General features: G+C 36.8%; 4 protein-coding genes and 1 long non-coding RNA gene across 11 annotated transcripts; all 5 read right to left on the bottom strand.

Annotated features, from left to right (window-relative positions):
- Window positions 1-1855: 1855 nt before the first annotated feature.
- Window positions 1856-16721, bottom strand: LOC126631088 (uncharacterized). 4 transcript variants are annotated; one of them, XR_007626229.1, is made up of 6 exons: window positions 16375-16552; window positions 6161-6210; window positions 3561-5204; window positions 3344-3443; window positions 3201-3276; window positions 2978-3117 (listed from the first exon to the last, which is right to left on the bottom strand). XR_007626229.1 is itself a non-coding variant. In XM_050301252.1 (5 exons), the coding sequence occupies exons 4-5, from the start codon at window positions 3208-3210 to the stop codon at window positions 1958-1960; spliced, it is 1170 nt and encodes a 389-aa protein (XP_050157209.1). In that variant the 5' UTR covers window positions 3211-3276; window positions 3344-5204; window positions 6161-6210; window positions 16375-16721; the 3' UTR covers window positions 1856-1957. The 4 variants fall into 4 exon arrangements, 1 of the variants encoding a protein (XP_050157209.1); XR_007626231.1 differs by having other exon boundaries at window positions 6161-6201; XM_050301252.1 differs by having other exon boundaries at window positions 1856-3117; window positions 3344-5204; window positions 16375-16721.
- LOC126631089 (uncharacterized) lies at window positions 6937-14987 on the bottom strand. Of its 2 annotated transcripts, XM_050301254.1 has the most exons (9): window positions 14668-14987; window positions 13944-13994; window positions 13198-13231; window positions 8417-8610; window positions 8258-8347; window positions 7916-8029; window positions 7426-7785; window positions 7219-7316; window positions 6937-7136 (listed from the first exon to the last, which is right to left on the bottom strand). In XM_050301254.1, the coding sequence occupies exons 3-8, from the start codon at window positions 13202-13204 to the stop codon at window positions 7239-7241; spliced, it is 843 nt and encodes a 280-aa protein (XP_050157211.1). In that variant the 5' UTR covers window positions 13205-13231; window positions 13944-13994; window positions 14668-14987; the 3' UTR covers window positions 6937-7136; window positions 7219-7238. The 2 variants fall into 2 exon arrangements, with proteins under 2 accessions (XP_050157211.1, XP_050157210.1); XM_050301253.1 differs by lacking the exons at window positions 13198-13231; window positions 13944-13994; window positions 14668-14987 and adding exons at window positions 8705-8949; window positions 9033-9188 and having other exon boundaries at window positions 8417-8620.
- A 14223-nt stretch (window positions 16722-30944) lies between the features above and the next one.
- LOC126633380 (glutathione S-transferase T3) lies at window positions 30945-34398 on the bottom strand. Of its 3 annotated transcripts, none has more exons than XR_007627042.1 (3): window positions 33319-34398; window positions 32534-33196; window positions 30945-31461 (listed from the first exon to the last, which is right to left on the bottom strand). XR_007627042.1 is itself a non-coding variant. In XM_050303963.1 (2 exons), the coding sequence occupies exons 1-2, from the start codon at window positions 33592-33594 to the stop codon at window positions 32603-32605; spliced, it is 870 nt and encodes a 289-aa protein (XP_050159920.1). In that variant the 5' UTR covers window positions 33595-34398; the 3' UTR covers window positions 32412-32602. The 3 variants fall into 3 exon arrangements, 1 of the variants encoding a protein (XP_050159920.1); XR_007627043.1 differs by having other exon boundaries at window positions 30945-31438; window positions 32544-33196; XM_050303963.1 differs by lacking the exon at window positions 30945-31461 and having other exon boundaries at window positions 32412-33196.
- A 17307-nt stretch (window positions 34399-51705) lies between these two features.
- LOC126632260 (uncharacterized) lies at window positions 51706-54441 on the bottom strand. The gene is made up of 2 exons (XR_007626644.1): window positions 52320-54441; window positions 51706-52162 (listed from the first exon to the last, which is right to left on the bottom strand). It is a non-coding gene; the product is annotated as an uncharacterized LOC126632260 (long non-coding RNA).
- A 1621-nt stretch (window positions 54442-56062) lies between these two features.
- On the bottom strand, window positions 56063-60881 carry LOC126632259 (probable protein phosphatase 2C 10). Its single transcript, XM_050302577.1, has 6 exons — window positions 60645-60881; window positions 60321-60492; window positions 59290-59523; window positions 58915-59191; window positions 56738-56892; window positions 56063-56582 (listed from the first exon to the last, which is right to left on the bottom strand). The coding sequence occupies exons 2-6, from the start codon at window positions 60357-60359 to the stop codon at window positions 56442-56444; spliced, it is 846 nt and encodes a 281-aa protein (XP_050158534.1). The 5' UTR covers window positions 60360-60492; window positions 60645-60881; the 3' UTR covers window positions 56063-56441.
- Window positions 60882-60948: the final 67 nt, after the last annotated feature.

Here is a 60948-nt window from a genome sequence, read left to right as displayed (position 1 = left end):
TTTTACCAAGGTTGTTGGGAAGAGGTTAAAGATACTATTATTCCTATGATTAAAGATTTCTTTCAAAATAATTCAAGCCTAAGGGTTATTAATCACACAAATATTGCTTTAATCCCAAAGGTGGATAATCCTGAAACTGTCCAATTATAGACTCATTGGTCATTGTAATGTTAGTTATAAAATTATATCAAAAATTATAATTAAAAGGCTTAAGCCTTTGCTTGACCTATGCATTTCTGCTAATCAAGGTGCTTTTACTCCGGGGCGTTCCATTCATGATAATATCTTAATTGCCCATGAGTTATTTTCCAGCTTCAAGGTAAAGAAAGGCAAGACGGGGACCATGGGTGTTAAACTAGACTTGGAAAAAGCCTATGACCTTTTAAATTGGGATTACATAAGGTATGTTCTAATTCGCTTTGGTTTTAATGAGAAATGGATCAACTTAATAATTGAACGCATTACATCAACTTCTTTCTCCATTTTAATTAATGGCTCTCCACATGGTTATTTCTATCCTAATCGTGGCATACGACATGGTGACCCCTTATCACCTTACATTTTCATTTTATGTATGGAACCGCTTATTAGACATTTTAACGGTTGTCTTCTACTCCTAAATCCCATGTGGGAATCCTATCATTTTTTGGGAGATTTAGAATTTCGAACCTAGTTTTTGCAGATGATTGTCTACTTTTTGCCCGATCTACCCCTAAAGGGGCTAGAAATATCCTTCAAATCCTATAGATGTTTGCATCGGCTGCAAACAAGTAAATTTTCATAAATCTTCTATTTATTTTTCAAATAATACTATCAACCAGGATAGGAACAATATTGTGAATATCTTGTGCATTCAACATTAAACCACTATTGGGAAGTACTTAGGGATCCATAATATAGTTTTCTGGAAGGATCATGTTAACGAGATAGAATTAATTAAATGGGTGAAGCAAAAACTTGCTGGGAGACTAACTCTTATTAATTATAATCTCACCGGGATGCCAAATCATGTAATGTCTTGTTTTAAGTGCCCCAGTAGGGTAACAACTAAAATTGATAAAGAATGTAGAGATTTCTTTTGGGGGAGAAATACTAAACTCAGACCAATGGCCTGGAAGAAGGTTTGTTCTCCAAAGAATCAGGATGGTTTAGGAATCAAATGGATTGATCATTTTAACAAAGCTTGTTTAGCCAAATTAGGTTGAAAAGTTTTAACCAACAAAGGAAATTGGTGGGCTGAAATAGTCAAAACTAAATACTTACGTAAGTCCGATTTTTTAAATTCGAAGATTAAACACAAATGCTCACTTGCTTGGAAAGATATTCTTTCTAATAGAAACATCATCCATGAGGGAATGAGGTGAAGACATACTCTTTTGGACCCATCAATGGGTTTTTCCTTACCCTCTTTTTCATTTAATTCCCGTGAATGATAGGAATAATATTGATTGGAATCTTAAAGTAAGCAACTTTATAATTCATAATAGTTGGGATAACATTAAATTAGCTACTGTAATTGATGATGACATCATTCGAAAAATTTGTCGCATTCCCCTCCCTCTACAGGAGTCGAAGGACAAGTTAATTTGAGGTTTAACCAAGGAAGAAAATATCGGTGATATCGGAAATATCGGTAGTTCGAAAACACGGAAATATCGATGGAAATATCGGTAAAATATCGATATCGATAAAAATTACATGGAAACCACGGAAATTGTAAGAAAAACTTGGAAATTTTTATTGAAACTTTGTAGGATGTTTATTTAGTCAATTATCTATTAGTTTATCACAAAAAATTGGAAGGAAATGCATTGCATGATGGATTTAACATTATCAAGTTGATTATATAGTGATCTGACAAACATTATGAGTGTAGAAAATATGTAGTAATTAATGAAAGAAGTCTAAACACACCATAATCATTTATATATAATGAATTAGTACAATATTTTACACTTTAGTACCACATAGAGTTCCTATGAGGTTCAAATTTGTCACTATCTTCATCATCTCTATGTGTAGAATGAGTGTATTGTGAAGAGTAGTTATCAAATGATAAATCCCCAAAATAGTTTTGCATGTAATTGTTAATATGCCACCCATATGGATCCGAGATTGGTTGAGGTTGTCCATAAGAAAAATCATTTGAAGATTGAGGCTGGGATTGATTCCATGAGTCGCTCGATTCCATCCCAACAGGAATGGGATATGAAGGGTAGGGAAATGGTTGGTTATGAGTAAAACCATAGTTAGTACTTCCCAATCCAACAGAGTCTGAAGTTCTAGATAACGAGTCATCTTCTTGACTTGACAAAATCCCTTTGCCTCTTTCTCTGCGAGTATAGTCCTTCCCTATGGCACCAATTCCTGGTCCTGCCCGCCTACTGCCATGGTCATCATCCTGGGTTGCATGCGTGAAGTTTGCCTCACCAGTGAAGGGGCTCATATATCCGGGAGGTGGTGGTCCATAATAGTTTCCATATCCACCACCACTACCTCCAGCTCCACTACCTCCAGCTCCACTATGTCCTTCATCATTCCCACCTCCGGTGGTAGGTGAGTCTCCTGATCTTGTACTAGAGCTATCATTAGTATCAGCACGATGTTGTGGTTGTGTAGGATTAGAAAAAGGTGGAATTCCAGTGTTGCTTGGTGTTGGGTGCAAAAGTTCTTCGAAAGAGTCAGCGCTGCTAGATCCCACCTCCTCCTCTAATACTCTTTCTACATTTATCCCTTCATTACGTGCTTCTTCAGCAACTCTGGGAGCTGGGTTGCCTTCATCATCATCTAAATGAAGAGGTCTAATCCATTGAAAAAGTTGGTTACCCTCCGTATCATCATCTTCACCAACAATATCAAACACGTCTAGTGGGTCACCACGGTCGACATGATCGATTTCTGCTTCCTTATCTCGAATTTGAAGCTTCATGTTGTAGTAGCAATAAACTAATTTTTCCAAGCTACTATGAGCCAACTTATTTCTTTGCTTTGTGTGGATGAGTGCAAATGTGCTCCAATTTCTTTCACAAGCAGATGAGGAAGCTGTTTGTGATAATACTTTTATTGCTAACTTTCTCACAGTTGGTGCATCGGTCCCATACATGATCCACCATTCAGCTACAATGAAAAATAATGTTGATAAGCCTAATAACTCCAACAAATTCTATTATAAACTTATAGTGAAATATGTTTATACTCACTAGGAGACATATTTGTTCGAGCAGCAACTGATGTTGGTTCTCCAAATGTTCTTCTTGCATCTTTAAACCATGTTAGCTGAATACAATAAATTGTGTTAGTTTAATCCAATAAAGTAATTATTATAATTTAAGTAATTGTGTACCTCATTTCCAAATTGGCCAACTGCTGGTGATGCAGGGTCTAATTTAGAGTATACATTATGTACAGCACGTATAAGGTTACCATCATCTCCAACACCGGGTCTGTATTGGTATCGGGGATTCAAATAATATGTTGTTCAAAGAAACACATACTCTAATAAGATAAATAATATTTATGCAACTAAAGAAATGAATTGCAAATTATGACATTATTTATACCTGCTGCATGCAAATCGTGGTATAATGTTTTATACCATCGGTCTTCAATTATTTTTACGACCCACCTTGCACCATGTTTTCTTTCCAATTCATCCTTCACTACACGCATCAACTCATATACAGCCCCCATAGTAGGATACACTTCTGTGTCAACGATCCGTAAAACTTTGTAAAGAGGTTCAAACACTTGACACACATGTTCTGTTTGACTCCAAAAAGCATGATCAAGCACTATACTTTCCACCATACGACCTGTATTTGAGCGGCTGAAATTGTGGTTGGCCCAATCGTCACTAGTGAATAGTTGCTTCAACCCTGCTTTCTTCTTGAGTAGGCTGTTTAATGCAATATAGTTGGTGGCGAATCGAGTGGTAGCTGGACGAATAATTTCTCCTCTGCAAAATTCACGCATCTTTGCCAACAACCAACCGTGATTGTAAATATAATTAGTGATCGTTCTAGCTCTTTTGACCACAGTAGCAACATTCTCTCTCTTCCCCATTGCCTCAAACATAAGATCAATACAATGTGCTGCACATGATGTCCAAAACACATTATGATGCTTCATTAACTTTTTTCCAGCTTTGACAAATGCAGAACCGTTGTCGGTCACGACTTGGACAACATTATGCTCTCCCACCTCCATGATTACATCCCTCAATAATTTGTAAATATACTTGTAATTCTTTATATGGTCTGAAGCATCAACAGACTTCAAAAAAATTGTCTTGCCCTTGGAATATACCATGAAGTTGATGATAGATAATCTGGTCGGGCCGGTCCATCCGTCACACATGATTGTGCAACCATTAGTTTCCCACTTTGACCTCAACTTGTTAACATACTCGCCAATGTCTTTATACTCCATATCCAAATATTTGTTTCTTATCTCATAGGGAGTGGGAGGTTGTACTCCAACACCGGCCTGTTGACATCCCACTACCATATTTTTGAAATGATGTGATGAAGCCTTCGCAGCAGGGACATTTTCATAGATAAAGAACTTGCTAATTAGACGCCCCATTCCCTCCTTCACATTACCTCCCTTGAAATAACTCCAAACACTCTTTTGACGTGCGTTGGATGACTTATATAAACTTGGGGCTATTGGTGGTGTTGGTTGTGATTCTCTAAGACTGCCTCCCCGTCTCATTTGTGCACCACCACTTGTCCCGGAACCTTGTCCCCTATTAGGAATTTTATGAAGGTGTTCTCTTTCCCATGCTGACTGTTTGGAGGCACGTAATGCTTGTTTCAAACTGCGTCGTTCTTCAGGTCCCATGTCATCATCACATTCGTCCTCATCGTCATCATCATCACTGTCAACCGCTTGGCCATAGACTTCTCCCCGTAGCCCAGCTCGAATATTTTCCATTCCTTGTGTCATCTTTTCCTTCTGCTGTTTTTTATTTTTTAATAATGTGCTGATGAATGCCTTCACTTCTGGGGGGACATTATCGCATCGTTGGACATTTTTTGCTGGATCTAATCCACTAAGATGGTACTTAAGTCGTGTCACTCCACCACTCTTCATTACCCGACCATAATATTTGCAAATTGTGCCATGTTTGTTTCCGTCTATTGGGTCGCCATGTTCCCAAGCTGGATCACGTTTACTAGCTCCACTAGACATCTTAAACGTACCTACATTTATTTTTCATGAAAATTAGACAAAAGAATTAAATAATAAAGTTATTCTACAGAACCTAAATAATAAAGTTATTCTACAGAAGAATACAATATGAAGTAAAGAAAATGATTGTAAAAATTTAAGTAATTAAAAAATTAATATGGAATAATAAAACCTAATATTAATGAATAATAATCCAATTTGATAAAAAAATAATCCTAATATAAATGATGAATAATATTCCTTTTTGATAATAATCCTAATATAAATAATCCTACTATAAATGATGATAATTATGTTTCATGAAAATAATCCTAATATAAAACATAGTGAAGAATAATATTCCTTTTTGATAATAATCCAATTTAATAATAATCCACTTTAATAATAATTCAATTTAATGAATAATCCAATTTGATAATAAAAAAAACCTAATATTAATGAATAAAAATGAATAATTCGTTTTTTTTTCCTAAGTTTTGGACCTTTTGGTTCAACCCAACCCAACCCAAGTGTGGTTATGTTTGAGATTTGGGCCTAAGGTCAAGTTTGGAGACTACATTGAGTGGGCTTTAATGAATAGTCCAATTTGATAATAAGCCAATTTAATGAATAATCCAATTTAATGAATAATAATCTAATTTTATAATAATCTAATTTAATGAATAATAATCCAATTTGATAATAAAAAAACCTAATATTAATGAAGAATAATCCTATTTGATAATAAAACCTAATATTAATAAAATAATAAATAACATTAAACATATTAAAATTATCGTAGGGAATAATTATACAACATTACTTAATTACTTACAAAAAATTAACAAGTAATTGTTAACATTACTTAACTACTTACAAAAATTAACATGCAAGTATTAATTACTTAAAAAATTAACATACGAGTCCACACAAATTTATTTGTTGTTGTATAAATTACAATAATATAAATATAAGTTTGTAAACTTACCTTAAATATGGAACCCTTTGTGTTCAAGCTTTGGAATGGATCTGGAATGGCTTTGAAAATGGTAAGGGAAATAAAATAATAAATAACATTAAACATATTAAAATTATCCTAGGGAATAATTATACAACATTACTTAATTACTTAAAAAAAATTAACATGTAATTGTTAACAATACTTAATTACTTACAAAAACTAACATGCAAGTATTAATTACTTAAAAAAAAATTAACATGCAATTGTTAACATTACTTAATTACTTACAAAAACTAACATGCAAGTATTAACATTACTTAATTACTTACAAAAACTAACATGCAAGTATTAATTACTTAAAAAAAATTAACATGTAATTGTTAACATTACTTAATTATACTACAAAAAAACTTGCTAAATACGACGCTAAAAACTCGTCGTGTTAAGTCATGAAAGCTTCGTTTATGCGTTTTAACGACGCTCATGCGACACTTGTGATTGCGTCGCAACAAACCCATGTCGCAAAAGTTTTCACAACTTATTGCGACACATTTCAAGCGTCGCGAAGTTCTTTTACGACAGCTTTGCGACACAATAGTTAGCGTCGCAATGGCTTTGATGGTGGAATTAAACAAAATATTTGGGACATGTTTGACACGTCGTAAATGCTTTTATCCCTACAATTGTTTTGTTATAAATACAAAATGGTTGGAAATGATATTTGTTCAATGAAAGATTAGTTTGCAATTTATAATCTTATTCACAATCATCCCAAGTTCAAAAGTAAAATAATATATGAATCAAAAGAACTATGCTTTTAGAATTCCTAATAACATAGAAAGTACACCATCCGCATATCCCAATACATATAATCCTACTAGAGTCAAATATAAATAATCTCGTCTCAAAAGTTATGAACATAATTTTTTTTTTTCAAATATGCTCCAACATATTCAAGAGTTTAATTATGATCAAGACTCTTCATCACAATCTCCATGCAAACCTGAAAAATAAGAATTACACAGCCATCAATAACATGTGTCAATTAAAAGTTTAATCTTTAGTATAATGTTTTCTTTACAAACCTTTTATGAAGCAATTGTTTCTATGGTTCTGGGTCTAACTGAGGTTGTTGCTCATTACTCCCATATGTTTCTTGTAGATGGCTTGATGTATTTGGAGCCTATATTTAACACCAACACGACAAATAGAAATCAAAATTGCTCAAATTTTCACACTAATTTATTCTAATAAATTGAAAAGAGAACAAAATCACATTCGAATGTATATACCTGTCCACTTCCACTTGGTGATGTGTTAACATGGAAACCAATATGAGTCATCACGAGATGGAGTTTCGAACTGACTTCACTATACTTGGATCGGAGATCTTCAATTTCAGATTCATGCTTAGCCTTAAGATCATCTATCTTAGTCTTATATTGTCTTTCTACCTCTTCTCGTATGGTGTCCTCATTAACATTGGAAGATCTTGAACTTTGACAAAACACTTGAGATGGAGTTATACCTGTTCCATACATGCGAACACGTCCATATGCATCAGGTCCCATAACTCTAGTAAACACCTCCTCTCGATAATCCTCGTCTTGCTCATGCTCTTCCCTTTCTTCCAAGCATTGATTAAATTGATTCTACAGAACATGACCCAACCAATTCAAATGACCAAAAGATAAAAATAATGCACAACCCAACTAATCAAAACGATGTGAATATGCAAAGTTTTACTTTGAGTGAAAAATATATAACCTAACTGATACTTACAATAATGTGGCCACTTTCCTCATCGAAAAGGTCTCTGTCATCATTCTTTGTTTTCTTTGTTCTTGTTTTTATAAACATGCTCAACCGATCCGTTTTCTCTCCCTTCTCTCTCATCTTAAGAGCACACAATGTTTAATCAAGTTAGTAATGAAAATTGTTAAATGGAGAAAATAAAAACTTTCCAGCATTTCCATCATGCCGTATTCAAATTGGACCTGGTACAAATGATACCATTCCAGTTTTCCAGCATGGTTTATATATATACATCCCCTGCTTCTATTAGTATTAGTCCTATTGTTAATTATTATCACTTATTACTCACTGCAAAACTAGTGTTCTGACCTCATGTTTCAATTGAGCAAATGAAGTACGACCAGTCCGATGAGGAGCACCTCCATGTGCACGATTAGCCTTATTTGCCTCAGAATATTCCTACACATGTTTAAAGCAACCATAATTCATCACTATTATAAACTTAAAATGTATTTTTTCCTAATTTACCTTTATATTAGGGAGGCCCCAATACTTTACTAGTGTCTTCCATTGATCTGTAGTGACTTGAGGAGGAGTGAAGGATAATCGTTGTTCATCGGTCAAGTATGCGTCATACCATCTTTGCTTAACCCGACACTTCCAATCCCTCCATCTATTGCCAATAACCTTTAAGCAATGAAATTTATATGCATCAGGGACATCTGTGTTATCCTGCAATTATTAGATGATAACTATTAATGAAATGAAGACTTGTGCATCTGAGTAAAATTAGTAAATTTTGTAAGTGTTATTTACCGTGACTTCTTTCCAAATATCATCTAATACATGATCAGGCATTTCAGTCCATGAAACATATGTTAGAGGAACCCTTTGACCATTTCTTGCTATAATTCCAAGTTGTCCACTAAACCTGGTTGCATTTTCTTTGATTGGCTTCCATTTAGAATCAAAATCAATATGAACTTTTGTTCCAGTTCCCCATTCTGAGATAGAAAGAGCAGCTCCTCGACCCTTCCTAATACCTTCAGATTGATTTTCACCTATAAATTATTCATTATAAGCAAAATATAATTTGAATGATTGAATAAAAAACTAGAAAAATTAATGGTCCTTTAGCACAAACCTGTTTTGTTTAATGGAGTTGCCAAAGGCTCATCCCCACAACTAGAGGCAGATGGATTTTGTTGTAGTTGTGTCTCTAATTGAGACTGTGTGCGCCTTGTAATTGGTGGCTGTTGTTGAGTTTGATTCAATGTGATATGCTGAGATGGCCTAGATAACCGAGGCTGACTCTAACTTTGTCCACACTGCTGAGATGGTCGTGCTTGTGACCTACCCATTTTAGCTCTCATTGGAGATGGGGGAATCAATTCCTCCATTGCTTTGCCTCTTCCCCTCTTTGGTGCCATTTTCTGTTGCACTAAAAAAATTAGTACACACACGATGAATCATCATAAAAGATTGATGTAAATAATTCATAATATGTAACCGAGTACCTACCAAGTACCTTATCAAATGCTACTCCCTGTTCACGATTATTAATCTAACATATTTATATATAAGCTATTTTAAGAAGACATGCATTGATAAACATAGTCAATTAGAAGTAATAAAGTAACTAATATAATCAGAATTTCCAAAATAGTGTCACTTGATAACAAGAATTTCCAAGATAATCACTAACTAATACACTATATGGCCAATCATTCTTCCATCTCATTTTCAGGAGGATCATCAACTTCTTCAACATTTGTGTCTACGGTTGCTCCATCCACTCCTTCCCTGACCCAGCCAACATCTTCATCATTCATAAATACAGTTTCATCCAATTGTTGGGGTGCATAGAGCTCTACTTGAGGCACTATTGTTGGGGTGTGGGAAGAATCCTTTGAACGCATATCAAATATATCTCTTACAGTCACATTAACAACAACATGCCAATCTGAATCAATTGGATCCTGTATGTAACAAACTTGCTTTGCATCTCGTGCTAAAATGAAAGGCTCGTCCCCTACAACATTATCTTTGTATAACAGATGATTAAAATTCACTAATGTGAATCTAAACTCATCTTCTTTCATTCCACCAATTGCATCAACCCAATCGCACTTGAACAAAACAAATTTCAAGGCATTGGTATATCGGATTTCAACCACATCTTTCAACACTCCATAATAGGTGACATCACCTGAGCAAGGCCTTTTGTCCTTAACAGTAGCATAGCTCATAGTGTCTGCTTTCGATACAACACCAGAATTTTGAGTGGTTCTACTTTTTTCGCTTTCTTTCGTACGAAATTTGGAGCCATTAATGACATAACCTTTATATCTTCGTGCAAATTGGTCAGGACCATTAGCCAAAGTGATGATGTCTTCAGAAAATACTTCATTATTAGTTAGCCGCTGTGTATCAACCTATATAATATCATTATTATAAAGAAGTCAGAGAGAAGAAAATTTTAATTTGATTGGCCTACATTAAATTTATAGATCTAATGATTGTAAGTACTTACATAATTTTTAAACCATATGTGAAATGTCTCAGTGTGAACTCTTCTGATATAATGACTTGTTTTACGAGGCATTTCCAATGCAAGTATTTCAAGGTGTTGGCTGTGTATATGAGATTTGTTCAGAAAGAAGTGAATTAAGAAGCATTCAAAGTAATAAATATAATTGTGCTTTCACTTACTTTCGAAATGGTGTGATAGCATCTGTGTTGACTAGCACGTGCCTATGTACTTGTGTCCATGTAACTTCATCTAGACGTATTTTAACTCCTTTGGTGAGCGGACGACCATAGTCACTACCACCATCATCATTACGAGCTGGACGAGTAAGCTTTGTTTCTACTTCATTCAAATATCGGGCACAAAAAGTCATGCATTCTTCCATTAAGCGACCCTTGGCAATGGAGGCCTCAGGATGCGCACGATTACGCACATAACACTTCAGTGTTAATAAGTACCTATGTGTATTATAATTAAAATATAATCTAATGAAAGTAGTTAATGTAATAAAAATTACAACTACAATTTTACTAACCTCTCAATAGGATACATCCATCTAAATTGGACAGCCCCAGCAACCAATGCTTCCTCAGCTAGATGGATAGGCAAATGTTCCATTACGTCAAAGAAAGACATTGGAAAAATCTTCTCAAAATGGCAAAGTGTATGCACAATTCGCTCTTGAATATGTTCCAGATCAGACTGCACGTTCACTTTCGAGCAAAGTTGTCTGAAGAAATTAGTGAACTCAATCAATGCTTCAACAACATTCTTAGGCAATGCTCTGCGTGCTGCTATAGGAAGTAATTGTTGCATTAATATATGATGATCATGACTCTTAAGACCCCAAATACTCCGCTCCTTCATGTGTACATGTCGAGAAATATTAGAAGCATAACCATCTGGAACCTTGACTTGCATCAAAACTTTTAAGAACACATCTTTATTGTCTTTAGTCATAGTAAAACAACTAGGAGCTAAGTATGCCTTATTAGAACCTCGTTGCTGAGGGTGCAATGGTTTCCTAATGCCCATTTCTTCTAAGTCACGTCGAGCTTTCAAATTGTCCTTAGTTTTTTTAGCAACACCCAATATTGTCCAAAGGATATTTTCACAACAATTCTTTTCAATGTGCATGACATCGAGATTGTGACGAATCAAATTATGCTCCCAATACGGTAACTCAAAAAATATGCTTTTTTTCTTCCAAAATGATCGATGATTATTACTCCCAACTTCATCTCTTTTCCTCTTTCTAAGATCATCTTTCTTATACTCTGTAAGTACTCCTAGCAACTGTCTTTTCACATCAATACCTGAAATTTTTTGTGGAGCACGTCCCCATTCTCGTGTGCCATCAAAAGACACTTTATCTCTTCGAAACTTATGACTTGTAGGTAAAAATCGACGGTGACCTGTGTAACAATACTTTCTTCCGTAAGTTAACCAACGAGACCGAGTGTTTGTATTGCAACAAGGACATGCTTTTTCACCTCTAGTGCTCCACCCTGATAAGTTCCCATATGCCGGAAAGTCATTGATAGTCCAAAGTAATGTAGCATGTAGTTTAAACATTTGATTCATCGAGGCATCATAAGTAAGTACACCTTCTTGCCATAATTCCTTTAACTCGTCAATCAGTGGTTGTAAATATACATCAATCTTATTACCAGGTCCATGCGGGCCATCTATCAGAATAGACAAGATATAGAATGGTTGCTTCATGCACATCCATGGTGGCAAATTATATGGCATTAGAATAACAGGCCATGTACTGTGAGGTTTGAACATTGTTCTAAATGGGCTGAAACCATCTGATGCTAGACCAAGTCTGACATTACGAATTCCACTAGCAAAATCTGGATACTTAGCATCAAAAGCTTTCCATGCAGGTGTATCAGCAGGGTGCCTTAGCACACCATCATTAATACGTTCCTCAGCATGCCATTTCATAAGCGAAGCAGTTTTGGATGACATAAAAAGTCTTTGCAATCTTGGCTTCAATGGAAAATATCTTACTTGTTGAGCAGGTATTTTTCTATCCCCACTCACACCATTGTTAATTTGGCCTTCAAATTTCTTGTATCTGGATGTGTGGCAGATGCCACATGATTCAAGCTCCTTATCCTCATTTTTAAACAACATACAATGATTAGGACATGCATCCCATGTCTCGTATGTGAAGCCCAGGTCCTCCGTAATCTTTCGAGCATCATTATAAGAGTCTGGTACGTCTATATTGGGAAAAACTTCTTTCAGAAAATTTAACAAGATTGTCATTGAACTGTCTGTCCATCCACCAAGTACCTTTATGTGTAATAGCCGAACAATGAATGACAATTTAGTAAACTTTTCACACCCCGAATACAAAGGACATTCTGCATCTTGTAGCAATTTGAAGTACTTTCTAGTTTCATCATTTGGCCCCTCACTGTGTTCATTTTCTGTTGACTGATCATTCTCCATATTAGGATCCACATTTGAATGGCCAAATGCCTCTTGTACCATTCCAAACATATCATCAACAAAAGCTGATGGAGTGTTATTCCCAATACCTTGTTCTGAATATAATGGTTGGTTTGTTTCTCCATGATGAATCCAATTTCTATAATTTGGCATAAACCCATCAACTATTATATGAGCTTTTGCTACTTCCCTTGTAACAAAGTACCGATTGTAACATTTTTTGCAAGGACAATAAATCCTTGTATGACCCTTGTTGTTATCAAATGCAAACTCCAAAAAATGTTCAAGCCCATAGTTAAATTGGTCAGATGACCTGTCATTTAAATCTATCCAACTCTTGTCCATACCTAATGTCATCCGAAAATAATACAAAGAAAGTAAGTAAAATTAATCAAAATTTTATTTAAAAGGAGGATATAAAACATACCGAACTAAGCACCCTTGATCTGATCTCTATAGTTAATCCAAAATATTTGAACTACAAAAGAAATGTCAAACACTAAGCAATATGAGATAAGTTGTCAATCCAAACTATTCCAAAAACAATATTCTACTTTAACACAAAAGAATATGCATTAACGCATGATAATGTGTGAGCTCGGAATAGGCGATACACATACAGAGTTATCTCAACATTCATAATGATAATACTAGTTATTAAAAAAATAAATAATAAAGGGAAGCAATTGAGTTTTAAAAGGTGGGCTTATATAATATGAGTTGAATGGGTAATTAGACAAACTCTAGGTCTGCCATCAACTATCACTTAAAAATTAGATAAACTCACTACTAATCCCCATCATTCACCTACCTAACACATGAACTAGCTAGGAATGGGTAATTAACAATCCAAACGGTCATATTCTTGGGTAGCAAATACGAAATACATATCCAATTCTTCATTCAATGTATCCTCTGAACTTTGGGCAACTTGACTTTTGCATATGATACTCAAAGAAAATATATCCAGAATTTCAAGGAGTGTCACAAATAAGAGATTACTCCAAGGTAAACTTTTAGTCAGCACACAAAAAAACAATCCTACATCATCCACTTTACCTTGTGCGAGGGCCTTCTCCAAGATCTTCCCAATCTATGGAAAAGCAACGCCTGTAAAAGGTACACTCTAATCATTCACCATATTTTTAAGGAAGAAGAAGAAGCCAAATATTGTTGCAAATGCCAACAAAATTACAAAAAAAAAAAAAAAAAACAAAAATTGGGCAAGATGTCCACGAATTAAAAATAAAGGCACGTACAAAATCAAGAAGCACAATCCCCCTAAAGATAAAGTATCTGCAAAGACACCAAATATTTATCAAGAAGCACAATCCCCCTAAAAATCAATTACTATTTGTGCTGTAAACATATTAAGAAAACAGGGTTTGTTTTTAACTAAAATTTTCTGTTTGTGCTGTAAACATATTAAGAAAACCTGCAGCCCAGAACGCAGGCGTTGTCCAGTCCAAACTAATAATTGGAACCGGAAACAGTTGAGGGAGAAAACTAAGGCTGAGGGAGAGAACTAAGCAAGACTTATGGAATCACTTAGCAATCAAAGACGTGGGTTGGGATTTAACAAGGTACTGAGGAAGATGATCAAACCGATTCTGAGCAGAATGGGTGGAAAAAAGAAAGACATCCCAATCCCGGATGCCAAAGACCCTAGGTTTTGGAAGACATTTAGCAGATATGTGCGCCTTTGACAGAAACCTTATAAATCACTTAGCAAGACTTATGGAATCAAAAAAGAAAGAAGATGGAGATGGTTGTAGTGGCTTACCTGAACTCTGATTGTGCTCCGTAACTCTGATACAACTCCAGAATTTTCGATTGAATCTTTGAGAGAAAAGGAAAAGGAAACGGAAACGGTTGAGGGAGAGCACTAAGGCTGCGTTGGGAAAAAGAAAAAAGGAGCGCGCGCGCTCATACCCTAAGCGCCCAATTTGTTCCCGCTCAAACTCTATCCGTCGTTAGGGGCGTCGCAAACAATATGTTTAAGACGACATATATTTCTATTTGCGACATTATTAGCGACGTTACTTATAGTGGTGTCGCAAATATTTTCGCGCTAACAAATACCGCGCTAATTTCCTTTTATTTGCGACGATAGTGTAATTTGACGCAAAAAACGTGTCGCAAAAAGGCCTTTTTCTTGTAGTAATAATTACTTACAAAAACTAACATGCAAGTATTAATTACTTAAAAAAAATTAACATGCAATTGTTAACATTACTTAATTACTTACAAAAACTAACATGCAAGTATTAACATTACTTAATTACTTACAAAAACTAACATGCAAGTATTAATTACTTAAAAAAAATTAACATGTAATTGTTAACATTACTTAATTACTTACAAAAACTAACATGCAAGTATTAATTACTTAAAAAAAATTAACATGCAATTGTTAACATTACTTAATTACTTACAAAAACTAACATGCAAGTATTAACATTACTTAATTACTTACAAAAACTAACATGCAAGTATTAATTACTTAAAAAAATTAACATGTAATTGTTAACATTACTTAATTACTTACAAAAACTAACATGCAAGTATTAATTACTTAAAAAAAATTAACATGCAATTGTTAACATTACTTAATTACTTACAAAAACTAACATGCAAGTATTAACATTACTTAATTACTTACAAAAACTAACATGCAAGTATTAATTACTTAAAAAAAATTAACATGTAATTGTTAACATTACTTAATTACTTACAAAAACTAACATGCAAGTATTAATTACTTAAAAAAAATTAACATGCAATTGTTAACATTACTTAATTACTTACAAAAACTAACATGCAAGTATTAACATTACTTAATTACTTACAAAAACTAACATGCAAGTATTAATTACTTAAAAAAAATTAACATGTAATTGTTAACATTACTTAATTACTTACAAAAACTAACATGCAAGTATTAATTACTTAAAAAAAATTAACATGCAATTGTTAACATTACTTAATTACTTACAAAAACTAACATGCAAGTATTAACATTACTTAATTACTTACAAAAACTAACATACAAGTATTAATTACTTAAAAAAAATTAACATGTAATTGTTAACATTACTTAATTACTTACAAAAACTAACATGCAAGTATTAACATTACTTAAAAAAATTAACATGCAATTGTTAACATTACTTAATTACTTACAAAAACTAACATGCAAGTATTAACATTACTTAATTACTTACAAAAACTAACATGCAAGTATTAATTACTTAAAAAAAATTAACATGTAATTGTTAACATTACTTAATTACTTACAAAAACTAACATGCAAGTATTAACATTACTTAATTACTTAAAAAAATTAACATGCAATTGTTAACATTACTTAATTACTTACAAAAACTAACATGCAAGTATTAATTACTTAAAAAATTTACATACGAGTTCACACAAATTTTTTTGTTGTTGTATAAATTATAAGAATATAAATATAAGTTTGTAAACTTACTTTAAATATGGAACCCTTTGTGTTTAAGCTCTGGATCTGGAATGACTTTGAAAGGGGTAAGGGAAATAAAATAATCGAAAAGGCTCCTCTGATACTGATACTCCACCTCTTGAAATTTTTTCACAATGACAACTTTGAACGAGTTCACACAATAACTCTGAAACTCCACCTTTTAAAACAATATTGGCACACGGTTTTGAATGAAACCACCGTCCATGGTTTGAAAAGACTACTGATGATAATGGTAAAAGCTGCATAAAATTGTCCAAATAATTGTTCGTGTTGTCGAGAATATGGAGTGAGTCATGTGTCCTCCTGACAGGAGGAACCCACACACACACAAATGACCACCATTCATGGTCTGAAAAGAATACAATTGATAATTGTAAAAGCTGCATGAAATTGTCCAAATAATTGTAAAAATATTGAGTGAGTTGTATCCTCCTGACAGGAGGAACCCACACACATCATCACTGTCAAAAGACACATCGCACGCACACACAACGCACGCACGCAGACCACCTCAGTCTCTCTCTCTCTCGATCCTTCTCGTTCTCTCTTCTCCCTTCTCTTCTTCCAAACACACACACACACAGAGAGCTCCTCAGTCTCTCTCTCTCTCGATCATCCTTCTCGATCTCTCTTCTCCCTTCTCTTCTCCCACACACACACTCACACAGAGAGCTCCACAGGTTGACATCGGATCCAAGTCCAACACACGCACACACAGAGATCGGACTCACAGAGATCTCCGATCTCTCTTCTGCCAAACACACACACGCACACAGAGATCTCTCGATCTCTCATCTCCATTCTCCGATCTCTCTTCTCCCTTCTCCGATCTCTCTTCTCCCAAACACCCACATACAAAGAGAGATCTCTGATCTCTCTTCTCCCAAACACACACACACACACACACACAGATCGTCGTTGATCGTGGCTCAGGCGAAGTCAGAGGTGCGCCGCTGAGCAAGGATCGTTCGTATTCCGCTTCGTCAGGTGAGATTCCATGAAACCCTAAACCCTAATCTCTCCGACTTCACCCTGCCTTGAATCGTTTATGCATGCGTGAAATCTGATGTATATTTGTGAAATTGATGTTAAGATTCGTGTTTTTGCAAGGTTTTTGGGACGAAACCGGCCCGGGAATCGCCCCACCGTCTCCGGCGTTCTTCTCCGACGTCGCCTCGGATTCCGATTCCACCGTCCATGGATATTTCGCCGATAATTTCCAAATATCGCGATATTTGGCCGAAAAGCTTGCGGATACCACTTTTAATATCGCCGTCCCGAAAAACCGATAATATCGGCGATATTTCGCCGATATTATCGGCATTTTCTTCCCTGGGTTTAACCAATAATGGGAACTTTTCCATTAAGTCTGCTACCTGACTACAAAATCGGAACAATTACTCTAGTAATCGCCTTACATTGTTAAAGAAAATGTGGAAGCTAACTATTCCTCCTAAAGTTAAAATGTTTGCTTGGCTTATGATTCAGGAAAGATTGCAAACCAGAAAATTCTTAAGTCGTTTTGTTAAAAATATTGATAAGTTATGTCTGTTATGTAACACAGCCAAAGAAGATCAATGTCCTCTCTTTTGTAATTGTGTTTTTGCTACTAAAGTTTGGAGCTCAACTTTTGGTAGTTTTAATAATTGTAACATAAGTACTAATGATAATTTTTTTGATTGGATGGAATCCTTAAGTTCTAATGACAAAGACGGTCTTTCTAATCTTAGTAAAGGAATTCTGAACAGCTGGCAAATCTGGATGGAAAGAAATAACTTAGTGTTCAGAAATGTGCCCCCGGTCCCCGCGCATTGTGTTTCTATCGTCGGTAATGTTGGTTCGACTTTTCTCAAGACTAATAGGAAGTGTGACCCCAATGAGGCTTTACCCATCTCTTCCTTTATTAAATGACATCCTCCTGATCGACATGATGTGATTAAACTCAATTTTGATGGTTTAGTTTCGAACAACTGTGCTGCTGCTGCCTTTGTGCTCCGTAACAGTAATTCACAGGTGATTAGGGCGGGGGCTCTTAACCTTAATGGTGCTACTATTTCGGTAGTAAAAGCGATGAGTTTGCGAAAAGGGCTTCAGTGTGCTAGCGCAAGGGTTTAACCAAAGTGATGGTGGAGGGGGACTCTAAACTCTTCGTTGAAGCTGTGCAGGGTCATTGGGGGGATTCCTTGGAGAGTCAGCTCTATAATCAATGATATTCGTATCTTGGCTCGGTCCTTTAGTCATGTTGATTGGAAGCACATTTTTAGAAGACAAACTTTGTTGTAGATGCTTTAGCTCACCTTGGTCTCTCCCTCTCGAATCCTCATTATTGGGATTACTATTTACATGATGTTGCTTTTTCTGACTTTAATTTTGATTGTATTGGAAACGGTTGTACTAGAGGTTTCGTACTTTAATGAATTTCTTTGCATAAAAAAAAAAAAAAATCCAGAAAACACTTGTAACTAAGCGGCACACTCAAAATCGACGGACCTACCCCAACTGGTATCCTCAACGTCTTTATGTGACTCCCCCAAAATCACTCTGTTCCATCAAATGTATCTCCAAGACGTTGCAATGCCAAAATCACTCTGTTCCATCACCTAATGCTTTTTGCTCGATCAATTGTTGTCAAACCTCTAGAAAGCATGGTGTTGCGACTTGCAAGTAATCAGATACGATGAAGGCAATGGCGCCTTCGGACACCTACAAAAACCAACATGTTCTTAGTTTCTCGGAAGAATTGTGAGTCCTAACCTAACATATATGCATGATACATTTTGTCGATCTCAATGTGGTTTGCCTGAAACAGAGAATGAAACCCGAACGTTGCTTCTTAATCAATCCGGGATGGAATGGGATTCAATAACACAAGATTGTTCGTGTTTCTCTTAATTACAAAGCAGTTGCTCCTTCCACTTATACAACGGAAGAGTTTCATATATACAGAAGATCTTGTATTGGGGAAGACAAACAGCTCGTGGCATTCGAGACTCGAGAGACACCAGCATTACCTCCAACTGATTTAAGTGTAAGTGTCTATGGAGACGTTCATTGTTTGATAGTGGAGGCAGTTAACACAAGTAGATTTGACTAGAAAAAAGAAGAGCTTAATTGGAGGCCTCGTCCTATGAACAGCACTTTCTCTGAGAGAGGATCGTCTACAGCCATCCTTCATACTTGCTCATCGTATGATGAGAACATCGACATTGAGATGCGGATGTTGCAAGATTTTGATAAGAGTGGACGCGAGAATATTACACCATAGTTAGACGTAATTGGTTGGGACCAAAGAGAGAGGTCGGACAAAACCAGAGATGGCATTGGTAATGCGCTTGCATTTTCTGTAGATCCATCTCCAATAGAGAGGGCTAAAGGTCCAACAACAACAACAACAACAAAGCCTTTTCCCACTAAGTGGGGTCGGCTATATGAATCCTAGAACGCCATTGCGCTCGGTTTTGTGTCATGTCCTCCGTTAGATCCAAGTACTCTAAGTCTTTTCTTAGAGTCTCTTCCAAAGTTTTCCTAGGTCTTCCTCTACCCCTTCGGCCCTGAACCTCTGTCCCGTAGTCACATCTTCGAACCGGAGCGTCATTCGGCCTTCTTTGCACATGTCCAAATCACCGGAGCCGATTTTCTCTCATCTTTCCTACAATTTCGGCTACTCCTACTTTACCTCGGATATCCTCATTCCCAATCTTATCCTTTCTCGTGTGCCCACACATCCCACGAAGCATCCTCATCTCCGCTACACCCATTTTGTGTACGTGTTGATGCTTCACCGCCCAACATTCTGTGCCATACAACATCGCTGGCCTTATTGCCGTCCTATAAAATTTTCCCTTGAGCTTCAGTGGCCTACGACGGTCACACAACACGCCGGATGCATTCTAACACTTCATCCATCCAGCTCGTATTCTATGGTTGAGATCTCCATCTAATTCTCCGTTCTCTTGCAAGATAGATCCTAGGTAGCGAAAACGGTCGCTTTTTGTGATCTTCGCTAGATTGCTCCGGTCATTAGTGTGGATAAGTATATAAATGGATAGAGATAGGAAAGCAAACACAAGATGTACGTGGTTCACCCATATTGGCTACGTCCACGGAATAGAAGAGTTCTTATTAATTGTGAAGGGTTTACACAAGTACATAGGTTCAAGCTCTCCTTTAGTGAGTACAAGTGAATGATTTAGTACAAATGACATTAAGAAATATTGTGGGAGAATGATCTCGTAATCACGAAACTTCTAAGTATCGGAGTGTGGAGTCGTCTTGACTTGCCTTATCTGTCTCATAGGTAGATGTGGCATCTTCTCTGGAAGTACTCTTCCTCCATCCAGGGGTGGTATCTTTAACTGGTGGAGATGCACAAGGTAATGTATCAATTTCACTTGAAGCTTACTTGTAGTTTCAGGCTTGGTCAAGCGCGATACAAACCATGTAGTAGGAGTCCCCCAAGTCGCCGAGCTAGGGGGTCTGCTGAAAGAGGTGACAGACAAGGTAAGCAATCAGAGCTCCGACTGATTGTTCACCTTCTCCCCATCTTGCAGCAGCATGAAGGATAAAGAGAAGAAAAATGAGAAGAGATGATATGAGATACTTTTGCTTTTGAAGAAGTAACTTTCCACAGGCTTATTCTTGAACTGAGCTGGAGGGTTTTCTGGTTTCCTCCAGAGTATAAGGCCGACTGAAGAATTTGAGGGTCAAAACAAGTCCATCAAATTTAGAGTACGTTCCACCCTGCTGATATGGGATACTTTTGCTTTTGACAGAGTAATGGATGTATCGGCACGTGTGCTGTTACGCTTGTCTCCACATGCTTCCTTGTATCCTTCGCACTTGCCCTATCTGTTCCTCAAGCAGATGCAGAATCTTCCCTGGAAACATAAGATGTTGAAGATGAGTACTCGAGAGCAATGCCAGGTAAGTAATCAGGTAAGGGGTTCCAGGCAGTCAGTTCTTGGCTGGAAGCTTGATTCCAAGTGCTGACTGATTGCTCTCTTTCTCCTTGTCTTGCAGGTAAAAACAAGGCCAAAGGAAAAGACAGGGAAAAAGCATGATATGGGATACTCTTGCTTTTAACCCTGATGATATGAGATATTCTTGCTCTAGTATAGCTTGTTTGCAGAGGTATTATCGGGGGGAAAGAAAGCTGAATATTTCGAAAGGCTTCGTTGGGAGTGCCCTCTCAGATATGATGAAGGGTTGAGCATTTTTGCAGGTCTGCCTGTCCGTTGGGGATGGAGGTTGACATATATAGGAGTCTCCCTAACAAGTAGTAATGCTATTCCTTTACCCTGCTTGGTCATAGCACGGTAGTGGGAGCTGTCAGTTTCACATGTTTTAACTCTGTCAGAGCACTTTGAAAAAGTGGTCTGTGGTATCTGGCTCTCGAGATTCGGAGAACGATGCCTCTTCGATTTTTGAGAAAGCAATCATGCTGGGGGTCTGGCTCTCGAGATTCGGAGAGCAGTGTCTCTTCGATTTTTGAGGAAGTAATCATGTTGGGAGTCTGGCTCTCGAGATTCGGAGGGCGGTGCCTCTTCGATTTTGGAGCAAGTAATCTTGTTGGGAGTGTTGTCTCGAATGTGAGTAAAGGTTGGGCATGTTTGCTAGTCTACCTTGCCACGAAGCACAAAGGTTGATACACAGGGACTTTCCAATTATCCAGCAATGGTACTGTTCCTTTACCCTCTCTTCGATTTTGAGAAAGTAGTCATGTTGGGAGTCTGGCTCTCGAGATTCGGAGGACGGTGCCTCTTCGATTTTGGAGCAAGCAATCTTGTTGGGAGTGTTTTCTCGAATGTGAGTAAAGGTTGGGCATGTTTGCTAGTCTACCTTGCCACGAAGCACAGAGGTTGACACACAGGGAGTTTCCAATTATCCAGCAGTGGTACTGTTCCTTTACCCTTGTGGGTAATAATATGGTAGCTAGACCTTCAAAATTTATGTGTCTAAACTTTGTTAGTGTTGTTTCTTTGCTATTCTTTTACCTTTCTTGGTCAGAGCGATGTAGTGGGAGCTGCAAGCTTCACGTGCTCAACTTTGGCAGAGAACTTTGGCAAAGTTATCTGTGGTACCCATGAGCTATTGTTGCGTGTGGGAAGTGGGTGATTGAACAGTAAGATTCATGTGCTTTCTACTTCACCAGAAGTCTTCGACAGAATGCCCATAATTTCTGCAAAGCTGAGTGTGCGTGTGACAGGTGCTGACAAGGCTAGAAAAGTAGGTGCCTCTTCGATTTCTGAGATCGGCCCTCGTGGTCTCTGAGCAGCCCAGCTTTTGAGAAAGCGAGCGCCTCTTCGATTGATTCGAAGAACGATGCCTCATCGATTTTTGAGAAAGCAGTCACGCTGGGGGTCTGGCTCTCGAAGATTCGGGGAGCAGTGTCTCTTCGATTTTTTAGAAAGTAATCATGTTGGGAGTCTGGCTCTCGAGATTCGGAGGGCGGTGCCTCTTCGATTTTGGAGCAAGCAATCTTGTTGGGAGTGTTTTCTCGAATGTGAGTAAAGGTTGGGCATGTTTGCTAGTCTACCTTGCCACGAAGCACAGAGGTTGACACACAGGGACTTTCCAATTATCCAGCAATGGTACTGTTCCTTTACCCTCTCTTCGATTTTTAAGAAAGTAGTCATGTTGGGAGTCTGGCTCTCGAGATTCGGAGGACGGTGCCTCTTCGATTTTGGAGCAAGCAATCTTATTGGGAGTGTTTTCTCGAATGTGAGTAAAGGTTGGGCATGTTTGCTAGTCTACCTTGCCACGAAGCACAGAGGTTGACACACAGGGACTGTCCAATTATCCAGCAGTGGTACTGTTCCTTTACCCTTGTGGGTAATAATATGGTAGCTAGACCTTCAAAATTTATGGGTCTAAACTTTGTTAGTGCTGTTTCTTTGCTATTCTTTTACCCTTCTTGGTCAGAGCGATGTAGTGGGAGCTGCAAGCTTCACGTGCTCGACTTTGGCAGAGAACTTTGGCAAAGTTTTCTGTGGTACCCATGAGCTATTGTTGCGTGTGGGAAGTGGGTGATTGAACAGTAAGATTCATGTGTTTTCTACTTCCCCAGAAGTCTTCGACAGAATGCCCATAATTTCCGCAAAGCTGAGTGTGCGCGTGACAGGTGCTGACAAGGCTGGAAAAGTAGGTGCCTCTTCGATTTCTGAGATCGGCCCTCGTGGTCTCTGGGGAGCCCAGCTTTTGAGAAAGCGAGCGCCTCTTCAATTTCTGAGACCAGCCTTCGTGGTCTTTGAGCAGCCCAACTTTTGAGAAAGCAAACGCCTCTTAGATTTCTGAGATCAACCCTCGTGATCTCTAAGCAGCCCAGCTTTTGAGAAAGCAAACGCCTCTTCGATTTCTGAGCAGGCGCCTCTTCGATTTCTGAAGCTCCGTCGAGTGCAGATTTTTATAAGGGCTGACATTAAGTTCCAAAGCACACTTGAATCTCCACCAGTAGAAGCTTCATTCTTGCACTTCTAAGATCTTGATTTGTCCGACCTCTTCTCTCTTCAACACCTTTGAAAATGTCTGGCCCCTCCGACCGTCGTTTTGACTTGAACCTTGTTGAAGAGGCAGCCCCGCCTTCTCCAGACAACATATGGCGCCCATCCTTCGTCTCCCCTACTGGTCCTCTTACCGTTGGGGATTCCGTGATGAAGAATGATATGACCGCTGCGGTGGTGGCCAGGAACCTTCTCACTCCCAAAGATAACAGACTACTTTCCAAACGGTCTGATGAGTTAGCTGTTAAGGATTCGCTGGCTCTCAGTGTTCAGTGTGCAGGTTCTGTGTCTAATATGGCCCAACGCCTATTTGCTCGAACCCGCCAAGTTGAATCATTGGCGGCTGAAGTGATGAGTCTCAAACAGGAGATTAGAGGGCTCAAGCATGAGAATAAACAGTTGCACCGGCTCGCACATGACTATGCTACAAACATGAAGAGGAAGCTTGACCAGATGAAGGAAACTGATGGTCAGGTTTTACTTGATCATCAGAGATTTGTAGGTTTGTTCCAAAGGCATTTATTGCCTTCGTCTTCTGGGGCTGTACCGCGTAATGAAGCTCCAAATGATCAACCTCTGATGCCTCCTCCTTCTAGGGTTCTGTCCAGTACTGAGGCTCCAAATGATCCCCCTCCGGTGCCTTCTCTTTCTGGGGCTCTACCGACTGCTGAGACTTCTCCTAAGCAACCTTTGTGAAGGCTCCCTCTTGTGTGTTTATTTTGACTCATGTATATGTACATATTTGTAGCTTATCGGGGATATCAATAAATAAGCTTTCCTTCATTTCAACGTATTGTGTTAAATACACCAAAGCCTTCTTCGCTAAGTTCTTTGAATTTTCTTTTGTTGAAGCTTGTATGTTGAAGCTTTCTGAGTGGAGCATGTAGGTTGGGGTAGTGTTCCCTTAATTTTCCGAGTGAGGAAAACTTCTCGGTTGGAGACTTGGAAAATCCAAGTCACTGAGTGGGATCGGCTATATGAATCTTAGAACGCCATTGTGCTCGATCCTGTGTCATGTCCTTCGTTAGATCCAAGTACTCTAAGTCTTTTCTTAGAGTCTCTTCCAAAGTTTTCCTAGGTCTTCCTCTACCCCTTCGGCCCTGAACCTCTGTCCCATCGTCGCATCTTCTAATCGGAGCGTCAGTAGGCCTTCTTTGCACATGTCCAAACCACCGTAACCGATTTTCTCTCATCTTTCCTTCAATTTCGGCTACTCCTACTTTACCCCGGATATCCTCATTCCTAATCTTATCCTTTCTTGTGTGCCCACACATCCAACGAAGCATCCTCATCTCCGCTACACCCATTTTGTGTACGTGTTGATGTTTCACCGCCCAACATTCTGTGCCATACAGCATCGCCGGCCTTATTGCCGTCCTATAAAATTTTCCCTTAAGCTTCAGTGGCATACGGCGGTCACATAACACGCCGGATGCACTCTTCCACTTCATCCATCCAGCTTGTATTCTATGGTTGAGATCTCCATCTAATTCTCCGTTCTTTTGCAAGATAGATCCTAGGTAACGAAAACGGTCGCTCTTTGGTATTTCTTGATCTCCGATTCTCACCCCTAACTCGTTTTGGCCTCCATTTGCACTGAACTTGCACTCCATATATTCTGTCTTTGATCGGCTTAGGCGAAGACCTTTAGATTCCAACACTTCTCTCCAAAGGTTAAGCTTTGCATTTACCCCTTCCTGAGTTTCATCTATCAACACTATATCGTCTGCGAAAAGCATACACCAAGGAATATCATCTTGAATATGTCTTGTTAACTCATCCATTACCAACGCAAAAAGGTAAGGACTTAAGGATGAGCCTTGATGTAATCCTACAGTTATGGGAAAGCTTTCGGTTTGTCCTTCATGAGTTCTTACGGCAGTCTTTGCTCCTTCATACATATCCTTTATAGCTTGGATATATGCTACTCGTACTCCTTTCTTCTCTAAAATCCTCCAAAGAATGTCTCTTGGGACCCTATCATACGCTTTTTCCAAATCTATAAAGACCATGTGTAAATCCTTTTTCCCATCTCTATATCTTTCCATCAATCTTCGTAAGAGATAGATTGCCTCCATGGTTGAGCGCCCTGGCATGAACCCGAATTGGTTGTCCGAAACCCGTGTCTCTTGCCTCAATCTATGCTCAATGACTCTCTCCCAGAGCTTCATTGTATGACTCATTAGCTTAATACCCCTATAGTTCATGCAATTTTGTACGTCGCCCTTATTCTTGTAGATAGGCACCAAAGTGCTCGTTCGCCACTCATTTGGCATCTTCTTCGTTTTCAAAATCCTATTGAAAAGGTCAGTGAGCCATGTTATACCTGTCTCTCCCAAAAGTTTCCACACTTCGATTGGTATATCGTCTGGGCCTATTGCTTTTTTATGCTTCATCTTCTTCAAAGCTACAACCACTTCTTCCTTCCGGATTCGACGATAAAAAGAGTAGTTTCTACACTCTTCTGAGTTACTCAACTCCCCTAAAGAAGCACTCATTTCATGTCCTTCATTGAAAAGATTATGAAAATAACCTCTCCATCTGTCTTTAACCGCGTTCTCTGTAGCAAGAACCTTTCCATCCTCATCCTTGATGCACCTCACTTGGTTTAGGTCCCTTGTCTTCTTTTCCCTTGCTCTAGATAGTTTATAGATATCCAACTCTCCTTCTTTGGTATCTAGTCGTTTATACATATCGTCGTAAGCCGCTAACTTAGCTTCTCTGACAGCTTTCTTCGCCTCTTGCTTCGCTTTTCTATACCTTTCACCATTTTCATCGGTCCTCTCCTTGTATAAGGCTTTACAACATTCCTTCTTAGCCTTCACCTTTGTTTGTACCTCCTCATTCCACCACCAAGATTCCTTTTGGTGTGGGGCAAAGCCCTTGGACTCTCCTAATACCTCTTTTGCTACTTTTCGGATACAACTAGCCATGGAATCCCACATTTGGCTAGCTTCCCCCTCTCTATCCCACACACATTGGGTGATTACCTTCTCTTTGAAAATGACTTGTTTTTCTTCTTTTAGATTCCACCATCTAGTCCTTGGGCACTTCCAAGTCTTGTTCTTTTGTCTTACTCTTTTGATATGTACATCCATCACCAACAAGCGATGTTGATTAGCCACGCTCTCTCCTGGTATAACTTTGCAATCCTTACAAGTTATACGATCCCCTTTCCTCATTAGAAGAAAATCTATTTGTGTTTTTGACGACCCACTCTTGTAGGTGATCACATGTTCTTCTCTCTTCTTAAAGAATGTGTTGGCTAAGAAGAGATCATATGCCATTGCAAAATCCAAGATAGCTTCCCCATCCTCGTTTCTCTCCCCAAAACCATGGCCACCATGAAAACCTCCATAGTTGCCTGTCTCCCTGCCCACGTGTCCATTTAAATCTCCTCCTATAAATAACTTCTCCGTCTGAGCAATTCCTTGCACCAAGTCTCCAAGATCTTCCCAAAATTTCTCCTTCGAACTCGTATCCAACCCTACTTGAGGTGCGTACGCACTAATCACATTGATAAGTTCTTGTCCTATTACAATCTTGATTGCCATGATTCTATCTCCTACCCTCTTGACATCTACAACATCTTGTACCAAGGTCTTGTCCACGATGATGCCAACACCGTTTCTCGTTCTATTTGTGCCCGAATACCAAAGTTTAAACCCTGAGTTTTCTAGATCCTTTGCCTTACTACCAACCCACTTAGTTTCTTGTAGGCACATAATATTTATCCTTCTCCTCACCATAACTTCCACTACTTCCATAGATTTTCCCGTTAAGGTTCCTATATTCCACGTTCCTAAACGCATTTTGCTCTCTTGAACTCTACCCTTCTGTCCTAGCTTCTTCACCCTCCCCCGTCTAATAGGATCAAAGTACTTCTTTTGTGTGTCCCGGGTAAAGTTGATAGGAGCATATGCTCCCAAACAACTTTGAGTGGAGTCGTTCGAAAAGAAGTTTCTATGGCCCCCTTGCTCATTTAACACTGCATCCGGGTGCCGATGGAGATACAGCGACCCTTGCTCACTTATCACTGTGCTCGGGCCACACAGCGCGCCACTTACGGGTGACGCCCTAGCTTTAGCGTGATTTTGTTCTGGATTCATTTTCATAAGGATTCGACGTGATCATGGAGTGCCGGCTGTCGACTACCTGACGCCCTCCCCCTCCTCCTTTATCCGGGCTTGGGACCGGCCATGTAAGCCATAGGCGGAGTTAGAGGGCTAAAGGTCCAAGAGACAAAAAAATGGCCTGATTAGTATGGCCTTAGATGAAACCGGTATTAACCCTGCTGACAGCGGATAGGGTTGCCCAAGTCATCGGAACTACACAGTCCAATATTAGCGTAATTTCAAATGCTAATTTGACACGCAGGCTCACAAGTTCACAGTCAAAACAGGATGGAGAGCTCCATTATTGCCGGCATTGCCGACGGTCGATGCATCCACGAGAGGACATGAGTTTGAGAACTCTCACTCTCAACAAGCGCCCTCACGAGTCACATCAATTAAGCCTAATACGGGTTTCACACTCCCAACACCACCATGCAATGTCTCTTAATTTCCCGATTCACACTCCCAACAAGCTAATCAAACAAGGATTTACAGTTTTTTATCTTCCAAACCTTGGATTTAACAGCAAAGGATGAAAATAACAGAAATTAAAGTTATCGTCATTTCAAATCCTTTTATTGCAATTAGCTCCTCCAAATTTTACCAACAAAAAAAAAACACAAAATCCATCAAATATGCTAAAAAATTAGGGTTTATAGTAAAAACAAAAAATTAGGATTTTACACAAGAAAAAGAAAAATTAAAGAAAAAACAGATAATTTAAAGGGAAGATTGAGATGTTCCAAGCAAGGGATAGCCAGAAAAGCAAGAAATACTAATCCGGCATTGAACCCCAAGACTATGGAATCAATTTATGCCTCCAGAACAAAGCATTGCAAGAAATTGATCGAAAGATCTTAACCCTTGCAGCCGAAAGAAGAGGCATTTCCACATCAATTAATTCGCATCCTAATTATGCTTAATTATTGCTTAATCTACACAAAGAAAACAGAGAGACACGGAGAACGCGGAGAGAGGCGGAGAGAGGGGAGAGGAGGGAGAGGTTGGAGGATGTGGAGGTTAATCGTGTGTTTATATAGGCGCTAGCTTAAAACCCTAGCGCCGATGTTTGGGATTTTTGTAGACCGAAACTCTGGTGTATTAGCCGGACCTCCTGCTTCATATCATATTTGCATATTGCTACCCCTGAAAAGTTGGGATTTATGATTTCGCCTCGTTTATTTTTTGCTTGAAATTGGGAAATTTTGCCATAAACCGATTTATAATCATACATATTGGTTCATAATAATATGGTATAGTTTTGGTATTTTTTTCATAATCGGTTAGCATTATACCGAACCAACAATTAATGGTATGGCTTTGGTATTGGATTTTGTATACCTGCAGTATGTCATACCTACCAATATATATATATATATATATATATATATATATATATATATATATATATATATTCTATTTAGATATGTTAGGTATTTTTTACATGCTTGACATGTGGAGAACTGGAAAAATGTAAGTATTGCTATATTTTTTCCAATTCTAATTATAGTACTTCAATCCAATATTTATTGATATTTTTAATTTATTATTCAATATTACTTCTCATTCTAATCATACTTTTTTTATGTAACATTTGAATTGAAATAGTTGATGGTTCTACATCTCAAGCAGGAGCATCAATTCCAAGTGCTTCGAAGAATTGATTCATGGAACATTTCACATGCATTGGTTGATGCTACTTCAGTGATGTTGCATTATCAAAACAACAAGTTATTTGTTTTGGGATTATAATAGGGGGATCTTATAACCAGAACCATACTTTTGAGTTTTGAATTTTTTGTTTATGCATTAGTTGCTACAATTGAACTTAGACAATTATATTAGTTAGACTTTTGAGTTTGTGAACTTATAACTATTTGGATTATGTTTGCTGACATTGTTGTTGGCTTATTAAGTTTTGATTTGATTTTCATTTTAATTTGTTAAGTCATGATTATGTTGGCTTATCATCAATTGAAAAATTGCAGCAGCCACTTCTTTTTCTCTTTTTTGGTTTGTAGTTTACGGGTCAGTGCATGGGCTTGAGCTATTATTTTTGTAGCTTAGTTGCAAACCATCGATTGTGCTATTTACCAACCGAACCAGCCAATAATTTTGGCTAAACCGATTTTTGGCAACCGCAAGAAGACAGTTGGCTAGCAATAACTGATTTTCGGTAATTATGTATATGTGGTTGGTATGTGGCATAAGGAATTTGGCACAATTTGTCAACCGAACCCAGCCCTACTTGAAACCTACCAAATGTCATGTCTGAAAAATAATAATTTTGAAACCTGCCAAATGTCATGTATGAACAATAATAATTTGAAGAAAATAGGAAAAGTCTACAAAATATTTTGGCTGATTTTAGCTACGTGGAAACTTGATTACGTTGCTTTATGAAACTCAAAAGTCGTCATTTTATTTTTTGAAACTCATAATGTGTTCCATTTTGATTTTGATCCCATTGTCCCCTTTAAAACTTGAAAGTTGTCTCTATAAAACTCAAAATTCGCTATACATTGCCTTAGATCTGTTAATTTCTTATGTGGGTTTGATTTGGGTTCGCCAATCTAATCATTTTTTTAAACATTTTTACCATCTCTTTAATTTCTTTTAAAATTAATATTCTATGATTGTTGAATGTTAATACATAATGGAGATTTATAATCAAAATTATTGCACATGTGGCATAATCTTATTAGGTGTTAGGTCCCACATATATTTTAGAAGACGACCTATAAGTTTCAGGAAGAAGATCCACTCGACTACCGATGGGCGATGGTATTGCATCTGGATTGTTTTGTGAGCTTTTTACATGGAAAGAGTTGTCCACAGCGTGGCTTGTGTTTGCAGATGACTGCGTGGGATGGGTACAAGTCATTCCATTTCCAATAGGAACTGACTGCCTAGGTCACATCTGGTTTTCTCTGCCATGAACACATGAACAAAAAACTGCTGCATAGGAATGCTGTTATTATTGTTAAAGTTACTACGATTTGAACCTCAACCAAAAGGGTTAGCCGCAACTGTCTGCTTTGCTTTTGCATAGCTAGACTGCCCCATATGCACCACAAGATGTATTAGCATGAGGAGAACTCTCACTCGCAACTGGAGGACAAGTAACCTGCTGCTTTGACGCTGGAAAAGGTAAAGATTATGCAGCCATGTTGCTTTCATTAGCTTTTCATTGAGCAGCAACCCTCAACTGCAACAGTGGAATGAGCTGTGGCATCAAGTTGGCATTTCCAGGCTGTGAAAGATCAAAATTGTGCTCAAAGTGCAAATGCTTGCAACTGAGCAGCCAATGCAATGTGGTTATTTGGCATGTTTGGGCACTTGGCTGAGATTGTGGTGCCAGCCCTAGCCTTAACATGTTTTCGGGCATGAACCCATGACTGACGGCTGGGCTAAAGGCTTTGATTGTCCTTGGTCCATCTGCTTTTCTCCACGATTAAAATGTTCAGTGCCTGATTAGTATGCAGTTAACAAAAGCATGTAATAATTATCCGTAATTTGGACCAAACCTCACAGTTTGAACAATGTCTATGCACAACTTAAAAGTCCTAAAACGAATGCAATCTTCGACTACAGTTGAAAAGTGTCCTACTGGTAAAGAAAATATTGCAGGAAATGGTTAAAACACATAAAGCAACTCAAATGTCGTAATGACTATAACATATAAAGCAAACTCATGCAGATATGTTTCACTCCATAATAAAAAGGGAGGACTGAAATTTTAAAATACAGTAACACCAGTGAAAGGCATAATCACAGTTCTGAAAGATTTTTAAACATCATCCAAACAATTTAACTTATTGTGTTTCGATAAATAAAGTTGAAATGAGAAATCCTGATTATTGGAAGAGTTGGTGCGATGAAAGTCATTCTCGCTACTTCTAAGCTTGGATAGACCATGACATCAGACAAACAAGAAGGCATGCTGAGTGCAGAGACCAACTCCAAGGAAACAAACTATCAAATATACAAAGATATTAACAGAAGGTAGATCCTCCAGTGATTGACCCATGTCCTTTTTAAGAGAGAGGTCCTATATTCAATGAGACTCCCTGTTATCTTGTGCAGTGTATCATCCAACCTTTAGTTGGAAACATGAAAAACCCAGTAATAATGCAATTTCACAAAGCAAGCACAACACAGTTAAAATAAACCGCAAAAACGCAGAAAATTAATCCAAGGAGACCAGTAAAGTTATATTCTAAGGCATCGTAGGATGATCCAATTTAGGGTTTGGTGCTTGTATTTCGGTTTATTTTACCATATCCAAATGACGATATTTTCTTGCAAAGAAAATATCTTATGGTATTGCGTCTTGATTTGCCACCAACGGGAGAACTTTGCAGGATAAAACTCAAATGTACACAATATACTGAAAGATGAAGCACAACTCTAACAAGGAAAATAGTGAAGATTGAGTACTCATTTGTTCAAGAAAAACCAGTCATGTCCACTCAAGTAGTTACGTCATTTCATTAGTATTTACACATTGATTGAACTTTCCACACATGAGAGCTGTAAATACCTGCCATGTTAAAGACAAATCCACCTCTGTTTTCAATGCTGCCTAGTTCGGTATTGAGCTCATGTTCTGTAGACATCTGCACTACCTGATAAACTCTCTTGGAATAACTCTGTGTTGCTAGGTCCATCTTCCCTTGCACACCTTCTTTTCATAACATCCGCTTTTTCTTGTTCCCAAAACAGTTTTGAATCAGAGGACATATTGTTTAGATTCTGGGACATAATTTCCCGATCTCGCTTGTCCATCCTTTCTCTCAGGAGTACCTCATCTTGTTTTCGTGCATACTCCCTTTCTCTCGCAAGTGCCTCATCTCTTAACCTCTCCCGCTCGATATTTATTTCACCTTGGCGAACAAGTTCTTTTAAGAACTTTGCACATTCATTGAAGGAACCCCCCTTTTTACCTCTTTTCTTCGCAACCTTCTTACCCACAGGAATCGGCCTTTTTTCAGTTGGTGACTCCTTTTCAACTGGGGACTCCAACGGCAAATCTCCATTAGGTGAATCGTGCCGTGGCACCTCGTTTTTGACAACGGTTGGACAATTGGAAGCAATCTTAAATCTCGGACATCCCTTCACAACGGCCCAGCAATTGTGATGTTTGAATGACTTATTCTTGTTGTCTGCACTATACAACAAGAGTGCTTGTAGTGCCTAGAAAAACATTGCAAGAAATAAAATTTAATCATCTACAAAATGGCATTACACATTTAAATTTAAAAAAATGAAATTTAATTATCCACAAAATCACATTACATTGGATTAAATTCTACTACCTGATGAGTAAGATTTTTGCCACTTTGAAAATCATCTTGAGCTTTTTCCAAGGCGTTTCTCCAGCTGCGTAACTTTTTGTTTAGAGTTTTCCACCTGCTAGAAATACTTTGCTCCGTGCGAGTCGAATTGCTCCTCTCGGAAAACTCTGCACGGATTTGTTTCCACATTTGATTAAGCTTCAATTCGCTACCCGTAAGCGGGTCATGAGCAACACGAACCCAACACTCGCACAACAAAACATCCTCCATAGTCGACCACGAGGTGCCCGGTTCCATGGTGAAATATTGCCAGCAAATAAAATGGTAGCAGGAAAGCAAGAAATGCTAATCCGGGTTTATAACCCTACAACTATGAAATCAATTGATGGCTCCAGAACAAAGCATTGCAAGAAATTGATCGAAAGGAGAGGCATTTACTAGTCTTACCAGGGTATCACCGTATCAGGACCCATTAAACAAAACCCACGTCCTAATCAACATCCTAATCATGCTTATTGCTTAAAATACACAGAAAGAAAACAGAGGGAAACAGGAAGGGATTTGTATTTGGATTGGTTAGGCTAGGATTGGAATGGATAGGTTGGGATTATTGTCAAGTGTTTGGATTGAATCGAAGACTGTAACCAAAAAATGACTCTGTATTTCCAAATCCAACATGAGCCCACCTGAAAATCAGACCCGCAGCCACTCACCCACTATCAACCCACCTGACGAACGCTGGAATTTGGAATTTCAATACCCACAGATCTGAAAATAGTGGTTGAAATTTCAATACCCACCAATCTAGAGAGAGAGAGAGAGAGAGAGAGTTGTATTGAAAAAGTCGGTGGGGGAGTTTTGATTACAGTCGGCGGACGACAGCTTGTTCAACTACGGAATCACCAGAGACCGTTAAGTTCAATGTCAGCTCTCCCAGATGAGCTGTGAGCCTGTGGAGGAGAATTCTGGAAAATTAGAGTGAGAGTGAGAGAGAGAGAGTAGATGACGACGGAAAGAGGAAGACGATGAGAGTATAGAGCGGCGCCGCGCGACTCGTCTCGGTCTCAGGATTCATAGCGCGCGAGGTTTTGCTTAGGAGTGTGATATTTTACTTTTCACACATTTTTTTTATTTACAGATAATTAAAGAAAATCAATGAATAAAAATTATCAAAAAGTAGGTGAGATGTAAAAGACGGTGTGTGAATAGCACATTCTTTTTACCTATTGTAGATAGACCTGTAAACAAGTCGAGTTTATTAGATTTGGGTCGGATTTAACCCAATCCATTAATTTAACGGGTTATTCAAACTTAATCCTTTAAGTTAACGAGCTATCCAAACTTAATCCAATAAGCTAAAGAGTCACCCGTTTGACCTGTTAATTTTTTTGTTTTTATTTTTTATTCTTAACATTGTATCCTCCGCTGTTTTTTTGCCTTTAATATTTACCTTTATTGTAACTAATGAAAAGAAAACAAAGGAAAATAAACAAGAAGCATAATAACAATACAATCTGAAGCCTGTGAAGAAACAACAAAACAGAACCCAACAGAAACAAAACAAAAGGACAAAACTAATTAACAACAGCATCCCTATTAGAACAAATAAGTAGCACCAGTCCTTAATCTTTAAAGAAACTGAAGCCTGTGAAGAATCCCAAAAATACACTCCCATTAAAAATCCACATCTTCCAACTTAGGCCTTTAAGAAATCTCCTATAATAAGCTTCTCCAAACAACCCAAAGCAATTTCAGTACATCACACTGAACCTAGCACTAAGCCACCTTTCCTTTCTCCAAAAGACATAGTGTTAGAGTAAAATTGTCAGCTTCTAAACAAAACGCCTGAGTCTGTAATATTAGACTAGTGCTTGTTTTCAGTTGTAATTATTTTAGTCTAAGTTTGTCTCACGTGCTCTCGATCACAAAATGACAAGCGTTTCAGAGACATCCACTCAAGTAAGTTTGACATGCATATGCATTCACATGATATAAGTTTTTGTTCAATGGGCTGTTTAGCTTTGAAATTTAACAATTGAGATATGGGCTTTACATATTAATTAATTTGCTATGAGTTCGTTTAGCTTAATTAAAGGCCTACTTATTAATATAAGATTTATTTGGAGTCAGATGCTATGCATTTAAAATGAGGATAAATTCAAATGGTTTTGTTTTTATCTTGATCTCATCTATTTAAAGTTTTAAGTCATGTTGAAGTCTCCTACTGCAACTTATATATATATGAGATTACATTAGGGTTTTGGGTGTGCTGCCGCTAGATTAATAGAGTGCATCAAAATATGTTTTTATGTTTGCCGCATGCACTAGATCAGTTTAGGGTTGTCCATGCTGCTGCCGCATATGCATGAAATTGGGTTTCTTAGTTAAAAACATCAAAAGGCAGTGGCGTTGGTTTTTGAGCAGAACGAATTGTTTTCTTATTGCTGCCATCTTGTGGTTTCAACAGCATGCGTTTTTAAAGAGGAAAAAAAAAATATTTTCATGCTATTTTCATTTAAGGTTTTAATTGAATGTCAATTATGAAAATGTGTCTTGTGATTTTCGTAATTGATTGTTTTTCAAATAAACACTTCATCATATAATCATTCTGCATGATCGAGTTAGTATCTCTCAAAGTTCGAGGAAAAGGTGATTGACGATCGCGTTAGTGTCGTGCCACTTCAACTCGAAGGCTGAAGAGAGATCGAGTAGCAAAGCGCGGAGACAAAACTGCCTACTAGTATGCGGGTCTAGTTGATGAGTTTTGTAAGTCTTTCTGTACTTATTTCTCTTAGTGTTTGTCCTGGCTTGGGAGCCCGAGGATTTTCCCAGTGGTGGGTTTTGCCTCGTTAAATCCTACATCATGTGTGCACTTTTTATTTATCGTTTTAATTGCATATGAGTATGATAGTTTGATATGTGATGTGAATGTGGATTTAATTTGAGAACTGAAAATTAAATTGAAAATTGAATTGGATTTTTAAATTGGAACCTATTCACCACCTCTAGGTTAAACTAGTACCCATCCTAGAACTTTCAATTGGCACCAGTGCAGGTCACTAAAAATACCTAGTGAGATCCGTGGGTAGTCTAGGATGAATCGTGCTATGGGTTCAGTTTCTCATCCACCACATTTTGATGGTGACAACTATGCTGCGTGTAAGGCGAAAATGAAATCGTTTTTGTGGGCGCAAGATGACAAGGTGTGGCTTGCTGTTGAAGAAGGTTGGAAACCTCCAACGATTGAAGAAACAAAAGGTAAAGGAGAGTCCTCTGTGTCTATATCTAAGCTTAAGCCTAGGAAAGAATGGAGCAATGATGAGCGTAACTCTAGCACTTTTAACCAAAGGGCTTTGAATGCTTTATTCACAGCTGTTTTTCCTGAACAATTCAATTACATAAGTAAGTGTACAATGGCGAAAGAAGCTTGAGACATTCTTGAAGTTACTCATGAGGGTAACTCAACTGTTAAAGAATCCAAACTTCAACATCTCATCACAAAATTTGAAAATATCACAATGTCTGATGATGAAAGTTTCTCTGACTTTTATGCTAAGCTTAGCGTAATTGTTAATGGCTGTCACAATCTTGGTGACAGTATTCTTGAGCATAGGATTGTGAAAAAGATCTTAAGATCACTTCCTATGAGGTTTCATGCTAAGAGGACGGCGATTGAGGAATCGAAAGATCTAAACACCTACAAGCTTGAGCAATTGATCGGGTCTCTACAAACGTATGAGTTAGAGCTTCCTGATTCCAAGAAGATGAAAAGCATTGCTCTCAATGCTGTCAAAGAAGAAGAAAGTGATGGCTCAATTGAAGACTTGTCCGAAGATGAATTGGTTGAATTAACCATGCAAATTAGAAGGTTTCTCAAGTCTCAAAATTCCAAGGGTCGTGAGCAACGAACCAACTCAGGTTCGAACTCAAAAAACTTTCGTTTTCTAGATGTCTTACATGACAAAGCCTCTAGATCATCTAGAACTAGTGAACATAGGAGTTCTAACAATAGGGTTCAGTGTCATGAGTGTCAAGGCTATGGACACATTGCTTTTGAGTGTGCAAACACTATCAAGAGAAAAGAGAAGAAGAATAGGGCAATGAAGGTCACTTGGAGTGATAGTGATTCAAGGGATGCATCTACGTCGGAATCTGAGAAGGATACGATTCCGTTTATAGGAACTGTTGATGGATATGACACAGAAGGTTCATTTGTTGAAGAACCTGACTTGGAAGAAGTCTTGAGAAAATATTCTGATCTCTATGACATCAGTGTGCAAGTAAAGAAGGATAACTCTAACTTGAAGAAGAAACTTGCACTTGTTGAAAATGAAAAGAAAGAAGCTGAAGTTGAGCATCAATCTCAGTTGGACAATGGAGAGAAACTGCGAGAGTCGCTGTTAGAGAAGATTCACATTCTACAAACCACAATTAACACTCTCTCGTCTGATAAGAAAGCTCTTGAGGACGAAGTGGTTGAGATGAGAAGAAAAGTTCAGGAGTTGAGCATAGGTTCCGGGAAAATTGACAAGATGCTTAGCTATGGAAAAAGTTCTGGAGACAAAGGAGGTCTTGGATTCTAGTCTACAAAGACTACAAGTTCTTCTTCTATCACTAGATTTGTCAAAGCCTCTAATATTCCTAGTTTGAAAGTAGGTGACGATAAATGTTTAGGTCTTACTCCCGAAACATCTATAATTTTTGCACATGTGTCAAATCCTGTCAAGACTTCAATTAATCTTAACAAACCCAAACAATCTAGGAAGTTCATTACTATATGTCATCTTTGTGGGATTCCTGGTCACATCCGGCTTAAGTGCAATAAGCTTAGAAAGAAAATTTCTTCTCAAGAAAAAGTTTCAAGGAACTTTGAAAAAGAAAATCTTAAGGAACAATTTGTGACTTATTTGAAAGAGATTAATCGGATTGCAAGAATTATATCTGTTCCAAGTACGGTAGTTCCAAAAGTGAGACAAGTTTGGAGAAGAAAAGAGAATCAAAGTGGTGTACTTGTCAATTTATCTCCACCTTCAAGTTGTTTATATTGACTAAGCTCTCTCTTTGCAAATGTTTTCATTAATGTATGCTTGCATGTTCATATAGCATAAATACTGCATTTTTTATCTTTCTTCTTGTTAAAAAAAAAAAAAAAAAAATGTATGAGGAAAAATAGAAAAGTATGATTTCATGAGTTCTAGCTTTGTTCACTTGATAACATGACCCTAGCATGATATGTTTAACTCTGTTGTGGACAATAGCCTCGTGTTGATAATATATCAATGATAATGAGTTGAACATGTTTAACTTGAGTGAAACCCGCACCCATGTGAGCTTTTGTGCCTAAATATAGTGTGTGCATTTTTCATACACTTTTTTTTTTATGTGTGTGATCTTATGTGTTTTGCTTCTCTAGAACTTGGTTTGAGACCTCTCAAAACTTTGTATCATATATTATTTTATTTTGGAGACGATAGTAGGCATTAGGACTTACCATCATTGCCATATATGCCAGTGCCTTACTTGTTTTTCCCTAGTTAGCCCTTTTGAGCCTATATGTAAGCCTTTTGTTCTTAAACCTACATTTTCCTTACCTAGCCTCTTATATTAAAAATTCCCTACCCTACTAAGAAGCTAGTAGAGTACGTTTTTCAAAAGAGAGAGTTCAAGGTTATTTAAAGGTTGAAGATGCAAATTTTGTGAAGAAAGCCAACTACAAATGAAGAGCTAAAGAAGAAAAGATGAAAATAAATCACTACGAATCACAAGTGAGCTGCCAACATTATAAGAAATCAAGAGTGTCATTGTAAATGAAAAGGAAGAATCATCAAAAATCAATTGTGCAGTTATATGTTGTTCATCAAACCACTCAATTTACTGCCAAGTTGATTGGTTAATTGTTGCATGCTTCTCTCGGTTTCATTTCCAACTACTCTATTAGTTTCTTAGACTTTGTGTTTCCTATATCCTTCATTTCTTTAACCGAGTACCCGAAGCCCCATTACACCCTTAACAAAGACCTACTTGATCCAAAGAAGTTAATTTTTGATGTGTGGAGATGAGATCAATCTGCAAGCCTATGGTAGAGCATTCATGTAATGATCTTTCGAGCGTATACACTTACCCCCAAACACTTTGAATGAAAATTCGAGCGTATATCTTGTGAGCTTAAGGGTTAAAGTTAAGTTGGTCCTGTAAGACTTAATTACATTTGTGTAGTATCAACTTTCGGCTATACTTGCAACTACACTCATACATGTTATGTTTTAGGGACAATGTTAGCTTGTGAATGAGGATTCAAAACTACATGTGTTTTTGCACTCTTTCATTCTTGTTGGAACAATTATATGCTTCTCATACAATTAAAAAAAAAAAAATCATATCATTTGTGTGTTGCATTTCATTATTTTTTTAAAAGCATTTGTTTAGGGGGAGCTTAACAATATGAAAGATGCATTTCTTTTCATGTTTATCTTTTCGACTATTACACCTGTATTCTTTTCCCTCCCAATTTCGTCCCCACTTTTATACTTCCGAAGCAGTTCTAGTTCACAGAAAGGAAATCTTTCTCCATCACATTTTGTTATGTTCCACTTATCTTCCGCTGACTGCACCTGATGGTTACCTCTAAGGCCTTTGACCTTTCTAGACAAAAAGGGGAGAAGTAGGAAGCTTATATTTAGGGGGAGAAGTAGAATTTCGAAAATCTGGTTGTTTGTTTTGTTGTTTGCTTTTATAGATAAATGCTTTCATTTTCAGCAACGTATATCTTTTGTACGTCACAGGTTTTCTTGTTTGAATGTGTGTAGGTTACAGACTTCAATGTTATGCATGATCGTTAATTTTATTAGTTGTCTGTAATTTTATGATTGAGGGTTTTGTCTAGGAAATGCCAAAGGGGGAGATTGTTAGAGTAAAATTGCCAGTTCCTAAACAAAACGCCTGAGTCTGTAATATTAGACTAGTGCTTGTTTTTAGTTGTAATTATTTTAGTCTAAATTTGTCTCACGTGCTCTCGATCACAAAATGGCAAGCGTTTCAGAGACATCCACTCAAGTAAGTTTGACATGCATATGCATTCACATGATATAAGTTTTTGTTCAATGGGCTGTTTAGCTTTGAAGTTTAACAATTGAGATATGGGCTTTACATATTAATTAATTTGCTATGAGTTCGTTTAGCTTAATTAAAGGCCTACTTATTAATATAAGATTTATTTGGAGTCAGATGCTATGCATTTAAAATGAGGATAAATTCAAATGGTTTTGTTTTTATCTTGATCTCATCTATTTAGAGTTTTAAGTCATGTTGAAGTCTCCTACTGCAACTTATATATATATATGAGATTACATTAGGGTTTTGGGTGTGCTGCCGCTAGATTAATAGAGTGCATCAAAATATGTTTTTATGTTTGCTGCATGCACTAGATTAGTTTAGGGTTGTCCATGCTACTGCCGCATATGCATGAAATTGGGTTTCTTAGTTAAAAACATCAAAAGGCAGTGGCGTTGGTTTTTGAGCAGAACGAATTCTTTTCTTATTGCTGCCATCTTGTGGTTTCAACAACATGCGTTTTTAAAGAGAAAAAAAAAATTTATTTTCATGCTATTTTCATTTAAGGTTTTAATTGAAAGTCAATTATGAAAATGTGCCTTGTGATTTTCATAATTGATTGTTTTTCAAATAAACACTTCATCATATAATCATTTTGCATGATCGAGTTAGTATCTTGCAAAGTTCGAGGAAAAGGTGATTGACGATCGCGTTAGTGTCGTGCCACTTCAACTCGAAGGCTGAAGAGAGATCGAGTAGCAAAGCGCGGAGACAAAACTGCCTACTAGTATGCGGGTCTAGTTGATGAGTTTTGTAAGTCTTTCTGTACTTATTTCTCTTAGTGTTTGTCCTGGCTTGGGAGCCCGAGGATTTTCCCAGTGGTGGGTTTTGCCTCGTTAAATCCTACATCATGTGTGCACTTTTTATTTATCGTTTTAATTGCATATGAGTATGATAGTTTGATATGTGATGTGAATGTGGATTTAATTTGAGAACTGAAAATTAAATTGAAAATTGAATTGGATTTTTAAATTGAAACCTATTCACTCCCTCTAGGTTAAACTAGTACCCATCCTAGAACTTTCACATAGGCTTCTCCAAAGTAATGGAGCACAAGATTCAGGGATTCCCCAGCTCAACCATGTCTCCCTAAACAGCCTTGTCCATAAAGCATACACAACTGGACAATGGAGCATAAAATAACAATGGAACTTAAGAACCAAGAGCATAATTTACTATAAGTAAATTATTCATATACCGCTTTTCCACCATAGGCTTAAAAGTTGATAAAAGTTGATAAAAGTTGAAAAATATCTTTAAAAGAACAAGTTAAAATACATACCATACTTAATCAAGACTAATACTATTGGAGCATTGTCTCGAGTTTTCATTAAGGCTCATGTCAAAAATTTCTTCAGTGAGTTCTTCCAAGTTAGCATCCTCTTTCTCTAAAGCTAAACATAAAAAGACAAAAAGGAAAACAAATATAACCTATTATATAAGCAAAAAAAAAAAATATATATATATATATATATATACAAAGTAGTATAAAATTTACATTCTTTGCCAAAAAACCAATCTCTAGTACATAGCAAGGCTTGAACGATTCCAGGCTACAAAGAATTTCGATATTGATCAAGCACTCTACCACTAATGCTAAATGCTGATTCCGAGGCAATGGTTGAAATAAGAATTGTTAACACATCAGAAGCCAAACGAGAAAGTACGGGATATCGAAATTGCTCCAGTTTCCACCATGAAAGAATATTCAACTCTTGTTTTCTATCGAGTCTCTTTTCTTCAAGATATAGATGTAATTCCGTTTTTTCAACTGAAGTTGACCTATCTTGGTAAATATTATCAAATTCCTACATATAAAAACAAAATAGAAACAAGGATCAACGTACAATATAAAGATGCATATAAAAAGTATAAAAAGAGGAATAACAAATATAAATACTACCTCAAAAAGTTTGTCTCCAACTTTTATTTGAGTAGGAGTTTGATTAATTGGGTTGGATACAAGAAGATGAGAGAACTTGTCCATGTAACAACCAAAGAGTGCAAACAATGTGCCACTAACATCCTTCAACTCTCTCGACTCCTTACCATAAAGCTTGTCATAACCCCACTCTACAAATTGCAATTTATAACGAGGATCAAGAATCACCGCAATGGCAAGGATCAAACTGTACTCTGACCAATACTTTTCAAACTTCAAATTCATATAACTCCCCATCCGTCTCATGCAGGGCCGGTCCAGAGATTTTTGAGGCCCGGGGCGACGTAAAAAAAAATGCCCTAATTTCATGTAAGAAAATTATTTATTTTCACACATAAGACATCGAAAAAATTATACTTAGAAAAACACTTCAAACTCAATAATTTAGAAACACAGAAAGACTAATTTATTTTGTATTGAGAGAGGGAAACAAAAAAACTGCGGGCTTACAAGTAGATAGATGATGAGTTTTGTTTTCCATTTGAACTTTGAATGTGTTTTTGAATATATCGTGAGGTGTTTTTTTCTTATTTGCTAAACTTGTCAATACTGGACTAAAAAATAATGATGTTTTCAAATTTTTAATTAATATGTATTATTAATGAATGGGTACTAAATTAAACATTTTGATGACACGTCATATAATTTGCAAATTTGGTCTACGTATTATTCTTTGTTGAAGATTAGACTTGAATTAAAACGAATATTTAAAAATAACAACCCACATAGCTACTAGATAGTAACAAAAAATAAATTACCAACCAAACAAAAATTTGTAAAAATTGAAAAGAATAAACATGCACATAGCATTTCGAACTTATGACCACTTGTTAATTTTAAACAACAAAAATCATTGTTTCTAATTAAACTTTTTGATCCTTTAACCAAAATTTCTAAATTTATACTCTTATAAAAAAAAAATTTGTAAAAAAAAGAAAGTAAATAAGCACACATGGTGTTTTGAACCCAAGACCTCCTTATTATTTTCAAATGACAAACCACCACTTCTAGTTAAATTTATGTGTCTTTGAATCAAATTTTATAAATTTATACGCTTATAAAAACATATGTAAATATACAACCCTAATAATTTTGGTGCCCCTAATTTTTTTGGGTCCTGGACGGTTGCCCCTCCTGCACTGGGCCTGGGCCGGCCCTGGTCTCATGAAATCATCACAATCTTCCTTAGCATGTTGAATACAATAATGGACTTTGAACACTTTTGTGAAGAACAAGTTTGATGTAGGGTAATTTGTTCCGGAAAATAAGCAAGTAACTTCATAAAAATACCCCAAGAAATTGGAAATCTTCTCTATTTTATCCCACTCTTCCAAGGAAGGACATGAACTAAAATTAGAATCAACAAGTGCCAAAGTGAGAAAAGCACGACGATAGAAAATAGCACTATCAAGCATTGTATGTGTTGAATTCCGTTTGGTAGGCACATCTTGTCTCAACCCTCTTTTACTACCTGGCCAACCCTACTTGTGCAACACAAGCAACAAACTTATTTTTTCTCCCTTCTGAACACTTTATATGTTTGATGCACTCACGAACTTTCGTCACTGATCCATCAATTTCCTTTAGACCATCTTGGACTATCAAGTTTAGGATGTGAGCACAACAACGAACATGGAAGAACTTTCCATCCATTAATAGCAAACCTCTCAAATTTAATTGTTTCTTTAATAGCTCAATAGAACAATCATTTGCAGAGGCATTAACCAAAGTAATGGAAAACAATTTCTTTTCAATCCCCCACTCAACTAATAAGGCGGTAATTTTTTCAAACAAAGCAACCCCGGTAAGTGGATGAGGCATATGACAAAAATTTAAAATTCTTTTGTGTATTTTCCATTCTTTGTCAACAAAGTGAGTTGTGAAGGTGAGATATCCATTGGTTGTAGCAGAAGACCATAGGTCAGATGTCAAACAAATTATTCCCTCAAGTGTATTTAACCAATCTCGAAGTCTTATCTTTTCATCTTCAAACATCCTCAACACATGTTTCTTAATGGTATTTTTACAGGACAATTTGATATCAATCAATAGCCTCAATCAGGAGATATGTATTTAAACAAAGTTCTAATGCCCTCATATTCAACAAACCTAAAAGGTAAATCATGCTTAACTATAGCCTCAATCAATAGCTCACAAAAACTAATATGGTTAAACTGAGGAGAACGCAATCCAACTTAAGATTTCTTCATATCAATGTGATGCTTTTTACTACACGAATCCATATGATTCAATAGGTTTTTCGTCCCACAATTACTATCACATACGTAAACTATCCCATAGTTTTTACACTTCGCATGTTGTTTATTATCAAGACCAACAGGCAATTCTTCAAACAAAGTTCAAACACGGGATCTCTTTCGACGTATCTTACCTACTCATATACCTTTAGCCTTTCTCTTTGAAGGACTTGGTGCACTTGTTGTACCTTGCGTATCACTTAGATTGACTATTGACATTTCCATAGCCTCGGTGTTCTTTTCATCAATATCCATCTGCACTAACCATAAACGAATGAACTGTGTAAATGGATAGGAATGTAGTAGCTAAGCAATATTGAAAAATCAATAAATGGAATAGCCGTTCTACTATTCACGGAAGTAAGATGTTTCCAGTTTTCATAATCCTACTAAGATGTTTCCAGTTTTCTTATTAAGTAATTACTTCCACCTTTTTTATAGTGGTAAACTTGTCAACCCGTGGTAACATAGTTATGCCTGGTCAACTGGAAAATACAATCAGTACACACATGTAAGCAAGTCTAACTAATCTTGAACTCCTAGGTCTAGTCTTTAGTAGTCCAATTTATAGAGAAATGAACTACTATTTTAATCATCACGCAAAAAACAAGACATGAATACTAACAGCATAATGATGAAAGTTACGTCTCTCAAATCAGCATATGAATACTAACAAGCTGAGATGCAATTTGAGAGGAAAAGAAAATGCTACTATACTCAAAGAGCAGTAAAAAAATTTAGGGAAGAAGATGAGAGAGATAACCGGAGTCAGAAGGGAAGGAGCACATCAATGAGCGATCTCTCAGTCTTAGAGAGAAACACCGTGCGATGGTGCGAGAAAGAGTGAGTCATGAGGGACCTAAGAGTTTTCTATTCAGACTATTGAAATTACACAAAAGTCCTCAATAACGGGTGTCAACGGGTTTCGCGGGTTCACCCAAAATGACCCGTTATTTAACGGGTGATTTACGGATTGACCCGTTAACCACCCGACCTGTTTATCACTCACCCAAATACTAATTTTAACGGGTCGGGTTGGATCGGTTAGGTTAACGGGTCGGGTGGAAAATGCCAGGTCTAATTATAGACTGATATTACAGTGTGTTAGCCCTCATAACTTGGCAAACGGTTTTGTTTGCCATGTTTGTGACTTTATCCTATCAACATATGAAAAGGATCCTCTCCCGATCCTTTTTATGGGAGGATCCGAGGGATCAATCATTCATGTCTGTTTATTGTACATCGTGCGGTCAAAAATCATTTAAAATTGAATATAAATAGTACCTAATGAAAACTGACCACACGGTGTACAATGAATGAACATGATTTATTGATCCTCCAGATCCCCACAAAGAGGATCCAGAGAGGATCCTTTTCCATCAACACATATTATCTTAATGATTTATGTCATATTTTTTTTTTTTTTTTGAACAAATAATTATTTATGTCGTGTTAAACACGTATCTTAATGAAAATCTTCACACTAAATTACTAAACATTATATGAATTCAAAAGCTCTCTTTGATTCAGAAATACAACTATAATTATTTCGCATCTACATGCCACATAAATCAAGGGAGAGACTGAGAGGGCTAAAACTTTAGTTTAACGGGTTACTCATGGGTATCCTGAATTAACCCATTATTTAATGGGGCTTAACAGGTTGTCTTGATAAAATCCCCTTACCCGTTAAGCCTCAATCCAAAACTTATTTCTTTCGTTTCATTTCGTCTCAGATTAACGGGTCGTGATTGTCAGGTCTACTTTATACCACGTATTTGAATATTGATATGATGTTCCCCCTTCTTTTCTATATAACAATACACTGCACTAAAAAGGTGGAGGAATAAATTATGAACTTTGACAACCATTTCGATTTTAGTTTCATTTTTCTGAAAATTTAAATGGTTATCAAATATGAAAACTGAAAACAAAATGGCTATTAACCGACCCCTTAATGCATCTCTAAAAGAGATGTCAAATCTTATGAGGAGATGCCGCTGTGCATATTTGATGACATAAAAATTCTTCCAACTGAAGTGTTATTTGTTGACTAGATTTAAAGCATTTGCGATTAGGAGTCAAATTTGACGTCAACATCAAATTTATTTTTGATTAGTTTAATGGTAGGTCCCTTATGCCACTTAGTACTATGATCTAGTGATTTTCTTCTTCATATGTAAGTGAAACATCTTAGATTTGATTTTCGCCAAAGGCGAATTTAAATCATATTATTGCTAGCCTATTGTGAGGTTAAGCCTACTCCCTCCCCCTTAGTGTAGATTGATAACAGTACTACAAGTATCGAGAAATTACAAGCAAAAAGGAAGAAATGCATAAATGAAAGAAGAAGGAAGAGAGAATTGTAAAGAGACAAAAAGCTATGAATTCGGTGTATATTTCACTAATTGTATTGCAATGACAGTTTACACACTTTATATAGCTCATTAGCTATCTTGCACTGTAAGCTATTAGCCCCAACAACTCTAACTAATTGCCACATCATCTAGATATCTAACTGTTTTGCCATATCAGCATAACTAGTTTTTGGACAATACTACCCTTCAATCAATATCAGTCAATATCCCCCTCAATCTGAACTTGGGTTATCAGTCAATATATCTACAGACTGATCTTCAGTAGGTATGTAGCTAACTTCCAAGTCACCTTAATGCACCATCTCTTGAACAAAGTGGTAATCGGTATCCAAGTGCTTTATCTGAGAGTGTAACACCGGGTTTGCACTCATTGCAATCGCAAACATATTGTCTCAATGAATAACTAGAGAGGTATGATGTGATATAAACTAGCACTCAAACTTAAACCCTCTTTTTGACAATTGTAGTATGGATAAGTAAGGATCGTTCTAGGCCGAGAATTAGGAGGGACTGCTAATCGACTCAAATTAGACTGAATTACACTTAACCAGACTCTTATGACTCAAGACTGACTCAAACTACTCAAAACTACACAAAACAAACAAATTGACTCGAAACTAACACTAAGGGTGACTTTGGACGAAATTTGAACTAAAAAGACTCAAAACAATGTGTATGGATGAATTTCTAACTTATGTTGACTCAAAATACTAAAAAGAAACCAGTTTAGACAGATTCTAACTAAAAGACACGAAATATAAAGGGGGAGTGGTTTTTGACGAATTTAAAGTAAAAGCAAACAGATTTAAAGACTCTAAACAACTTTGGACGAAATTGGGTGTTTTAATGGGTGAATAGCTAGCTAGAGGGTTCATCTCCACACATGACACATATGCATACAAATCGATTTCCAGTTATTATTCCTATCGACCATGAATGACAGCACCCCAAATTAACCGTGGACAGCACTAATTAACCCTCATATTTTCCTAAGTTCATTAAATTGGACTCAACGTCGCAACCAAATTATTCTTATCAAGTTCCCTACACGAACAGCATGATAGAGATACATATCAAAGATCATTAAGTTAGGTGAAAATCATAAGCATTGACAAGGCATTCGTAACTATGAACAATATGATACTCCTGCCAAAAATTTTACTTAATGCGATCATGACCAGTGACCTCCATTACTTATAAATATAAGTTCATAACTATTAGGTGAAACTCCCTTATATTTTAGCATTAACTTCATGCATGCAAACTAAGTAGGCATCCTTAATCAACATACAAGAATAAGTTCGGAATCAAACAGTTAAGCAAATTGCATTCACGATTTATAAAATAATAACTGAACGTAATCAATTCATATGCAATATATGTTCATGGCTTTGAATCCGCCTCTAGCTAAAACAAATTTAGTTCCTCATGTTCGCACTTAAACAAAGATAACTTAAATTAAACATTGAAAACAAAAGATAGAATATACCTAGGAACGTTCCAGCAATCCAAGCTTGAAGGGCAGGGCACGGCTCCAAGGGTCTTCTCTCATTTCTCCTTGCAAGGCTGGGGCACTAAAGAGTTTTCTGTGTATGATGGATGTGTGGTGCGAATTGTGGTGAGAGATGGATTATTTATGATTGATGCGGCACAATGTATTTATAGGGAGAAGGGAAGACACGGCAAAGGGCTGAGAATGAGAGGAATTATGACTCCAAATCAACAAGGAAAAAGGACACTTCTCATTCAGATTCTAGGGAGGAAAAGGAATGATCCTTGCGGCAAGAAACATAACTTCTAGAAGGGGTGGATGCGGCACCCTTTTAGGAATAGGGAAAAGACCTTCTCGAAGGGCTAGGTGTGGCATGATTTTAGGGAAAGGGCTTAGCTTCTAGAAACCTGATTTGTAGGTATCCTAATGTCATTTAGATGTCCTCCTTGTAGCTGGAAATTAGGTAGATTAGGATAAGGTTAGGATAAGATAAGATTTGGATAATGTAAGATAAGGTTTTTGGATAATGTTTCCTTGTTTTTTGCTAATTCCTTATCTTCTTTGTCTTGACTTTATTTTCTTCATCTCTTCAGCATATTCCTAGCGTCTTGAACTTAAAAAACGTTCATCCACCTTGCTCCATGTATGTGATATCCATTCTTGGCCCAAAACTGCTCCAAAATGCTCCAAATTGCACTTTCTTGCCAACTTTGTCATTTGAACTTGAAAACACACGAAAATAGTTTAAAACACTCTAATAAGTAGAAATTAGCTATGTAAATGCAAGAAAACAGGTTCACTAAGTCGTATAAATGTGCTTCTATCAATGTATGCAGAAATAACTCTAAATCTTTCAAAATACTCCTGATCCAAGCTATATTAGTAGTAGTGTGCACCAATGCTTTATATTCCGCCTCTGTAGAACTCCTAGATACTGAACTTTGTTTCTTTGACGCCCAAGATATGGGATTGTTGCCAAGAAAGACAATATATCCAATCACATATCTTCGAGTATTCAAGTCTGCAGCCCAATCTAAGTCTGAAAAAGCATTAAGAGTTAGTTCTGCATCTGATGAGTACACAATATCATACTTCAATGTCCCTTGGAGATACCTCAGTATTCGTTTCACGGCCCCAAGATGAATATCTGTTGGTGTTTTCATAAATTGACACACTGAATTTACTGCAAATGCAATATCTGGCCTAGTGAAGGTCAAATATTGCAAGGATCCCACTATACTTCTGTAAATGTAGGATCACTGAGAGGAATTGCTTCTGTCACTAGCAGTGAATTGTGCGGAAACAGGTTTGCAAGAATCCATACTAGCTTTATGAATTAAGCCTTTGATATACTTTGATTGATTGACAAAGATATCACCATTTGACTGATATGTAATTGAAGGCCTAGAAAATAGGTAAGTTTTCCTAGATCCTTTAGATCAAACAGCTCAGACAACTCATGAATAACCTGATGTACTTTGACAGAGTTAGAACCTGTCAAGATGATGTCATCAACATAAAGAAGAAGTATGATAATATCAGTCCCATCTTTCTTCATAAACAAGCTTGTATCAAACATAGAGGCACAAAATCCCATAGCACTCAAATAGCTTGTAAATTTAGAACTCTTAGCCTTTGGTGCTTGTTTAAGGCCATATAGGGATTCGATGAGTTTACAAACATGATTAGGATATGTAGAATCAATAATACCCTGAGGTTGTTTCATATAAACTTCCTCCTGCAAATCACCATGTAGAAATGCATTCTTAATGTCTAACTATTTTAATTCCTAATGATTCATTGCAGCTACTGCAAGAATAATTCGTACTATGGTATGTCTAACAATCGGGCTAAATGTATCAGAATAATCAACTCCATACTCCTAAGAGAACCCTTGAGCAACCAACCTAGCTTTGTATCTGGAAACACTGCCATCATGATTCTTTTTCACCTTATAGACCCATTTACTTCCAACAATCGACCTATTAGTTGGAGATGGCACTAATATCCAAGTACCTTGTGCCCTGAGAGAATCATATTCTTCTTGCATAACATTCTGCCAATGTGGTACACTTGCAACTTTTCGAAAACTGGATGGTTTTGTGGTATTAGAAATCGCAGTGACAAATGAATAACCACCAGAGAATGGTTCATCTTCAGTAAGTTGTAAAGTTTTCAACTTTGAAAAAAGTTACTAGATAAGTAGCATAATTCTATCTTTCAATAACCCCAATTTTCAACCTTGTAACCATAGAATGATGAGGAACTGGATCTGTAGTTGATGCATGAGTTTCAGAAATTGCATTCAACTAAGGTGAGAAAGGAAGAATTACCTCTAATTGAGAACTATGATGGACATGCATCAAAGGTGATTCATTTGTTATAGGAGTAGAGTGATGGTGATGGGAAGTTGATTTTGAAGATGGTTGTTACATATTTAAATCATTGATAGGTGAAATTGCCACATTCCCAATATCAGATTCTTGCTGCATATGTGAAGATTGCTGTTGAGAAGTAGTCTCTGTTAAAGATTCACTCTGTAATTCCTGAATTGGAACACTGTTTGATTGTGGTACTTGATTTTGAGTTGCAGGAATTAGCATTTGAATCACAACAGTATTAATTCTTGCATTTTGTGACTGTGTAGAAATATTGAAATCTTGAACTGATGCAGTTCTATATGGAAATTCTTCTTCATTATAAACTACATGTCTTGATAGAATTAACCTTTTACTTTCCAAATCATAACAGATAGCTCTTTTACATCCCAAAGCATAACCAAGGAAAACACATTTGGAAGATCTAGCTTGAAGCTTATTCATAGTGTTTGATCTTAGAAGAGGATAAATTGCAGTTCCAAAAACTTTGAAATTATGAATCTCTGGAACTTTACCAAATAAAAGCTGATATGGAGATTTCAAATACAAGCATTTAGATGGCATTCTATTGATTAATAATACTGCATGAGAGCAAGCATGATACCAAAAGCTTTGTGGCAAGCTTGCCTTAGTCAATAGGGTAATTTAGTCTCTATGACATGTCTATGTCTCCTTTTAGCAATTTCATTTTGCTAAGGAGTATATAGGCATGAAACCATGTGTGTAATACCCTTTCTTGCTAAGAATTCCTTAAACTCTTTACTCATATATTCACCTCATCCATCAAATTGAAAACTTTTAATTGAAGCATTAAACTGAGTAAACACAAATGCTACAAACTTAACAAATATTGGAAAGACATTTGATTTATTGATCATAGGAAATATCCACATGTATCGTGAAAATTCATCTACAAATGTGATGTAGTATTTATATTCTTTTACAGACTGTGTTGGAGATGGTCTTCATATATCAGAGTGGACTTTCTCAAATAGAAAACTGGCTTTATTACATCTAACAGGAAACACTTGTCTACACATTTTCCCTTTAATACAAGAGGAACATACAATTTGACATGAATCTTTATTAACTGGAATATTAGCACTCTTCAGCATTGAAGTCAACACTTCTTCAAATGGATGGCCTAGCTGTTTATGCCACACTGCAGTTCCCACTTTTTGTTCCAAGAATGCAGCACATATACTCAAGATTGCAGTAAAAGAATTAGCAAACACATTGACTAGAATCTTGAAGAGTTCCCCACCATCACTCATTCCTTGGTACAAAATCACCCTTATTGCCTTGTCCTATATAAAGAAATCCACATCATCACAAATAAACCAGCATAATTTCTTAACAGAAAGAAGTTCAAAGTTATTTGAGGCACATGTAGAACATTATGCAATATTAAGGCATTAGAAGGAGTAATAATGGAAGTAGAACCAATAAGCTTGACTGCCAAACCTTCACCGTTTCCAATTGTAATTTTCTCATCTCCATTGTAAGGATTGACTTGAGATAAGGCATTGACATTTGTTGTCATATGGTGTGTAGCACTATGTCTAAGATCCATGCATCACCATTAGAAAAACCATGTCCATTGTACTGTGGTGGACCTTGACCAATATGAGCCTGTGCAATCATTGCAGTTAGAGATGGTGGTGGTGGACTTCCTTGGTAAGTGAAATTATTTCGATGGTAGCATTCAAGAGCAATATGCCCCATTTTTTCACAAATCTAACAGATGATGAAACCTATGTTTCCAGTATCAGCCCTATGATAACAATTGGTAACAGTGTGTCTTCTTTTAGAACATATCTGACACTCAGGTGAAATACCAAACCTGTAATTCGTATTACCATTCAAATTGTTACCCTTCTCAAACCTATTTCCAGAGAAAGTACCATTTCCAGAGAAATTACCACTCTATGACTGCAGACTCTTCCTATTCCCAGAGAAATTACCATTAGTGTTCCCATTACCACTCATATTACCAAAGTTGCTCGAAAAAGGTCTTGAATTATTATTATTGCTCCTAGTATACTTCCTGTTACCTCCAGAAAAATTAGGTTTGTGAAAAGACTTGCTTGCATTCCCTATGAAACCAGAACCACCTTGAAATCCAGATTGATAACCATGTGGTTGCTCTCCTTCATAACCACCTTGAGATCTTTGGGAATTAGAACTCTTACCAGTTTCAAAATTATTGTAACCACCTAAAAACCCATTAGAATCGGATATTTCTCCTTGAACATACATTACTGCCATATAAGTGCTAAGAGATTTCATTCTTGACTCAATACTCGCTTCTGCTCCAAGAAGTTGAGCTCGCAGATCTTTATATGAAATAGTTGAATCCCGAGCAAGTATGACAATTTTGATCATTTCAAATTCGGGTGGTAATCCAAATAAGACAGCTATAAGAAAGTCATTTCGCAGTAATCTTTTCTCCAGCAGATACAAGTTGATCTCTGATAGTCTTGACTCATAACAAAAATTTATCTATCGATTCCCCACATTTCTGAATGGTGTGAAATTCACTTTTCAATTGATTAATTCACACCATGGAAACTGATGCAAACCTTTCTTGTAAACAGGTGCATGCCTCATAAGAAGTCTTGCAACCGATAATATGCTCCATAGCATCATCAGACAAAGTAGCTATGAGCAAACTCATCAAAGCCAAATCTTTCTTTACCCAATTTTTGTAAGCCGAAGTGACCTCTTTTGTAACTCCTATCTCTGTATTGATCACAATTTTTGGAGGACATGGAGCATCTCTAGTGAAATGATAAAAAATATCTTAACCTCTAAGAACCGACTGAAATTGAAAACTTCATTTAACAAAGTTGTCATCTTGTAATCTCACTATGAGCATACCAAATAATCCTTCAATCTTTACAGTAGAATCTGCCATTTGAATACAATTGCAACTAGTTTTGATCACACAATACTTGTTCTTCACAGAAAGCTGTGTTCTTGAAACCAAATTACAAATTTCTCAAGAAACCACTATTTGGCTATCGGCCTTTTTCGAGTAAAAAATTAACAATCTTCAACAATTCTTATACAACTTTAACAATTTTGGCTATTGGCTTTGTAATCTTTCATAAAATGGCTATCGGCCCTTCAATCTTGAACACAAATGACAGAAATTTGATACCGAAGCATTAAAGCAAACAGTTGGCGCGCACAGAAAAATCAGAAGCATAGAAACTGATATACACTGCAATCTTGATCATGAAGGATCAAGAACTTCAATCAACCAGCAAAGAACCTTCGATCGACCAAAAGGAATCGCACAACGGAATCGGCACCGAGGATCGACGGGCTCACAATACCATGATAATAGTACTACAAGTATCAAGAAATTACCAATGAAAAGAAAGAAATGCAATAATGAAAGAAGAAGGAAGAGAGAATTGTAGAGAGAGAAAAGGGTATGAATTTCGGTGTATATTTCACTAACTGAAATGCAATGACAGTTTACACACTTTATATAGCTCATTAGCTATATTGCACTATAAGCTATTAGCCCCAACAACTCTAACTAATTGCCACATCAGCTAGATATCTAACTGTTTTGCCATATCAGCATGACTAGTCTTTGGACAATGCTACCCTTCAATCGATATCAGTCAATATAGATAACATCGTTTATTAAAAATAATAATAATAAATGGTAGGTCTCTTATTCCACTACATTCCAACCAATAAGATTTTTAACATTTTTTTTTTAATAAATACAACCAGTTCAAGTGCTACATTAAGAAAATAATATTTGACAATTTAGTTTGAGAAACACAAAAGTTTACATAAGACTTCAGATTGCCACATTAGCCATCAATTGTAATTTGACTATTATATAATTTGACATTTTCATTGGAGATGTTAAATAATAAGACTAAAAGGCATCAAGGTATTCTTTAGTGGAGATGTAATATATGATGTAGTAGTTGAGTCATTTGACTCTTTACTTTCTTGTTGCCTTTTTGTACAACAAACAAAGATAAAGTCAAATATATTTAATTTATCATGGGTTCCATTGACAACTAATATGATAAAAAAAACAACTAATATGATGAAAGCTAGAATCAATTTTAATTATTTTTGAATAGTTAATATAACCATGAGTCCAATATATTAATAAAATAAATATTTGACACATTCATTAAAAATGAAGAAAATTTGATATTTAATCAATTGGTCACATCAATCATCAAATAAGATTATATTATATTAAACATCTCATTTGAAGATGGTCTTAATTGCGAAGTCATTTTTTTTCGGAATTCGAACCTAACACCTCTGTGAAGAGGAATACCATTGGACAATATTACTATGAGTCGCCTATTGGTATAAAAGGGAACATACATAAGATTTATGGATACAATCGTATATGTCCCCTACATATTCGCCAAAGATGCACACATAAAGGAATTTCATACATTTCAAGTTCCATACGAGCCCATGTGGAACCTGAATGTAGAGGATGTGTGTCTTGTGTGGACATATCTGAGACGAATAATGCTAGGAAGATTAAAATTGTAACTAAATTTTGCAAACTAAATAACATGGATGTTGATGGTTGAATTTTTATTTAAGTGTTGATTAACGTGATTATTTTTTATTGGTGACGCATTATTTAGTTTACAAATTTAGCCTACAAATTTAATTTACCTAGCATTACTCATCTAAGAATTCTCAAAATGTAGAAGAGTTGTCATGACATTCTTCCAAATTCTATAGCACAAAGATATATTCTATTGGCTTTAAGTGGGTTAAACGTCTTGGATTATCTAACAACTTTATTGAAGGAGATTATCAACTTATTACGGAGATGACAAATGTTTGCACCCTTTTTGAGAGCTTTCAATGTCGAAAAATGTGTCATGTTTACCGAGAAGCAAACTTTGTTGCTTACGCTCAACCAAACTATGGACTCACTTTTACTAATCTTTGTATTTGATTTTGTAATTTTGCCATGGAAGTATGAATGTTTGTGCAAGAGTAGGCAGATGTAGCTCCAAGGGGTTGCCTTATCATATGGCCTGACCCCAACCCCAGCGGTTGCCTTCAATATCGTTGTATTAAATCAAATTACCATGAAAGGGGAAGGAGAAGAATCCCAGTACTCCATTTCCAGCTAAGATGCGTGTTCAATGGCAGGCAAATTTCACAATTCCATAGAGTAAATGGGAAAAACCTGGTCCAAAACAAAATGCATTCCTCCAATCACAAACAGAAGTACGTCCACGTCATCACATATCCGCTTTTGGTCATTTGTGTAAAGTAGAAGGCCATATACACATCAGACTAATTCACCTTCTCAAAGAATTCAAACAATATCAAAACACCAAACATAAAAAGAAGAAGCATAAATTTACACTGACAAGCATCCCTCTATTTCTCTCTTCCTTTTTCTTTCGCCATTTCCGTGCTCTGCAGAAATTCGCTGTACCGTAACCCCCCGAACCAGGTAAGTATTCGTTGTTGTGTAATCCATTCGTAAATCACCCTTGCATATGAAGAAACTTCAATTATTCCTATATACTGCACCCAGAAAGCAATACGGTTTTACTGGTATCATCCCCTTAGTCTAACAACAACGCATGAAATATCATCTTTACTGTCTCTTTTCAGTGCTTCGGCGGTTAATTGCTTTGCCGCCTTCAGAGGGTCTTTAGTCCTTCTTGCCATATTAACTACCTCTTGATTCTCCATGACCTGGATTATCACAGAAATAAGTCATTGCTAAGAGACTTTTCAATTTTATCTTGTTGCTATGAAACTAAAGCATGCAGTGTTTAAGCGAATTCTTCCTGCTTTTTCTAGAGTGCACAATGTACCAAGAAGAAGAAGGATCGGGTAAAATGATTCACCTTCCAAAGACCATCACTGGCAAGGATTAGAACATCAGTACTATTGTCTACGTAGACATCTTGTATGTCGGGATCCGATCGCAAATGTGACTTGAGGCTTTTGTCTCCAAAGGCACGAGAAACTGCTAGCTGCCCATTGACTCTAGGGACATCTCCTGCAAAGAAAACGGTTCAATAGATGTCAGTTCAATGAAAGACTTAACATAAGCTCAATTGCAACCTCGTGTTACAGCAATAAATACCAATGCGCTGAATATTCATTAACAGAAAAGGCTCATAACTGGCTGTTGTAACTTAGAGCTGCATCAGACAAGTATTTCAAGACTTAATCTCTTTCGCACAGATGGTAAACTAATATTAAGGTAAAAAAGAATCCAAGTCATGAAGGACAAACTAAAAGCTTTCCCATAACCATAGGGTTACACTAGAGCTCAGCTTTAAGTCCTTACCTTTTTGCATTGGTAATGGACAAGTTAACAGGACATATTCAAGAAGATATCCCTGGTGTATGCTTTTCGTAGATCATATAGTGTTGATAGTTGAAACATAGGAGGGAGTAAATGCGAAGCTTAACCTTTGGGAGAAGTGTTGGAAGCTAAAGGTTTTCTTCTAAGTACGTCAACGACAAGAGTATATGGAGTGCAAGTTCAGTGGCGGCCCAAATGAGGTAGAGGTGAGGATTGGAGATTAGGAGTACCAAAGAGTGAACATTTTCGTTAGCTTGGATCTATCTTGCAAATTAACGAAGAATTAGATGGAGATCTCAACCATGGAACACAAGCTGGATGGATAAAGTGGAAAAGTGGATCGGGTGTGTTGTGCAATCATCGTATGCCACTAAAGCTCAAGGGAAAATTTTATATTACGATAAGACCCGTGATGCTTTATGGCATGAAATCTTGGACGGTCAAATAGCAACACGTGCAAAAAATTGAGTGTAGCGGAGATGAAAATGCTTTGTTGGATATGTGGGCATACGAGAAATGATAGGATTAAGAACGAGGATATCCAAGGTAAAGTATGAGTTGCCGCAATTGAAGATAAGATTAGAGAAAATCGGTTGAGAAGGTTTGGACATGTGAACCTAAGACCCACAGAATGCTCTGTTTAGAAGATGCGACTATGAGATGGAGGCTCAGGGCAAAATAGGTAGAGGAAGACCTAGGAAGACTTTGAAAGAGACTACAAGAAAAGATATGGATTACTTGGAGCTAACGGAAGACTTGGCGCAAAACCGTGTGCAGTGGTATTCTATGATTAATATAGCCTACCCCATTTAGTGGAAAGAGACTACAAGAAAAGATTTGTTGTTGTCGTTGTTGTTTAATTGGAACTTGTGAGTTTTTCACTACTTTGTGGCATACAAGTGTTCTATTACTGTAATAACCATGTCTATACACAAACAAACAAACAAATGAACAAGCAAACAAAAGTATAACGTTCTAGGCTAAAATGAAAGCAAGGATTGCATTAAACCACACTTGAAAAGTGTCCTAATGAGAGAGAAATATTGCAGGAAATGATTAAAACATGTAAAGCATCACAAGTACCGTAAAGATAAAAAATAATGCAGGGGATGATTATAACCTATAAAACACTGAAAGGACACAATAACAGTTTTTCTAGAAGATGTCTAAACATCACAGTTGAACAACCAACAGTACAAGATGTCTTTCACTGGTTGTGTTTCGATAGTTAAATATGAACAGAGAAATCTTGATTTTGTTACTTCAAGTATTTCATTACTTCAGAACATATAGGAAGAGTTGGTGCATTTGAAAGTCATCCTCCCTACTTCTAAGCTCGGATGTACAATAACATCGGACAAGCAAGATGTCCATATTGCTGAGACAATTCCAAGGAAACAAAGTATCTACATTTAGAAAATAGTCCATCGTATTGCTTATATCTATTTGGTGGAAGAACTCATCAACAATTTTAACTGTAATGCAAGGAGGTGAAAAGAGTCTTTGGAGTTCACAACTAAGGGGAGAACCTTGCAGCAGAAAACTAGTATGCATACAATATATGAAAAGATGAAGAACAATTTAAAATGAAAGTAGTGAAGATTGACAACTCATTCCTTCATGAAAAACCAGCAATGTCCATTCTAGTAGTTACATCTTTATGTGTATTAACACATTGCTGAACATTTTAGACATCGGTGCTGTAAATACCTGGCATGTTAGAGACAAAGCCACCTTTGTTTTCAATGCTGCCTCGTTCGTTGTTGGGCTCATGATCTATAGACATCTGTACTGCCTGACCCGCCCTTGAAAGAACTGCCCGTGAATCTCCAACATTTGCAACCAATAACCGCCGACCGTTTAACAATATTGCAGTAACAGCAGTAGACCCGCCACGGCCCAAGTCAGAACTATGCGAGAGAATTGCCTGGTCTGTCCTCTCATAGGCTTTTGAGATAGATCTGTTTGGATCAACCCAAAACTCTTCCTAGAATAGTTACATGAGAAGTGTAAGATAGTGTCATTCCACTTAAATGCACCTAAACAATACCAATAGATGAAACTCTCTGAAATTAGTAGCAATACCTCCTTAAGGATATTTGAAAATAAATGCTTCTGTAGGTATGCAGGCACATTATCTCCCAAATGGCCATCATAAATAGCAAACAATCCTAACTCATGTCCCTGGATCTGAACAAACTTAGCAACATGATAATCCTCCATTGGATGATTTGCTTTTCCTTTTACCAGGCTGAAGCCATACTTTATTATCCCATCGTTGTTTCTTCCCTTACCAGAGCCAGATGAATGGCCCCCATACTGCACAGAAAAATTAACATAATACAACCTCAATCTTGTGTATCAGGGACAGGAAATATTCAGAAGGAAACAACTATTTTCGATTCTTTTTCTCAGAAAACTGAAAAACTTTCAGTTCCTAATCCACTTAGTGGGGATAGATTGGAATATTAGTTTCAAGCGCGCAGGCTAGCATAGAAGAAAATTGAGCTTGAATCTATTTTTTTACAATTTATTTTCCCTTCGTAAGCTTCTTTTAACAACAATGAAACATAACTCTATTCTCTGCCTATAGAGTATAAGACAACATACTTATACTAACTGCACCAGACCAACAACAGCAGCCACTTAGATACATGTTGATTCGGTTTTTTATGGCCCTAAAGTTTTAGTTATTCAGAACATCAGCTGCAGCTACAAAAATTATCAGTCAACTAGAACACGAAAAGCAGTTCAATTTACCAAATATTCCATAGCAATCCATTAAGAGCAGCTCAGAAAACCAAAATACACAAAACAATCGATCGAGAAACATGAGAAAATCAAACAAATAAGAAAAACATGCATGAAGGATCATGGTCCCTCTAAAATCCCAAAAAGAGTCTATCAATCCATCTCACCATAATAACACAGAATTTTCACATCTACCTAAAATCTAACGAAAATCCTACTAGAAAACAAAGTACATGAAAAAAAAACCAAGTCAACTGGACTCAACATTTGGTCCCAGAAAATAATTGAAACCCATGATTCATAAGACTTATGATTGAGCAAATAAACACCAAAAAGGGAAATAAAAAGTGCAGAAAAATGATTACCTGAGAGTGGGAAGAACTAAAACAGCATAACCTATCCATAAAACAGAAAGAAAAAAAAGGAAGAAAACTGGAGCTAAATCTGCAGCATCCACCACTTGTAATCACCTCCAATCCAAATTCCAAACCAAACCCACCTCCAAAACCACAAACAAAAATTGCCCAGATTCTCAAACTGCACGATCAGACCCGAATTCAATCAGTATAAACAGACCAACCAAAAACCCTTTTCAGAAAATATATAGATAAATAAACATCCGTAAAAACCCATAAAAATCTTAAAAACGAGTAAAATCAGAAAGTGGGTGTCCGAGATTTTGGTCATACCCATCCAATCAAAGGTAGAAATTGCTTGGCGGTCTCTTATTTGCCGGTGGTGGCTGCTTTTCCTTTTCTTCTTCTTCTTTGTTATGACTTCGTACACACAAGATAATAAAAACAGAATGGTGATGATGACGAGTTATAAAGAAAATATAAATAAAAGAGAGAACATTTCAACTTTTTCTTATTCAAAAAAATTAAATAAAAAACATTAAAAAAAATTGTTTTTCTTGGGAAGTTTTGTGGGAGTCCTAGGAATTGTGTTTGATGATTTATAACTGCTGTCGTGGGAGTCTGGGAATTGATATTA

The sequence above is a fragment of the Malus sylvestris genome, chromosome 8 (assembly GCF_916048215.2).
Source record: "Malus sylvestris chromosome 8, drMalSylv7.2, whole genome shotgun sequence".
NCBI lineage: Eukaryota > Viridiplantae > Streptophyta > Magnoliopsida > Rosales > Rosaceae > Malus > Malus sylvestris.
Note: the sequence above shows the minus strand (reverse complement) of the source record. Positions and strands in the feature narration are given on the sequence as shown.

Coding starts and splice junctions, on each gene's coding strand:
- LOC126632259 (XM_050302577.1), bottom strand. CDS start 60,359: ATGGATAGGTTATGCTGTTTTAGTTCTTCCCACTCTCAG. Junction 59,524..60,320: donor TTAGTTCTTCCCACTCTCAG/GTAATCATTTTT, acceptor TTTTCTGTGCAG/TATGGGGGCCATTCATCTGG. Junction 56,893..58,914: donor CTTTGTCTCTAACATGCCAG/GTATTTACAGCA, acceptor TTTTCTTTGCAG/GAGATGTCCCTAGAGTCAAT.
- LOC126631089 (XM_050301253.1), bottom strand. CDS start 8,746: ATGCCTGATCATGTATTAGATGATATTTGGAAAGAAGTCACG. Junction 8,030..8,257: donor TTGCTCAATTGAAACATGAG/GTCAGAACACTA, acceptor TGTGCTCTTAAG/ATGAGAGAGAAGGGAGAGAA. Junction 7,786..7,915: donor AGGAAAGTGGCCACATTATT/GTAAGTATCAGT, acceptor CATGTTCTGTAG/AATCAATTTAATCAATGCTT.
- LOC126633380 (XM_050303963.1), bottom strand. CDS start 33,594: ATGGAACCGGGCACCTCGTGGTCGACTATGGAGGATGTTTTGTTGTGC. Junction 33,197..33,318: donor GCAAAAATCTTACTCATCAG/GTAGTAGAATTT, acceptor ATGTTTTTCTAG/GCACTACAAGCACTCTTGTT.